Below are 70,092 nucleotides of genomic sequence, written 5' to 3'. Positions count from 1 at the left end.
CAAAGATCAGTTGCCAAAATTAATTGCCAAAATTTGGCTATCCCATCATACCATCCCTTCCATAAACTTGTCAAGCTTAGTCTTAAAGCCAGATATGTCTTTTGCCCCCACTACTCCCCTTGGAAGGCTGTTCCAGAACTTCACTCCTCTAATGGTTAGAAACCTTCATCTAATTTCAAGTCTAAACTTCCTAGTGTCCAGTTTATACCCATTTGTTCTTGTGTCCACATTGGTACTAAGCTTAAATAATTCCTCTCCCTCCCTAATATTAATCCCTCTGATATATTTATAAAGAGCAAGCATATCCCCGCTCAACCTTCTTTTGGTTAGGCTAAACAAGCCAAGCTCTTTGAGTCTCCTTTCATAAGACAGGTTTTCCATTCCTTGGATCATTCTAGTAGCCCGTCTCTGAACCTGTTCCAGTTTGAATTCATTCTTCTTAAACATGGGAGACCAGAACTGCACACAGTATTCCAGATGAGGGCTCACCAGTGCCTTATGTAATGGTACTAACACCTCCTTATCTTTGCTGGAAATACCTCGCCTGATGCATCCTAAAACTGCATTAGCTTTTTTAATGGCCATATCACATTGGCGGCTCATAGTCATCCTGTGATCAACCAATACTCCAAGGTCCATCTCCTCCTCTGTTGCTTCCAACTGATGTGTCCCCAATTTATAACTAAAATTCTTATTATTAATCCCTAAATGCATGACCTTGCACTTTTCACTATTACATTTCATCCTGTTCCTATTACTCCAGTTTACAAGGTCATCCAGATCTTCCTGTATGATATCCCGGTCCTTCTCTGTGTTAGCAATACCTCCCAGCTTTGTGTCATTCGCAAACTTTATTAGCACATTCCCACTTTTTTTGCCAAGGTCGGTAATAAAAAGGTTAAATAAGATTGGTCCCAAAACTGATCCCTGAAGAACTCCACTAGTAACCTCCTTCCAGCCTGAAAGTTCACCCTTCAGTACGACCCTTTGTAGTCTCCCCTTTAACCAGTTCCTTATCCACCTTTCAATTTGCATATTGATCCCCATCTTTTCCAGTTTAACTAATAATTCCCCATGTGGAACCATGTCAAATGCCTTACTGAAATCGAGGTAAATTAGTTCTACTGCATTTCCTTTGTCTAAATAATCTGTTACCTTCTCAAAGAAGGAGATCAGGTTGGTTTGGCATGATTTATCTTTTGTAAAACCATGTTGCAATTTGTCCCAATTACCATTGACCTCAATGTCCTTAACTACTTTCTCCTTCAAAATTTTTTCCAAGACCTTACATACTACAGATGTCAAACTAACAGGCCTATAGTTACTCGGATCACTTTTTTCCCCTTTCTTAAAAATAGGAACTATGTTGGCAATTCTGCAGTCATACGGTACAACCCCTGAGTTTACTGATTCATAAAAAATTCTTGCTAGTGGGCTTGCAATTTCATGTGCCAGTTCCTTTAATATTCTTGGATGAAGATTGTCCGGGCCCTCCAATTTTGTCTCATTAAGCTGTTCAAGTTTGGCTTCTATCTCAGATGTGGTAATAACTAACTCCATATCCTCATTCCCATTTGTCATCCTTCCATTATCCCTAAGCTCCTCATTAGCCTTATTAAAGACTGAGGCAAAGTATTTATTTAGATATTGGGCCATGCCTAGGTTATCCTTAAGCTCCATTCCATCCTCAGTGTTTAGCGGTCCCACTTCTTCTTTCTTGGTTTTCTTCTTATTTATATGGCTATAGAACCTTTTACTATTGGTTTTAATTCCCTTTGAAAGGTCCAACTCTATGTGGCTTTTAGCCTTTCTCACTTTATCTCTACATGTTCTGACCTGCAGCTTCGACTTAAAGTAATTCCAGGCCTCTTCCGCATTTAGATCCACAAGTTCTTCAGTCCAATCCACTTCCCTAACTAATTTCCTTAATTCTTTAAAGTTAGCCTTTTTGAAGTCAAAAACCCTAGTCCCAGATCTATTTTTGTTTATCCTTCCATCTAGTTTGAACTGAATTAGCTCATGATCACTCGAACCAAGGTTGTCCCCTACAACCATTTCTTCTATGAGGTCCTCACTACTCACCAAAACCAAATCTAAAATGGCATCCCCTCTTGTTGGTTCTTCAACTACTTGGTGAAGAAATCCATCAGCTATCACATCCAGAAAAATCTGAGCCCTATTATTGTTACTAGCACTTGTCCTCCAGTCTATATCTGGGAAGTTAAAGTCTCCCATGATCACACAATTCCCATTCGTGTTTACTTCATTAAAAACATTAAAGAGGTCTCTATCCATGTCCAAATCAGATCCCAGCGGTCTGTAGCACACCCCAAGCATTATCTCAGGGTAGGCTCTAGTAGCTTTCTTTCCCAGTCTGATTTTTGCCCAGACAGACTCTGTCTTATCCATTCCATCACTTCTTATTTCTTTACAGTTAACCTCATCATTGATATACAATGCTACTCCACCACCTTTGCCTTTACTTCTGTCTTTCCTAAACAGCACATAGCCTTCAATACCGGTACTCCAGTCATGACTACTATTCCACCATGTTTCTGTTATCCCTATAATATCCGGTTTCACTTCCTGCACCAGTAGCTCTAGTTCCTCCATTTTGTTCCCTAGGCTCCTCACATTAGTGTACAGACATCTTAATTTTTGCCATTTGGCTTCACTGACATTCTTTACCCGGTTAGGCACAGACATTCTACTACCAGCAGCACCTATTAAACTGGTATCTACACTACCCTTCCTCCTTAAGTCAATTCTTCTGTCCATGGCTGTATCCCCTCTTACTTTGTTTTCTTCCCACTCAAGGTTAAATTCTGGCGTGGAGATTACCTGGACATCTCCCAGCCATCTCCCCCAAATTCCTAGTTTAAAGCTCTCTTAATCAGTTGGGTGAGCCTCCATCCTAGAAGTCTATTTCCCTCCTTATTCAGGTGAAGTCCATCCCGAGAGAACAGTCTTATGTCCATAAATGCTTCCCAGTGGCCGTACATCCCAAAGCCCTCCTTATAGCACCACTGCCTGAGCCATCTGTTGATCGCCATAATCTTGTCACACCTTTGTTGCCCTTCTCTAGGAACTGGCAGAATCCCACTGAAGATCACCTGAGCCTCGATTTCCTTAGGCGTCTTCCCCAGTCTGGCATAGTCTCCCTTGATACGTTCCAGCAAGAATCTAGCGATATCATTCGTTCCCACATGAAGGACAATCAATGGATTCTTTCCCGCTCCTGTTAGGATCCTTTTCAGCCTCAGGTCCACATCCCGTATCTTAGCACCCGGCAGACAGCACACCCTTCTGTTCTCCGCATTAGCTCTAGTTACAGGCCTGTCTATTCTTCTCAGTAAAGAGTCCCCAGTCACATAGACCTGCCTTTTCCTGGTGACAGAGAGATTCTCCGGTCTATCCCCTGCACCCACTGGCTGCAAGTCCTCTCGATTCCTATTCACCCTTGCAGTCCTCCGCAACCCTTCCCGTATCCTCCTGGGGCTCATATTTGGTGTTGTCTCCATTGACTCCTCCCCTCTTCCTGTAGGACTAGCAGCTCTTCTCTTTTTCCTTGCCCTCACTCCTTCAGCGACCACCTGCTGTGCTCCTTCTTCATTTCCCAACTCTGCAAACCTGTTCCTGAGTTCTATTTCTCCTTCACTGGCCCGTCTTTTCCTCTGCCTGGTTCTCTTAGTCACATGCTTCCACCGTCCACTTTCCTCACTCAGCAGTCTCTCCTCTGAATTCTTTGGTCCTGCTTCCATCTGCAGGTCTGAGCTTATCCCTTCAGCCTCCTCATGTCTTTGCTCCATCCTCTGCTCGAACCCCCTTCTAAACTTGACCAGAGTTTCCACCTGCCTCTCCAGTCCTCGGATCTTTTCTTGCATCAGCTCTATCAGGTGGCGCTTCATGCAGCCAAAGCTCTTTTCAGGTACCCCCTCCAGGATCATGTACATGCCGCAGCTTCCACATCCAGTCACTCTCATTGTGTCTTTCACTGCTGCCTCTGTATTGGTCATGGCCTTCCCACCTAAAACCTGTTAGTCAAAGAAACACAAACCAAACCAAACCCCCAACAGGCATCAGAACACTGGCAGACCACCACCCACTCCCTTCACTAGCCTGTCAGTTCCTCTGCCTAGGTCTCTTAGTCTCACCCGCAACCTCCCCCTCTAAAAACTCCCTCTGAAACTCCTGTTTACACCTCTCCTTGCTGGCTGCTGTGCCACTGCAGCTGTTCTTCTTCGTTCACAAGTGTCCATTTGAAATTAGAAGATTCATAATGCCTAATGGGCTACTTCCCTGTGATACTAAGGTTCACAAACATTGTGGTGAATAGCACCGATTACTAAGTAATCACAGTGGGTTTCAGCACCGTAGGATCACCTGTAAGGATCTTTCCTTCCTTTAAAGAGGGCAGAACTCAACCCCCCTTCAGAAGATGCAGGGAATCTCACAGTAAATTCTTCCCACCTGGTCACCTTTGTAAAGCCCATCTATCGGAGTTTCCCTTAGCACAAGAAAATAAGGCCACGCAGTGGCACCCACACAAACAAGACTTTATTTCCTATAGGGAAAAGTGCTAAGACAGGACAGAGAAGGGGCAGATTAACAAAACTTTGACTCTGGAAATGCTCCAGTCTCACAAAGAGTTACACCCATGAGGTAATGTTGATGTTCTCTCTATACTCATGCAGGGGCAGGGATGGACGGCTGCTGCTCTCTTGACATTGGATGTCAGGGACGGACGTCGATGCTGGACAGAGGAACAGGTGAGTAGACCTACCTAAAACCCCTCTCTATCCCTTTTGCATTGTCTCTGCCTGGATGTTAGACCCTGTCTACGCAGATTCAATCCGAATGTGGGAGTGTGCTTCCCAACCCAAAATAATACAGCAAATGGCAAAAGGTCACAACATTCTTTTCCCAAGTCCAAGATGGCCCCCTGTAGATAACGCAAAACGTCGATGCCTTTCTTCCCTTCTTTTACTAAAATTTGGCAGGGGCAACCAGCATTTTACACACCCAGAGAGTGGATTTGACCAATCGGGGGATGTTCCGGGACAGGGTGACCCATCCAGAAGGGGGTTGTATATCCCCTCTGAGAACTCCTCCCTCTGTCCTCAGGGCCGGTGCAAGGATGTTTCGCGCTCTAGGCAAAACTTCTACCTTGTGCCCTCCCCCTTCCCTGAGCCCCTGCCCTGAGGTGCCGCTCCCCCCTAGCCGTGAGGCACCCCCCCACGGCAGCTCCCCACCCCGCACCCTGTGCCCTGAGGCACTCCCCCACCCCAGCTCACCCCTGCTCTGCCTCCACCCCGAGCACGCCGTGGCTGCTTCACCTCTCCCGCCTCCCAGGCCTAAGCTGATTAGCGCTGCAAGCATGGGAGGCGGGAGAACTGAAGCAGCCACGGCGTGCTCGGGGAGAAGACGGGGCAGGGGTGAGCTGGGGCGGGGAGTTCCCCTGGGTGCCGCCCCCCCCTTACTTGCTGCAGGCGGTCCTCCCCGCACTCCCCTGCCCCAGTGTCCTCTGCCTAAATGCCAGTAGTGACCGGGGCGGCCGAAGATACGGTTGCTGCGGACGCTGCTGAAGAAAATGCCGTCCCCCAAATCCTAGCGCCCTAGGCGACCGCCTAGGTCACCTAAATGGTTGCACTGGCCCTGTCTGTCTTCTACCAATAGAAGTGGGTGTCAGCCCTGTAGGACCACCCTGAAAGGAGATTTGACCAAACAAGGAAGTGCCATAGCGGAGTGACCTGCCCACAGCCGGATCCCATGGTCCCTCTAAAGAGTCCTCACACCACCCTGTAGCAATTGGTGACGGTTTCACTCCCACCTTAGGCTGTCTCAGAAGGGAAACATGTAGCAATGAGAACAGATATAGCCCGAAGGTCTAGGCTGTGATTTCCACAAAACTCATCCTTGGACCGAGTTGGCCTCTTCGTGCAGTATTGGGTTGCGACATCCAGGACGATGCTGCCAGCCACGCAAACATGGAGCTCCAGAGATCGGTGACTTCTGGCCTAGGCCTTCGGGCACTACCTATTCTGATCGGTACGTTTCCCTTCTGGGATGGCCTAAGGGGTGAGTGTGAAACCCTGAACGATTAGCAGAGGACAGTGGGGGGATTTCATGGAGGGGTGATGGGCCCCTCTTACGGGCAGGTCACCCCACCATGGCACTTACCCTTTCTGGTGAAATCCCCTCTCTGGTTGGTCCTAAGGGGATGAGACCTACCCCAACTGGGAGGAGTTCTCGAGGGGTTCACATGACCCACTTCCAGATGGGTCAAACACCCCCAGAACTTTCCCCCATTGCTCAAATCCATTCTTCAGACAGATCGATGGCGATAAAACACCCCCAGATTGGTGGAGGAGTGGGAGGAGCTCTTAGATGGGTCACATGCCACTCCTTGCTTCCGCTTATGTTTGCATCTTGACCCTGAAAGTCTCATTTCATGAGGTCAGTCTCATGGTAACAGACAAATGATGCCTTAGGGGTGAAGGGGCGAGATCCCATGGCTGGAACCAAATAACTGCCCTTAGCCTCAGGGTGATTTGGCCTAATGGCTAGAGTCAAAATGGCTGCCCTCCCACTCAGGGCTGTGTGGCTCTACACCCAGAGTCTGTGCGGCCGCCCTCTCCTTCGGGGCTGTGTGGCCCAACGACCAGAGTTCGTGTGGCCGCCCTCTCCATCAGGGCTGTGTGGCTCAGAGACCAGAGTCCGTGCGGCCGCCCTCTCCAGCAGGGCTGTGTGGCCCAGAGACCAGAGTCCATGCGGCCGCTCTCTCCGTCGGGGCTGTGCGGCCCAAAGACCAGAGTCCATGTGGCCACCCTCTCCGTTGGGGCTGTGTGGCCCAGAGACCAGAGTCCGTGCTGCCACCCTCTCCGTCGGGACTGTGTGGTCCAACGACCAGAGTCCGTGTGACCACCCTCTCCGGCGGGGCTGTATGACCCAGAGACCAGAGTCCATGCGGCCTCCCTCTCCGTCGGGGCTGTGTGACCCACAGACCAGAGTCCATGCGGCCTCCCTCTCCGTCGGGGCTGTGGGGCCCAATGACCAGAATCCGTGTGGCCTCCCTCTCCATCGGGGCTGTGGGTTCCAACGACCAGAGTCCATGCAGCCACCCTCTCCGTCGGAGCTGTGTGGCCCAGAGACCAGAGTCTGTGCGGCCGCTCTCTCCAGCGGGGCTCTGTGGCTCAATGACCAGAGTCTGTGTGGCAACCCTCTCCAATGCAACTGTGTGGCCCAACGACCAGAGTCTGTATCGCCACCCTCTCCGGTGGGGCTGTGTGGCCCAACGACCATATTCCATGTGGCAACCCTCTCCAATGCAACTGTGTGGCCCAACGACCAGAGTCTGTACCGCCACCCTCTCCGGTGGGGCTGTGTGGCCCAACGACTATATTCCGTGTGGCCGCCCTCTCTGGCGGGGCTGTGTGGCCCAACGACCAGAGTCCATGTGGCCGCCCTCTCTGGTAGGGCTGTGTGGCTCAGAGACCAGAGTCTGTACAGCCGCCCTCTCTGGCAGGGCTCTGTGCCCCAACGACCAGAGTCTGTGTGGCCGCCCTCTCTGGTGGGGCTGTGTGGCTCAGAGACCAGAGTCCGTGCGGTCACCCTCTACGGCGAGGCTGTGGGGCCCAGAGATCAGAGTCCGTACGGCCGCTCTCTCCGTCGGGGCTGTGTGGCCCAGAGACCAGAGTCCGTGCGGTCGCCTGCTTCATCAGGGCTGTGTGGCCCAGAGACCAGTGTCCGTGCCGCTATCCTGTCTCTCACACCTGTGTGGTCTGATGGCTACAGAGAATATGGCTGCTCTCTCCCTCAGTGCTGTGTGGCCCAACGGGCAGAGTCAATATCGCTGCCCTTCAGCGCAGGGCTGTTTGGCTGAGAGTTCAGAGAAAAGATGGCCGCCCCTCCTCATGGGGCCATGGAGTCTAGTGGCACATTGGGGAGGTGAGCTGCCACCCAGGGATGGACTGTGGCTAGGGCAGGGGGATCCGGGCCCTCCTTACTCCCCTGGGTCCTAACCCAGGGCCATGTCCATGGCCAATGTCTTTGGCATTGAGTCAGTGGGGATCCAACCAGAACATCTGACGTCAGTCAGCATGACAATGGCTAGTTCTCCCAGGTTACTTCCTACGAGATGTCTCTAGGCCATGGGCTGGAGGTCTCTGGGCTCCCGGCGTGGGAAACTCCCAGAGACTGCGAGCTCCCTTGCACATCTGGATGGAGATGGGGTTGGGTCTCAGCACCTCAGGGCTCTGCAGTCAGGGGCTTCAGCTGCTTCTGGACTGGAGCCTACAATGTGCATCCTCCATTTTCGGCATCTGCCTAGACTGAGCTGAGCTGCTCCCTTTCACACTGGTGCTCCAGTTGCAGCATGTCCGGCAGGGCTGGGGAGGGGCTTGGCTTCCTCCGCCTAGACTGTGGGGTTATGTGTGGCTGGTGCACCCCAGCACATCCTGCTCTGCCTCTTCTCTCTCCTCCTTCCCATGCAACAGCTGCTTTGGCGTCTCCCAAGAGATGTGATCAGTGATGGGCTCAGTTGGCTCCTGTTAGCCTCTAGATGTCTGTAAGAGGGAGAAAGGGCAGGAACACAAATCAGAAGAACAAAACCTTCAGGCAGGGTAGTTTTCCACAGCTTAAAACCACCGCACTTTGGTAACGCTCATTTGCAACTTCCCTGAGAGCTGGCATTGCTTCAAGAGAGCACCCAACCTTCCGCAACCTCCGCTACCCTGTGGATAAAGGGAGTCTGGGAGAATTTCTCCTCTCTCTGCCTGGCTCTGATGACTGAGGGAATCACATGCGAGAAGCTCTGTGAATGTAGGACTCTGTGCAGTGGGGTGAGATGTCAGACATGGAGCCCAAAGGTGGGGTTGTCCTGACTCTGCAGTAACTTCACTACAGTGAGAGAGATTTCAGAGCTCAGCTGCAGGGTTTTGCCCTGTAACCGTGTCATAAACAGATTGTTAAGGGTTAATGTCTCTTGTACCTGTAAAGGGTTACAAGCAGGGAACGGGACACCTGACCAGAAGACCAATCAGAAGACAAGATACTTTTAAATATGGGCGGAGGGAAGCTTTTGTGTGTGTTCTTTGCCCGTTGTGTGTTCTTCTCTCGGAGGGTCTGAGAGAGACCAGACATTACTACAGGCTCTCTAAGTTTCTTTTCAAATAGTAAGTAAAACAGGCGGTTTAGGCTTTTTGATTGTTTTTCTCTATTTACAATTGTGGATCTGGCTGGTTAACTTTTATATGTGTAGTTGCTGGGAATATTTTGATTTGTATTGGTACTGGGGGGAAAGTCTCTTTCTGGTGTCTGTAAGCTACAGGACCCTGTAATATTTATATCTTGAAGTTACAGAGATAATTCTTTACTTTTTCCTTTCTTTTATTAAAAGATTTCTTTTTTTAGAGAACCTGATTGATTTTTTTCCCCTTGTTTCCCTTGTGTTATTCCAGGGGATTGGGATAACTCACCAGGACGGGTCGGGGGGAGACGGGAGGGGGAGAGATAGAATCCCTCTTTGTTTTCCTTGAATCTGTTTGCCTCTTTGTGGAAGGGAAGGGAGATGCTTCTCTGTATGGTGATTTAAGAGGTTCGCTCAGTATCTCTCAGGATAGCCCGGGGAGGGAAATTCTGGGAGGGGGAAAGGTGGGGGAATGGTTTATTTCTCCTTGTTTTAAGAACGCAAGGGATCTGGGTTCTTGGGGTCCCCAGGGAAGGTTGGGGAGGCCAGAGTGCCCCAAAACACTATATTTTTGGGTGGTGGCAGTGCTATGAGATCTAAGCTGGTAATTAAGCTTAGAGGATTCAGGTGCTAGTATCTCATTTTCTGAACTCTAAGGTTCAGATCTGAGAAGGAATGCTATGACAAACCGTGTGTTGGGCTGGGGCAGAAGTGGGGCAGTGATGCGCTCATGAAAGGAGTAGGGCTAAGGGGGACCCCGTGGTACAGCCACTAAAGCCCCTGTGTGCTGCGTTCCAGCCGGGCTGGCTCTGCCTGGCTGGGGTGGGGTGAGGCAGCTCCGTGCACTGCCATTCCTCATCCCCCCCAGCCGCGACTCCGCGACAAGCACTACACTGGGAACCTCTGTCCCGGGAGCTGCTCTTGCCTGTAGGGTCCGCCTCCCGCTGCTCCCATTGGCCGGGAATCGTTAATCCCACCCTGGCCCTACTCCTAGCCTGTTCCAATCCTGCTCTTGACTCCTGATTCCGGCTCCAACCCTCGGCTCGACCTCCACCGCCCTGACCACTAGGCCCCACCAACCCTGCTCCAGCCACCGGGGCCAACCATCCGTGCTTTGGTGTCCGACACCAGTGATATGTAGGAGTCGTTCACCTCACTGCTTTCCATGCGTATGGCCCTGCTTTTGTCAGCTCTGGTTTTCATCTGCCATTGGGCTGCCCAGTCACATGGCTTTATTAGATCCCTTTCAACTTCTTCAAAGTCTTCTCTACGCCTCACTGAACTTCGTAATTTTCTGTCATCTGCCAATATCCACCTCGTTCTTCAGTCCCTGTTCCAAAGACGCTGTTGGACGTACCTAGCAGGACAAAGAGGCCTTCTGTGTCGGTCCCGGTTCCCTAGTCGAATGCGGAACCCGACACAAGATTTCCAAGCTTCTGCAGCCATTTGTAATGTCTATTGAGGATGCGCCCTGTGGTCCTGTCAGATGTCAAAGGCACTTCTTGAAAAGCTGAAAGAAAGAGAAAACGGGTTGAAAGCCCCATGGTGCTGATGCGACTGGTGCCTAGCAAACCTCCCCTTCAGATGGCCATTGCCACATGCTATTAGCTACCCAAGAGTCTGAGGGCACAGAAACAACAACTCTGCTACTCCCAAAATAGCCCTGGACAGAGAGGAGGCCCCATCCTGTGCGTAACTTCCCCCTCCCCCAGCATACACACGTCCACACACACATCCACACACTAAAACACAGGCAGGTGAGGGCCACTGTTCTTGGGATGGAACAGAAAAGGGACAGCAGCAGAGGTGTTAAATCATCCAACATTTACGCACAGATCCGCAAAGGGATTTAGACTCCTAACGTCTACTAAAATCCTTTGTGGCCCTGTGCCTTCGTTCCTTAAGAGGTCACAGGGAAAGATGTTGCCAATGTGCACTCAGGGGATTTCCTATGAGCTGATAACCAAGTTCTGAGTGGTTCCCTGCCCTGAAATCTCTCCATTACAGGGAGGGCAAGTGATGAATCTTTCCCTACAGAGGGTAATTGTCGTCAGCATCATCATCACCCTTAATAATAACAACAGTCCTTTTCAATTCTGTCAGGCCTTCCTTTAGAGATGATCTGACCTCTATGAAGACAGTCTCCCCACACCGCTCTAAGGGCTACGTCTATTCTAGGAGCTAGGGATGGAATTCCCCTGCTCCTGTACACATATTGTGGCACCTTGATGAAAGCTTGCATTACCATCCTTCTTCCTTAAACACTGTCCTTAGACAGAGAGGGACACATTCAAAGCTGTGTTCAGGCCCTGTGCTGCAGCCCTGTACTTCCCACAGAGGCCCTAACATACAGAGGTATTTCCTTACCTTCATACAGGCGGGAGATGCCATCTTCATTCACTGTTTCAGACAACAAGTCGCAGTAATGGTGGATAGTATTTCCTAGACAGACAATTAATCTCATTACTTTTCAAATCCTTCTCTGAAAACTGCTAAAGATGCAGCCATTCCCCCAAGACAGCCCTTGGGAAATTAAATACATTCCTAACATCTGTTCACAAAGCACATTAGATAAAGCACCAGAAGCCTAGAAGTCACTGAGAGACTGATTTCCAAAGGAGATTGAATTCACATCATGCTGGTTTCCCCTAGGCACAGCCAAAGAGGATTTGTGGGCAGGGGAAGTTTGTGCAGTTGATGCAGCTAAGTTGCTCTCTTCATCTTAGAAGACATGTTAATTCTCTCTCTCTCTCTCTCTCTCTCTCTCTCTCTCTCTCTCTCTCTCTCTCTCACACACACACACACACACACACACACACTCTCTTTCAAGCTATTCTGGGGCTGTCGGAGGGAAGAGAGCAGCAGTCTAGAAAAGGGTTTGAAGGAAGCAGTTCAAAAAAGCTCAAGTGAAGTTACTCTGCTTACCAATGAAGAGGGCTGCAGAATGTCTGATTGTTGTCTTTGAGCTTTCCAGGTACTCTAAGGCCTGGAACAGGAATTTGGTGATGTGGCTCTTGTTGTTCTGCATCTAGGAAGAAAGAAGGAAAAAACGCACAATATACAAATGACATGTTCTTCTCACAGGGACTAGTCCAGGGAAGCCAAAGCATAGAGCCAGGGCATGACAACAGCCAGTCTGAGCCCATGCGCCACAGCAGCGCCTCTCTGGAGTTACTACTGTGTTCTCCAGAACCTCAGCTTTCATTTTAACAGACAAACGTTTGCAGGTCTGACAGTTGTGGAGAAAAATTTCAAAAATGAGAAGGGATTGTAACTCCTGCAGTAATGAACCAGCAGAGAGCCTGGAATCGAGTCCTGCCACCCGACTGAAGCGAATGGATACTCAGGGTGTAGGGTTAGAAAGGTCTCCCTCAAGTCCCCATTCACCACTCTCAAGGCACAAGGTATTGACCTACCAAGCACTTCCAGGCACACTTCAGGAGCTGTGTGGAGCCATCCCAGGCCATGCTGCGGAACAGCGTCTTCAAATGAGCCCACCTGAGAAACACTGCGCAGCGGAAGAGCGTCAGTTTGCATCTCTGCAAGAGAAGGTGAGACCAAGAGGGTTCTCACTGAGAGAGGGACAGTCTGGGGGACATGGAACCTTCCCCGTCCCTTGTTCTCCTGCTTTTCCTGCTAGTAGAGATTCCTGTCATTTGTTGTACACAGGAGTGTGCTCAGGAGAGGGAATTGGCTGGAAAGAGCCAGAGCCGTCCTGTCTTTGGATGGTTTGGGGCAGTTACCCAGGGGCCTGCACTTCAGGAGACGCAGGACCTGGGCCATGCTGGGGCCAGGAGCAGTACTCCCGGCCCTGCTACGCTATGCCCCACCTCGCCAGCTCCCAGCGTCCTTCGGCAAATGAGGGTGTGGGACCTTGGGGGAAGGGGAGGAATAAAGATGGGGAAGGGGGCAGAGCAGGGGTAAGAAGAGGTGGGGTGGGGCTTTGGGAAAGGGATGGAGTGGGGGTGGGGCTTGGGGCAGAGTAGGTGGTGTTGTCCCAGGCCCTGCACCCCTCTATAGACGGCCCTGGAAAGATTTAGAAGAGATCTCCACAGCTCAGTCCTTAGGCGCAAAGAGACTGCATGAGAGCGTGAGTCAGCTTTGGGATTCCAAAGAGTCGGACCAAAGGCGCCCCCAGATTAGGCTTCCCTCCACATCCCAGTTGGCCCAACGAAAGAGGGCAATGTCCGGTGAATGCTGGGAAGCTGGGACCTGGAGAAGGTCTCTCAGGAGCTGCAGGGAAGAAGTCAGGGCAGCTGCACCCATTTTCCAGAAGGCTGTGGGCAGATATCAGCTCCCTGACCCGAAGGGCACTTTCAGATCTATGCTCTCTTTTCTTTTGCTGCCTTTGTTGTGAGCCTTTGGAGGCAGCAGCCCAAAGGCCTGAGGCCTCTCTTTGCTGGAGAGGGTCAGGGCTGTTTCCCAGAAGAAGCTTTTCTTCCCAATTGTGCTGTGAGAATGGGGGAGGCACTAGGCTCCAGCATGGAGTGAAGCAGGGAGGAGAAGACTCTACTTGGGCAAGAGGGCTCTGGTCATTAATGGAGTGGGGTCCCAGGGACTCTGGCTCTTTTCGATTAATGAAATAATGACCGTGGCACTTACCAGTGTCACACTCTCATTCTGGTCTTCAAGGTGCAGCAGCAGCGGGAGCAAGCAGTGGATCATTTCCTGCTGCACGATGGGTTTGTCCGGGTCCTTCACGCTGCTCACCACGTTGCCAAGCAGTAAAATGGCAGCGGCGCGCACACTGCCCCTCTCCTGGCAATGACACACAGGGAGGGGGGAAGCCCGGTTAAAGCCAGGCAGGATCAGAGCATAACGCATCAGAGTCCTAATCCGCACGCTGCTGCCGTTCCCCCGTGTTAACTGACTTGGCTGGCGGGAGCAGTGAGGCCACCAGGCCAGCGCCATAGACATCTTGTGCAGAACAGGGCCTGAGACACTGTGCAGGGCAGTGCAGCCCCATGGTGTCCTAGACACAATGTCTGTCTGGAGAGCACAGAATCCTAGAGCCCTGGAAGCTTAGGGGAGAGGGAGGGAAGGCTGCTGGAGACCAGTCTGGGGAAGGGGAGGAGCAGCTGCTGGAGCTTTTCAGGGAGGTGCTGCTACAGAACACAGCAGTTCTTTTGCTCTTCGGTGCCCCTGATAGCCGGGCCATTCCCAACTCATCTCGTTCCTGCTGGGAATCTCCACCTCTTTGGGGGCCGGTGTTTTCCAGACAGCTGGTCATTTGTCCAGTGCCAGGCCTCTCTCTCCCAGTCCAGGCAGCAGCAGGGGCTGGGAGCATGGCGCTGAGGCTGAGGTTTGCAGAGAGGAGCTCTGACAGGGAGGTGGCCGAGCAGGAGATTCCCCACCCATGGCGGGGGCACCCCTTGGAGGCTCCATGGCAGCGCTGAGGGGTGGGAGGAAAGGGGATGGAGAGGGAGAGACAAGGGCACCAGAGACAGGCAGATGAGGCGAATGGGGTTCTCCTGTGTTTCCCAGCCTTACGTCATCAATGAAGGGGCGAAGGCAGACTGCAATGTCCTGGGAGATGTAGCCAAGCCCCTCCCCATCCAGGAGGTAGATGATTTCTCCAGCTTGATGCATGGCCCCCATGACACGCCCTCCATCCCTGTCACAGAACATGTCCATGATCGCTGGCAGCTGGACTCGTAACGATTGCACCTGCAGCAATGAAGAAGGCAGCTCATTACTATGCTGGGCGACAGCCTGGGGCATATGCTGCCCCATCCCACTCCCACCTATGAGAAACCACAGCCCCCCAACGGGGCACAAAGTCATTCTCCTGTCACTCTGTGCCAACTGTTCACTGTAACCTTTGTCTTTGCTCACCCGCCTCCCCCACTGCATCACATCTGCAGTCACGGGTCAGCTCACGGGAGCAGGGACCACGTCGTGCCTTGATTTGCTCAGTAAAGCACCTCCAACATTTGAGTGCTGTGTGTTAAACAACAAGGCTTGTGTGGGGATCTCGCTCTCACTTCTGAGCTATTCGATAGATATCGGCTTCCTAGGCGCTCCGGGCAATCCATCCCTCTCACCTTTCCTGGCTGGAGCACAATACTGCCAAGGCCTCGCAGACTGAGCCGACGAACAACAGGATTTTTATCTTGGGTCCATTCCATGAGCTGTGCCTGGAGCTCTGATTTTGTCAGTATCGTCTCAATGGAAGGACTCTGGAGAAACTGGAAAGAGCCAAATCAGCATCGGGGTGAGGAGCAGAGGTCTTCCTGTGGGGTCTGTTCCCTGGACAATCATCTTTACCAAATGGCCACTTATTCTCATATAAAGTCTCTGGTGTGTAGGGAGCCAGGTGCTGCTCTTTCAGTTGGTTCATTCCCAGAACTTAGACTAATGCACAAGTCACAAATAACGCCCCCAGGGAAAGGGGAATCTCCAGGCCCCACTGAGTGCCATGGAGCGACCCCTGGGTCAGAAGAAAAGCAGAATCCCAGGAAAAGGTGAGGAGAGAAGCATGGCCTTGGGGCACTGGAGAAACATCTCCTCTTGTCACATGATCCCATCTAGGTACGCTAAGCCAGGAGCGATCTCACCCTGTCTCTCCCTCCCTCTCTGTGCCATGCCCCACGACCATCCATGTGCAGAGAGGAGCTAGCTGGCTGTAGGCTGCTGAGCTGCTGGCAATGTGCCCCAGAGCTTGTTGGCCTGAGCTCCTCTCCAAAAAGCCCACTTGTGCCTGTCAACTACTGAATCTCACCTCAGTGCAGAAAGTCATGGCGATATTTCTCAGCTCCTCCTCCTTCTCCCTTTGGACAATGGTGACAGCCTCTTTGAAAACTGCAGGGAGCTGCGGGTTCTCAAACTCGATCATGGCTCTGGAACATGGAACAGAAAGTCCCTTGTGGTTATCAAAGGGGAGAGAGAGAGTTCCTCTCTAGTTGCTGGGCTGAAATGGCAGCCTGGAACAGAGGAATATTTCATAGGGAAAATTTGGGCTCCTACCTTGCAATCACGCCAACACCGTGCGAGTAGTAATTGCGGGAGGCTATCATGTCCCAGCCCTGCTGAAACTGGATGCTGGCAAATTCCTTCCAGTATCCGGGCATGGAAAAAAGAGTCTTCACAGCCTCCACTGACGTGCTAATTGACAAAAAAATTCCAATGTCAGGCAACGAGATCAGCCCCAAGCATGGCAAATCTGCACAAGCCCTGGCACACGCAGCATGGTCAGCAGGAGCTAGCCTCCCCGAGGATAGATCCAGTGTGATCTCATGGTGCTTCCCTGCCCAATGGGCCCTGTGGTCACTGCAGGTTCATTGAGTTTGTAACCAGTTAGTGACACTGTAGCTTTTTAAGATGGTTGGTGTCATCACTCAATGAGGTTGACTACTTGATTCTTTACTGTGGCAGGTAACAGGACTCAAGCAGGCATGTGGGGCCAGATCCTTTCTTGGTGTAGGTGAGTAAAGCTGTGTCTTCTGGCGCTCTCTTTTTGCCATGTAGATGGAGGCCCCGAACTGTGCCCACAGAACCAGTTGAACTGGTTCCCCTTCCTCCTGTCTACCTGTGACACTGACATCCTGCGTGCCTGGCCCCATGTGCTGTTGGTGTGGCTCTGTCCGCGTTCTGGGACGGAGGCCCAGAGATTTGCTCAGCAGGCCCTGATAAAAGCACCGACACTTTGGCAGGTGGCACATGTGGACGGCTGCACAAACATGACTGCTGCCTGACTGTGTAGTGCAAGCAGCTGTCCTGTGGATGGAGTCAGATGAGCGAGTGTGACTCACAAGAACACACGGCTCTCAGCCCTTTTCCTTCAAGAGAGACCTGCACCGAACTGAGCCTGGGCTAACTACAGCACCCGAAGAAATGATGGCCATGAAGAGAGCACATGTGTTTAGCAGAAGAAATCTGTTCTTCCTTTAACTTTCAGTCTTTACCTTAGGAGATTGAGGCAGCTGGATCCCTCCTTGGGGCTGGATGTTGTGCTGGCCATGTAGGTCCCTGGCAAGTGCAGACCCATCACATACTGCACTTGCCTGACGCAGAGGATGAGCATCTGGGGATACATTTCCAGGATGGCTTCTCGGTATCCCCATAGGAAAAGGACCTCGTAAATGGTCCTCATTGCCTGGAGTGGGGAGAGAATTTCACTCAGCTATCCCAATCCGCCACCTGCCCCCATTGCCACTCGCTATTGTCCTTTTGTCATGTCTCATTTCCTCCCCAGCCTATTACAAAACAGGATTGGCTCCTGAGAGGGGAGGAGACATTTGGAGGGTCCTGAACCTTCACCCGTTCCTGGAACGGAAGCAGGATGGAGCCCTACGGAAAGGTCAGAAGAGTCTGGATGACGTTATTCCCCATTATTTCTCACAATGGTGGAGACCCTGTGCTTTGGATTTCCAGCCGTGACTGGACGGGCTGAAACCATCCTGAGGAGATCCATTCTCATAGCCCCAGTGTTTCTGGCCAAGTCAAAAGTGGCGGACATCTCATGATCCTGTACCGGGAAGATTTCTAGTCACACTTTACAGAGCCAGAAACCTGGATACTGCCAAGAGACACCCGAACTGCACCTGCTCACTAAAGGGCCACCTAGAGAAGAAGACAACAGAGCCAGGGTACTAGCAGATAAACCACTTCAGATCCGTAACTTTTACCTGGGGGAGACATTTTTAACACCTCTTTGGTTTGATTGGAAGTGGCCAGGACACACCAAGGCCTGGTCTGCACTACAGAGTTAGGTCAAGGCAAAGCCCTTCACCCAGCATCACCCTGACTATGGAATTTCCTTCCCATCGGCAGAAGTCCCCCTTGGTGCCAAATTCATAACTCCACCTCCACAAGTGACAGAGAGTCCAGGTCGATGCAGTTAGGTCAATAGAGTGTCAGTGTAGACACAACGTCACGTAGGTCAACTGGCTTTCAGGAGCCTTCCCACAATGCCCCACCCTGACCATACAATCGAGACGAGCGCTTCTGGTGAGGACGTGCACTGCCGACACAAGATGGAAATGCTGTGGCGGCTGTGTGCCGAGGTAAGGCAGGTCGGCTTCATTGTGTAGTGGAGCCGTGGAGTGAAGCTAAGAAGGGGTGAATCTCCCACACACACACAGATGCACCATCCTCCCCGCGCAGGTGGGTTCTCAGGATGACATCTCAAATCTCACTTACAGCCAGAGACACATTGCCGCTCTTTTCCTCCCGGCGTCTCTGCTGGAGCTTGTCCAGAAGCTGCTGCAGCACCTCCCTGGGGAGCTGTGGTTCTTCACCCAAGGCCTTCCACAGCTCAATGACACATCTGCAGATTGAGAAAGAGAAGTCAGACCTTCCCTGCTTGGCCACCTCTTGCCCTCCCCGGGGAGAGGCTTGCAAAGCGGGCAGGAAAGGCATCTCTCAGAAGAGACACCGACTGGTGCAGGGAGGGTGAGGCAGGGCAAGTCCCATCAGAGAAGGTTGTATTTATTCCTTTCCCCTAATGGGTTATTGTTCCTGAAGCTTGCACCACTGTTTCCAGGACAGTGACCATGTCCTGACCACAGAGTGACCACCATAGTGTGACCACCAGACTGTGCAACATTCTGCTCTGTTACGCTAGGGTCAGTCCCGAGGAACTTGCCTGACCTCATTGGAGTTACTCTGGCTATTTGAGGGTGTAACTGAGACCCAGCGTTTGGCCAAATGTCTCTCAGCAGCTCAATGCTAGTGCAGTGTGGTGGATGGGGTCAGACACTGAATCAGAACATGCCCTGATAGGGGAGCGATTAGGAGCTGGGAAAGGAAGATTGTACTGCCCAGAGTGACAGAGCTGGAGGGAAACTAGTACTGAAATCCCCCTCCTCTCTTCTCTCCATTCTTGCTGATCTAAGCACTGCTGGTCCCCCCAGGCATCTGCAGAGGAAGACTGCAGACGGATCCAAAAGGCTTCCAGTCATTTGACTTCCAAGTTTGATGAGGAAGGTCGGACATAGTGGTCAAGCCTTGGGGACACAGAGAACTAGGTTGGACAAACCAAGAGCAAATGGCCTGGATTTAAGGTCCTCAGGAAGCTTGACTGAAATTCTTTGCCAGCGCTGCCAAGTTTCTATAGCTTCTGAGCACAGACCCTGGAAAGCACTGGGGCTGCTTCAAGGAATTCAGACCTGAAAGGTTTACAAATCAAACACTCAAATCAATGTGAAAGCCAACACTGTATTCCTCTGGTAACTGAACTGGGTAAGAAATTCAGTTTCTTTCATGCTGCTCTTCAATTTGTTCTCCAGTGTGACACAGATTTGTCTATGGTCAGTGCAGAACTGCATTGCATAGGATGCCGAGGAAAGCTGGAGTTTTGACCTCTCGCTAGAGTCTAGTTGGGTTTCACAGCCCCTAGTCACATGGGGATTTTTCTTCTAAACACCTCAGCTGGATGACTCTGCAAAGTGACTGGCAATAACCAGCAGGACTCACGGTTCACAACATGTTGAGATGAAAAGAGGCGCTCAGCCCTCTCAGAGCTGTTATTGCCGGCTGACTGCACACTCAGGCAGGCTGCACTGCAATTTTTTTTGTTTTCTTTTGTTTTTTGGGGTATTTTTGGCAAAAATAAGGGCTGGAACTTTCTGTCTGAAGAGATTTACCTCTCCTGCGCAGCTCCTTAAGGATGAGTGCGTTTTTTCACCACTTCCTCAGCCATGGAATGACTAAAGAGCTGACTACACGTTAACAGTCTTGAACAGGGACAGATAGATGGGCCTCATGGGCCTCTTCCATCTCTACCTTCTCTCACGCAATAGGGAGCAGCCAGACCTCATGACCCAGGAATGTGGAGTGAGCCCCAAACTCATTTATTGGCCCTGTACTGGATGGGAGAGGAAGTGGGGTGACCCATAGAAATCAGGACAATGCTGGAATTCTGCAGAAAACTGGCACGTCTGCATCCTGGGGAGTGCAGGAGGAGGGTTGGCTCCTCAGTGGCTGGGCCTAGGCATCCACTCTTAGTGGGCATAGACAGCTCTCTGCACAGCAGAAATCTCCCTCTAACTGTGTGAGCCCGACGGACCCTTCCCGGACTGTGGCCTGTCAGTAGGAGCAGAAAGAGAAATAATGGCCTGAGGTGATAAGAGAGCAGCTCCCTACCTGTCCGATGACAGCGTGTGCGCCACACAGCTCAGAACCACTTCCTGGGGGTGGGAACGAGCCAGCAAGGCCGTGGCTCTCAGCGCTGTTTTTCTGGCTCTGGGATGACAGACATTGTCCAGCCAGATTAAGATACGTCCCACGACGTCTCCAACCTGGAAGAATGCCAGAAAGTTGAGGGATGGATTTATCAATGAGTGGCCTCCTCCCAGGTAACTCCTCCTAGAAGCCCTGCCAGCCGCCTCTCACCTCCGTTGCTCATCTTGGCTCCTCCATAATCTGAAGAAAGAGGCTTTGACAAGTCCAGGAACCCCAACCTTCTTGAGATCTGGTTTAGTTCCTTAAAGCTCAGAAACACACAAAAGCCTTCCCCAATACCTTACCGTGGGCACAGCCCAAACTCCCCTGATATCCCAGGGCCTTCCCTGCCTTAGCAAACTGCTCTCAGCTCTGCTCTCAAGAGCTTCCCTGCAGGAGCCTTTCCTCCATCTCTGCAACTTCCTGTTTCTAGCACACTCAGTTCCTCCAGGCCCACGCTTCTCAACCCAGTTTCCACTGTGGGCCCCATATGTGTTGTGTGGGGCACGTCCAATAGCTCCTGTTTGGCCCTGAGGATGTCCCAGGCAGAGAAGCGCTGCTCCAGACCCAGCTGGTTCTACTGATGTACCCCAGAGCCCATCCTAGAGATGGCAGGCAGGGCTAGTTGGACGGGGCTAGCCAGCTCCAGGCCCCAGCCCTAAGGAAATCCTCTACGCTGCAGGATTTTAAAACCTGCCGTAACAAATCTCAGAGCCGGGTCTCTAACCTTGGACTCAGGCTATGGCACTGGGAAGAGCAGTGCAGACATGCTGACTTGGGCTGGAGCCTGGGCTCTGAAGGCCCCTCCTCCCCAGTTTTCAGAGCTCAAGTTCCAGCCCAAGCCCAGAAGAGACTGCATTGCCGTTTGGCTCCACAGTGCCAGCCCTGGGAGCCCAAGTCCATAGGGCCAGGCTTTACGGCTCCTGCTGCAGAGTTTGCAGCACAGGGTAGACAGACCCGAAAGGGACAAGCTAACCCCTGGGGCTCTTCCATGAGGAAATGGTCATTGCTCTTTCCTCTCTTGAACAAGGAGCAGGAGCTACAAAGGGCTGGCGCTACCATTTAGGCAGCCTAGGCAATCGCCTAGGGCGCCAGAATAATTGGTGGGTGCTGTTTTGCGGGAGGAGGCAGCAGGCGACTCCGGTGGAGCTGCCGCAGTGGTGCCTGCGGAGGGTCCACTGGTCCACGGCTCCGGTGGAGATGCTGTATTCGTGCCTGTGGACGGTCGGCTGCTCGCGCGGCTCCGGTGGACCGCCTACAGGCACCACTGCGGCAGCTCCACCGGAGCCACGGACCAGCGGACCCTCCGCAGGCACCACTGCAGCAGCTCTACCGGAGCCGCGGGACAAGTGCGCGGCACGCCGAAATTGCCATCCGCCTAGGGCGCTCAAACCCCTAGCGCCGGTCCTGGAGCTACAACCTGGGTGGCTGGATTCTGTTACCCTGTTCTGCTAGCAGGAGTTAGAGCCCTGCACAAATCAATCTGCTGATTGATGGGCCATTTGTTAACTTTCCGCTAGGACCTGCTGGAAACAGGGAACTGGCCAGAGACAGGGACGACCTGCAGGAAACCCCAGGAACAGGCAGGTTTGAGGAGGAAGCTCAGACTGAGGATTCTGTTTGTTTATGAGTCTCTGAGTTTCCAGGAAAGCCAAAGCCCAGGAGAGGAAAAAGTCTGCCTTACGTGCCATGGGCAGGCAGTATCTGGGGAAGGGCAGGAATGTCACCTATTTCCAGGCCGAGCGATTGAAGGCAACATTTAAAGGACTGTAGGGAACATGAACCCTGATTCCTTTCTCGATAACCCCACCTGCGCAGGCTTGGGCAAGTCAAGGAGCTCTCTGGGCTTCAGTTTCCTCAGGTATCAAATGGGTTGAATGCCTTCCTCACAGGAAGGTGGTGGAGCTTCATTAATCAGGGGGAATAATGACTCTGAGAGCCTTCTACCTAGGAGATGTAGAAATGAAGTCTCCTAGAAACCTCCATAGGCCAGGTAAGTGCTGTGCTGCAAGGGCTGGGGCTATTGCTCCCTTCAGTGGGACTGGGCTGTCCTCAGGGACGTGTCAGAGCTCCAGAGGGCAGAGAACACGTCAAACACCTGACGCCGCGGATCCCTGCAGCCAAGCCATGAATGGAAAGGGGCAGAGCCAACCTTCACAGCACCATGTCCGTGTGTCTCAGGAACGGTTTCCTAGGAGAGGAAACTCTCCCCTCCCCCTCTCTGCGCAGCATCCCCCTGCCCCACGGCGGGAGTCTCTTACTCTCTCCATCTTGTCTGCGTGCAGAGATACGATGGTCCTCAGCTCTTCCTCGGCAGCTTGAAATCGCTCCAGGGTGGGTGTCGTCAGACCCTTCAGGGCTCTCATCAGCGGGTCTTGGAGCTGGGCTGAGGGAAGCTGCTCCCCGGGGGTCTGCAATGAACAGGGACAAAGCCCATTGGGACTGAGTATTTCCATTGCTCAGCTGCCCTGGAACAGTCTGTCCCTGCGGGAGGCTGGCAGCACCCAGTGAGCGTGGAGACTGCGGCTGAGCCCTTTTCTTAACAAACCTCAACAGGTGCCAAGGTTTCCTCAGTCATTCATACACTTCCCCCTCCCCCTGTGCCTGAGAAGAGATGGGAGCCTCTCAGCCAGTACTGGGACCCCAAGGGCCACCCCATTTCCTCCCTCTCTAGCCCCTCCTCCCAGGAAGCCCATCTTTTGCTAAGGAAGGCTCATTGGCCTGCAGAGCCCATTCAGGTTGCTTGCTGAGTGCAGCCGAGGGGTCACTGGAAAACCTGCTCCATGTCCCATCCCACCCCGAGCGCCTGAGCAGATTGGCTCAGCAACTCCAGCAGCCCACAGTGTCTACGAGGAAAGGACTGAGAACAGGGCCCAAATGGAAAGGCCTCTTCCTTCCCCACCCCGCAGCATGTGGTGCTGCCACAAAAGAGGCAGGAATTGCCGGCAGGACAGAAAGTAGCTTGGACTGAAGGAGCAAGGGGAAAATCCCAAACCATGGGCGTCTGGGGCCAGACCCTCATGGGTCAGAACTCACTGGGCACAATGTTACTGCAGGGGGCCTGGTTCCAGGGTTACCTAAACCCAGGGCCTGGGGTGCTGGAGGCCTTTGCCCTGTTGTCTCAGGCACCTCCAGAGTGTTTCTGCAGCTGGCCTGCGTGGCTGGATTAGCACCGTCTGTCCTGGATGCCAGCAGCTGAGGACGCAGTAGAGCACACCATAGATACTCCAGCCCCCTGGCGTGTAACAAGCTCCCAGAACTGCAGAGTGTTGTATGTGCTGCAGGGTGCTCTGTCACTAATCATGAGAGTTACGAAGGCATCTAGATGCCTGGCAGATGCTGGCAGAGTGGATCCAATCTGAGACCTTGGGAGCTTAGTACGGAGCCTCTACCACATGCGTTAAAACCCAACTGGCTGTTAGCTAAGGCTCTAGAGCAGACTCCTTTCATCTCTGTCTCTAGGTGGTCCCGATGCCACTAGACGGGCCAGAACACCGCACCCAGCAGGTGTGTGGGTTACCCCTCCAAGTGCAGGGAGGGGCCTGGTAGGATTTTCCACAGTGCCTGTGTCCCATGGAAAGAGCATCAGAATCAGGCACTTCTGTGAATCCCACTGAGCACCTCTGTACTTCTTGAGGTGCCTGAACCCCTTTGTCAAGCTGGGCCTCGTTCAAGCAACCCAGAGAAACTCGTAAAGCCTGGCTGGAGCCGATCGCACGTGAAGAGTGTTTCTTTTCAGCTCCCTGAGCAAGGGGCAGGTAGGTCTCCTGTCCGAGATCCCAGCTCCGGGAGATATTAATACACACAGCAGGGGATGCTTTCCAATAGCACAGTCACAAAGCGTCATTACCATGGTCGTATGGGAGCTGGTTGGTAATGAGGGGCTGGGAGTGCGCTCTTCTTCCTGCTCTTCTGGGCTCCCTTTTTCCCACTTCCCCTGCGACTCCGACGCCTCCTTCTTCGTCCCTGGAGCAGAAAGAAACATTTGTAACATTTCCCTTTTCCATGTAGTATCCCTGCTTTACAGAGGATGGAGGTCGGGCCCAGAGCCCTGAAGCGACTTGCCCAGGGCCAGAGTGAAGGTTGTTGGCAGAGCTAAGCAGAGAACTCCGATCTCATGGCTCTTGGCTGGGGGCTTTTACCACATGCGGCTTCCTCGGACCTAGGGGCCAGTGTTTTTTGCCGTGGTGTATTCTACTCGTCCCCTCCCCTTGCACACCTTCCCTGTCAGTGTTAGTGTCAATGTTAGTTAGTGTCAATGTTAGTACTCCCCATCCCGCCGTGCCAGACCCCCAGAGGGGGGTGACCTGACACACTCAGCTCTCCGCACCTCAGCGATGGACCTCCCCCACCCTCGCCAAGAGGTTCTGGCACTAAATGGATTCCAGACTCTGTGGTACACATCCCTGTCCCGTGAGGAGGCCCTGATGTATAAGGCTTGTAGGGTGACTGGTGTGAGTATTTCTCACATGCTCCTCGCTAACCATGTGGATTGAATCCTCACCTGTAGGATCCAGTTCAACTTTTCCTGTATCATCCTGCAGCTTCACCTCCTCTGACACCACCTGATTCTCAGCTGCTATCTTCTTCTGAGACAAGTGCGTCCACCTTCTTTGTGAGGAAATTGTTCTCTCCTCTTCCCTATCTGCCATCGAGGTGTCAGACTGGCTACAGACACAGAGTCTTTTCATGCCTGACAGGATGGACCATGAGCATTTCCTTTTGTGGGGCTTCTCTGGCAAGGCCTGTTCTTGCTGGCTGAAGTCAAAGCATGCCTCCATTGCTGCAGGTTGGACAAGCACTTTGTGCACATGCTTCTCTCTGTGCTCCCTAGAGGCGAGTCTTTGGAAAAAGAAACGAAGCCTGGAATAGAAAGAAGGAGGAAATGGGTTTTTGTCATTCTCTAAAGGAAGGGAATTAGTTTGCCCAGGATTCACAGATCCAGGAGACGAGTCTTTTGAAGCCATTTGCTACTCTAATAGCCAGGATAGGTTCATACAACCAAGAAGATAAGCAACACAAGACCGCCCATCCTGTGTCAAACTAAAGATCCATCTAGCCCAGTATCCTGTCTTCAGACAATTGCCAGTGCCCCAGAGGGAATGAACAATACACATAGATTAGACAATCATTACATGAGACAAAAGGTTTCTATTCACAACTGGAAGGCAAGGAGTGCATTGGGGCAACTCCAGAGGAAATACTATTTATGGAGATATCAATCTAAATTCTGCCCCAGTTTTGTTCTCTTCCCTTTAGGTGACAGCCATGGAAATTCACCCCCACTCGTCTGCTGAAGGATAAAACAGTGGAAATCTGCCTCCAGAGAAGGTGAAAGGCTGGCGCAGGAGGGAGCTGAAAGATGCCGACATTCAAATCAAAACGGAACGTTGAGAACTGACTGTTGCAACACTGGCCCCCACCAGTCCCTGGGATGCGGGTGGCCGACCTGAGCCTGAGAAGGAGCCAGAATTTACCACTGAACATTGCCAAAGAGCCACAGTAATATGTCAGCAGCCCCCCATCCGCTACTCCCCCAGCCCCCAGCACCTCCTGCTCACTGGCAGCCCCGCCAATCAGTGCCTCCCCCTCCCTCCCCACTCCTCCCAGCCGCTGCAATCAGCTGTTTTGCAGTGTGCAGGAGACTGTGGTGGGGAGAGGGGATGATGGAGGGCATGGCAGTCTCGGGGGAAGGGGCAGGGGCTTTGGGGGAAGGGGTGGGGTGGTGACAGGAGCTGGGGCAGAGCAGGGGGTTGAGCAGTGAGCACCCCACAGCATATTGGAAAGTCAGCATCTGTAGCTCCAGCCTCGGAGTCAGCGCCTATGCAAGGAGCCACGGAGTAACCTCTGAAGAGCCGCATGCGGCTCCGGAGCCACAGGTTGGCCACCCCTGTGCTGAGAGAAGGAGGCACCAACCTGTCATGTGCGATCTAAGGAGCAGGAACAGAATCTGGGAATTACCTTCTGTAAAAACTCATCTTCTTTCGAAATCCTGTGGAAATAGCTGATTCAAGAAGTTGTTGAGAGATGGCTAGTACACGTCTATCAGCAGCTCCTTGGGTCACCAGCCGTTGTCAACCAAGCCAGTTGGCAGACTGAAGGCAGGGCAAGAATGCTGAAGCAGAACATTCTTTGCTGTTGGGATACGTGACATCACAACAAACTTAAACATAAACACCCCTGGACAGACACCCAGAGAGACACGCACACAGAAGAGTTAGTAACATTAACAGCACTGAGACACTCACCCAAAATCTCTAGGCCTTTTGATTTTGGGAAGGGGGATTATAGACACCGATTGCACAGGTGCTGTGGGCGTGGAGCACCCACAAGGAGAAATGAGCAGGTGCTTAACACCCACTGGCAGCCAAGCTGTGCCCTCCCCGCAGTGCTTCTCGCATGCAAGTGGCCCCAGTGAGCAACTCCTCCTGCTCCCTCCCAGCACTTCCTGCCCACCAGAAAACAGCTCTTTCATGGAATTCAGGATGCTGCAGGAGGGTAGGGGTGGAGCGGGGACATGGCATACTTGGAGGAGGAGATGGGGAAGAGGCCGGGTGGGGGTTTGTGGGAAGGGGTGGGATAGAAGCCAGGCAGGGGTGGAACAGGGTTAGGAAGAGAGGGGGCAGGGGTTTAGAGGAAGGCGTTGGTTTTGGGGTACAGCGGGGTGTACCAGGGAAATGGTGGGGTGGTGCTTTGAGGAAGAGGTGGAGTGGGGGAGGGGCCTGGGACAGAGCAGGAGTTGAGCACCACTGGCCAGAAGGGAAGTTGGTGCCTATTGAGAGGATGGACAAAGGACTGATAGAATCATAGAAGATGAGGGTTGGAAGGGACCTCAGGAGGTCATCCATCCCAACCCCCTGCTCATGGCAGGACCAACACCAACTAATTCATCCCAGCCAGGGCTTTGTCGAGCTGGGCCTTAAAAACTTCTAAGGATGGAGATTCCACCACCTCCCTGGGGAACCCATTCCAGTGCTTCACCACCCTCCTAGTGAAATAATGTTTCCTAATATCCAACCTAGACCTCCCCCACTGCAACTTGAGACCATTGCTCCTTGTTCTGTCATCTGCCACCACTGAGAATAGCCGAGCTCCACCCTCTTTGGAACCCGCCTTCAGGTAGTTGAAGGCTGCTATCAAATCCCCCCTCACTCATCTCTTCTGTAAACTAAATAAGCCCAGTTCCCACAGCCTCTCCTCATTCATCATATGCTCCAGCCCCCTACTCATTTTCCTTGCCCTCTGCTGGACTCTCTCCAATTTTTCCACATGCTTTCTGTACTGGGGGACCCAAAATGGGACACAATACTCCAGATTTGGCCTCATCAGTGTTGTATAGAGGGGAAAAATCACCTCCCTCAATGTGCTGGCAATGCTCCTATAATGCAGCCCAAAATGCCATTAGTGTTCTTGGCACACTGAGAAGCTTGATATGAATTAGCATCCACTGTAATCCTCACGTCACTTTCTGCAGAACTGCCGCTTAGCCAGTTGGTGCCCAGCCTGTAGCAGTGCATGGGGTTCTTCCATCCTAAGTGCAGGACTCTGCCCTTGTCCTTCTTGAACCTCATCAGATTTTTTTTTGGCTCAATCCTGTCATTCTGTAACTGTGGACCTTATCCCTACCCTCCAGCGTATCTACCCTTCCCCTCAGCTTAGTGTCATCTGCGAACTTGCTGAGGGTGGAATCCATCCCATCATCCAAATCATTAATGAGGATGTTGAATAAAACCGGCCCCAGGATTGACCCATGGGTAAGTGGGGGAGGGCGTGGAAGAGAGGAGGCACACGGTGAGCAGTGGGGACCCCACAGATGGGGGTGCAGTGGAGGAGAGGGGGGACTCAGCCACACAGCGGTGGGTGATGGGGCCTGGGAGAAGGGGGGAAGCAGATACAGGAGGAGATGGAGCATAGGCTGGGGACCGCGACCCAGGCTTCCGGGGCCTGGTTGGCGGTGGCTGTGCCAGGGGAGGCTTAGCCTCCCCACCTATTATACCCACCGCCTGTGCTTCCACTGAGGGATCTCCAGAGAATGTTCCCCGGAGCTCACCTTCCCTGACAGGCCTGAGCAACCAGAGCTTGTCACTAGACTACTCACAGCCTCCCCACGGGGAGCATATGGACCGAAACAGGTTAGAGACAAGTTTTCGCAGAAATCTTTGGGGACTCGGGGAGCATCTTCAGCTGAGGAGGGTGACACAACCCACAGGAGCTGAATTTCTGACTCCAGGCTGAGTAGTGGGCTGCGCAGCACAGCTGTGAGGCTGTCTGCTGCGATCAATGCACCAGGGTCGATTTAGTGGGGGCCTAGTGAAGACCCACTAAATTGACAGCAGAGCGATCTCCGGGCGACTCTGGGACTACACCGGGAACGAGAGGAGTAAGGTAAATCTCCCGTCAGCCCAGCCCAGCGTAGACACAGTAGTAAGTCGACCTAAGCTACGTCGAATCCAGCTGTGTTAGTCACGTAGCTGGAGCAGCGTCACTTAGGACAACTTACTGCGCTGGATAGAGACAGCCTGAGGTCTGAGTTTCCACTGCCGTCTGGATGCTCAAACCCCGGCTTGGCAACACAAGTCACCAAGGCCAGGCCACACAGAGACAGGCTCAGTGTGCAGAGTGGACACCCCCTCAGACAAGCCCAGGAGTGTCACATGAGGAAATCAGTCCTTTCGTTGGACTCTTCGTTGAAGAGTCCAGTGATGTTGGAGCTCTCCGACCGTCAGTGACAAACGCAGCTCTCCAGCAACTGAGCTCTAGGGCTCTCTACTGAAAGAAAAGCTTCATGAGCGACAAAGGGCAATGAGAGGTGCTGGTGTTTGGCCAACGGCAGGGAGCCCCACCCTCCAATAATGACCATTTCCCTCGTTGTCTGTCTGTGCTGGGGCAGGAGCAATAACACGACCTCCTGCTTTTGCTATTGCAGAGAGTCGGTTATGACGGTCACCTCAAACACAGGGTGCGAAACAGGTCTCAGACCTGACTGGGTGTAAACAAGACCTACGCAGCTAGACTGAGCCAGCTGGGAATTCAGATGGGCCCCTTTCCTGGAGGGATGGCCTGACCTGTGAGGGGACTGGAACCGGAGCTACCAATGTTTAACTTGCACTCGTTCAGCATCTTTCCTCCGAGTGCCATCACTGTAGGTTAAATACTCCAGGCCCAGGCTCCGTGCCAGCTCTGGGCCCAACAAGCTTTCCTTGTGATTGGATTCTGTACAGCAGGGGTGCAGGGAACCAGCAGGTGCATCTGATTTCTTGGTGAGGTTTTGCATGCAAGGTGTGTGTGTGAGTCTTTGTGTGTTGAAAGCAATGAGTGTGGCACTCTCACTGAACCGACAGTGTTTGTGTTCATTCCTGCTAGCTGCACAGGGGTTTGATGTTGCTGCTTTCAATCCTTCGGCTCTGCCGGGATAAGGAAGAATTCAAGCTGTCACTTCACTGAAGTAGGGAGATGATTTTCTGACAGGGAGAGACAGCTCCTCTTAAAGGTATTTGGTAGGCAGCCTCTTTCCCAGGTCTGTCCCGAGAACACTCAGTCGAAAAGGGACCCTCCCCAGCCTTCCTCAGCCCGGTGAAAATGAGGATTGATTGAGCGTGGGGGAGAGCGAGCAACGGAGGGAGATGGAGTGAGCAGGCCAGGACCTCGGCGAAGGGGAGGGATGAGGGTGTTCAGTTTTGTTGGGTCAGAAAATTGGCAACCCCAGATCCAGGGGAAACAACTCAAACACCCAACGAGGCTGGCCAGGGGCAGGACGTCAGCTTTGAGGGGAGGGGTGGATGTGGCAGTGACATCATAAAGGCCTTATGCAGGAACTCGGCCTATTGGGCAAAGGTGGTGGGGAGGAGGTGACCTCACAGAGAGATAGACCCCGATATCAGCCGGGCAGGACAGAGGTGCAGGGCCAGGCCAGTCTCTGAGACCCCCCCGGCTTTGCTGTCCCAAGTCTCCTTCGCGAGGTCTCTCCTCGAGGGCTGAGAGAGAATTGGGATTCATGGATGTGAGCATGAGGAGGAACCTCTGTGGAGTTTTCTCCTTTCCTACCACTGACTGTGCTGAAAACAAACTTCCCTTTGACAAGGTTAGAGGCTGAGAGAGGTTTGGAACCTGTTCAGTCTGATCCACCTGGTGCAGGCAGCATTCTAGGCCCAGAAAACACTGGCTTCAGATGACAGAATTTGATTTCCTACCTAGGATTTGATGGTTGGAATCCCTGGGGACATTGTGGTTTGTCCGTTTTGGTTTCCCTTTTCCTCTTTCCTCCCTCCTTTCTGCTCTTCTCTTGCTTCTTTCCCCCCTTTCCCCTGTTTCCCTCCCTCTACCAAGGAGGGGTGTGTGGAGTGTGGGCAGGGGGGTGGGGGTTTCTCTCCTTGCGGGAGGTCCTCACCAAGAGATGGGGCTGGATCTGAGAGTGGTCCCCTCTGATGGTGACCTGGACCGTCCTTTGGAACATGTGGTGAGACCCCTCAGAATCTCAGTGCTGATTGGCCGAGCAGAGGGCTATCGACAATGAGGAGACTCAGATCCTTTTGGTCTCTTTTCAGATCAGGCAAATAAGTCACAACCAATCCAATGTACCGGATTAATCTTGCTGCTTCTCTCCATTAATTGTCTCTTAGCAGGTTATGATTTCCTCTAATGTTCTAGGTCTTCTAAAATATTTGCTGCATAATTACTATGAACCACTGTTGGTCTGTAGCTCACTTGAGAGCATTTTACTCTGATCACTCAATGTGTGAAATTCAAGATGTGAGAGAGAGGTTGAAAGTCAGGAGCAGTGTTTCCTGTAATTTGTAATGTCCCTGTGTGTGGAATGAATTGTGTTGTGTGCACCACTATGGAGGTGAGGTGTGACACATCACCTGTATATTGGTGCTCCTTACAAAATTCATTCTGCACATGGATGGTGTGTGGCAGGGGTCAGGCTGAAGGGTTCGGAGTGTGGGAGGGGGGTCAGGTGGGGCAAAGGTTGAGGTGCAAGGTTGTGGCTGGTGGTGCAGTTTCTGGGGTGGGGTTGGGGATGAGGAGCTCAGGGCTGGAGCAAAGGGTTGGAGTGCAGTGGTGTGAGGGCTCTGGCTAGGGATGCGGGCTCTGGGGTGGGGCTGGGAATGAGGGGTTGGGGTGCAGGTTGTCCCAGGGAGAGAGGATTCCTCCCAGCTCTCTCTCACCGCAGCAGATCAGGGTCAGGTGAGAGAGTACCTGTCTTCTGGCCACAGCAGCGCTGGTGGGGCTGGGATGGGCTGGGTTGGGGTTGGGGCACAGGGAGGGAACAGGATTTATTTTTCCTAAGTCAAAAGCGGGAAGGGAAGGAGTTATGCTTCAGTTTTTACCTTATAAACTTAGGTCCTGTCTAACTTACAAGACGCTCTGGGAATAAGACAGCATGTCATGTGGTGACATCACAAGAGCAGAGGGTGTGAGAACTACAGCAAGTGAGAGGGCAGGGGATTTAGAGTCAGATTGTTTCCAGTGCTGCATTCGTCAGCTGACATTTAACAGCAACGCTTAGCTAACACAATGGAGAAAGGAATTCTCTGCTAAGGATTCGACCCGCCCCTTTGGCCAACTCCACCCCTTCCCTGACCAGAGTATGCTCAGAGCAACCCGCACACACCCACAGCTGGGCTCCCAGCACAAAGCCACAGAGGGGGTTGCTTTGCTTGTTTTACTTTTTACTTTGCAAAAGATTTTTTCAAAAGCATTTTCTGCCCCTGTTCCCCATGATGAGGAAGCAGATGGTTGTGGGGAAGGGAATCTGCGAGTGGTGGAGTGAGGAACTTGGGGAGAGGCAGAGGGAGGGGAGTGTGTGAGGGGGTGAAGGGGAAGTTGGGGTGAAGGGAGGCTAAAGGGGGTCAAGTGAGGCAACTGGGTGAGGGGTTTGGGGGGAAGGATGAGGGCAGTTGGATGTAGGGGAGGAGACTGAATGGGCAGTTGGGGAGGAGCTTCGAGGGCAGAGGAAAGTTGAGGGGGACAGTGAGGGGAAGGGGACCGGGGCAGTTGTGGAAGGCTGTTTTACCATATAGTATTTCCTGCTGTTTTATGCTGACTTTTGAGACACATTTTAAAGGCCTGTGACCATTGGGGGGAGGGATAGCTCAGTGGTTTGAGCATTGGCCTGTTAAACCCAAAGTAGTGAGTTCAGTCCTTGAGGGGGCCACTTAGGGATTGGGGCAAAAACTTGGTCCTGCTAGTGAAGGTAGGGGACTGGGCTCAACAACCTTTCAAAATCCCAGTTCTAGGAGATTGGTATGTCTTCTATTATTATTATAATATGAGGCCATTGTCAAACTGGAGGTCAGTGGCCAGCAAATAAACAAGTGGAATAGCTCCATGATGCGTTTTTGATCCTCCTGCTGATGAAGCTAGCCTTTATTTTAATACCAGGTAGATGTTGTCCATAGTGAAGATATTAAAAACATACAATGTAACTTTTCTAGGAGTGATCTTAATATCTTGTTTAGAGATTTTAATACATTTTAATTGTGATAGAAACTCATTGTGGACATTACATTTAAGGTGTGTCTACACTGCCCATATTGTAGAGTGGCCACACCATGGGCAATGTGGACACGCTTTGGACACACTAGAAACACTGTCAAAAATTCGGAGTGATGTGTTTAGTAAGGTGTGTTTTGTGCTTTTACTTTGGACTTCTAGGGAGAACTATTCTGTGATGGGGGGGACCAGTGCAAGTTTTTGACTTTTGCACAAGAGAGAAAACTGCTTATCCAACAAACAAATCCGCATTCATTCCAAACCATTTAATGAGGCACGATGGAGCTGACTACTATCTGATGGACAGCTTTATTTCAGCGTTAACTGTAAGTTCTCTTTGTCAGCCCTGCCACAAGTGTAAGGATTCCCACAATAACAGACATTCAGTACAAGCAGCAATGGTAGTAGAAGTCCCGTTATGTAGACATCTCATCCACCATTCTACAAGCCCCTTCTGAGAAACTTCTCTAGACTATAGTCCCATTTCTGGGTGATGAGGGGATAATTACATCTTAAGGGTGGATTTGGAATGCATTTACAACTTAAAATGACAATATGTTTGTATGTTGGCTGTCCCTTATCTCCTAATTCAGAAAAAAGACTACAGGATAAAATGTGGTTTATAAAATGGCTCTTCCTTCAAATGTTAAAACTTTGAGTGTCAGAGGAAGCTGGAACATCAGCTAAAGTTTGTCTTCTGAAGATGCAAAGTTTTAAGTAAAGGAGATGCAACACAGTCCTCGGGCCTCAGCCCTCACATTTACTTCTGTTTTTATTTTTTAAAACGATGACAATCCTATGTAAAACCCCCTTGTGAATTAGGGTTGCGCAAGTGCATGTCTTCACAAAAAGACAAACATTAAAAAGCACAAAACACGTAAGTTAAAGGAACATTCATTCTCAACACAGTATCAATCTCCAAGCATTAGATTACTACCATGATGCTACTCAACCACTTCAAAAAGAATCCTGAAAAATTGGAGCGAGTTAAAGCTACAAGAATGATGTGTGGTCTGACAGCATTTCCCGCAAAGAGAAACTTCCCCTCAGTCCATTTAGTTCACCTCAGAGAAGGTTAAGAGGTGAGTGGATGATGGTGCTACAGTGATCTACATAGGGAGCAGATATCTGCTACTCGAGGACTCTTTTTCATCTAGCAGACAAAGGTGTTATAAGATCCACTGGCTAGAAGTTGGTGTCAGCGAAGTTGAAACTTGCAGTAAGATGCCACCAGTTCTGTGAGGGAGGGTAATGACCACAGTTCTTGGTAATCTGTTCCAGTGGTTAAATTACCACACTTGTCTTTAAATCAAGGCTTTGATGCTTTTCTAACATATACAATTTAGTTCAAACACAAATTGTTGGATTGGCTGCAGGAATTTCTGGGTAAACTCTACGGCCTGTGTCATGCAGGAGGTCAAACTAAATTATCATAGTTGTCCCTTCTAGCCACACCAACATGCTAACTGAAACAGCAATGCGCAGTGTTAATTAGCACCTGTTAATTGGCTGTGGTGTGTAACGTTATTAACGTACACATGCCGTGGTAGGACTGTACATTCCAGTACAAGAGGCTCAGCAGCTGGGACTGAATTTGGAACTACAAGGCTCTAGTTATTGTCTGAGCTAAAAGGCTGTAGCTGTAGCAGGCAAATAAACATCTGTGTGGCCCAGTCAATAGGGGGGACAGAGAACTAGGCTTTGCCATCCTGGGTTGTGTGTGGTGGTGTGTAGCTGATGCCATCTCTTTAAAGTAACAAGGCTCAATACACAGCCAGTGGCACAATACCATATGGGCCAGCGGGGCCGTGCCCAGATGCTCCGACTAGCTGGGGGCCCCACAGGAGTAGCTGGAACTCTAGCTATGGCCCCTGCTCCTTCTCTCTCCCCTTCCTGCTCCTCTTCCCCTCCCACCCCGAGTCTCCACTTCCAGCCCAACCAAAGAAGCCTGTGGAGCTGGTGAGCAAATCCCCCCCCCCCCATAGGTACCAAGTTTCCCCAGTGCCGGTGGGTGCTCGTGCTCCTTTGCCCCGACTCCACCTTTTCCCTGTCCCTGTCCCACCCCCATTCAAACTCTGTTCCCAAAGTCCCTGCCCCAACTCTGCCCCCCTCCCTGCCCCTATTGGACTCCTTCCCCAAATCCCCGCCCCAGCCCCGCCTCTTCCCAAGCACCCCACATTCCCCCTCCACCCCCTCCCTCCCAGCACTTGCTGCTCAAAACAGCTGTTTCGCAGCACAGGCGCTGGGAGCTAAGGGGAAAAAGTGGCTTGGAGCTGCTCTGAGCCCCTTCCCCTCTGCCCCCCTCCCCCTCCTCGGCCTGGAGCTGCTCTGAGCCCCTCTCCCATCTATTCCCCCTTCCCCATGTGGTGCTGAGCTCCCCGAACCCCTCTCATCCTGTACAGACCTGGCCCTTCTCCCCTCCCCCTTGCGGGGCTGGCCCAAACCACTAAACGAAATCCTCCACCTCCCCCCTCACAGGGCTAACTCGATCCTCACTGCTCAACCCCCTCCCCCACCCAAGCCCTGCCACTCACCCTCCCTCCAAGCTCCTTTTTGGCAAAACTGGGCATTTGTTCTGTTTGTGCTTGCCAACTGGTGATCAGTTGGCAAGAGCAAATAGGACAAATGCCCGGTTTTGCCAAAAAAGTTGGGATGTCTGGGGCCAAAATGGGATATCTGGTCATCCTAGGCCGGGGTCCCCAAACCTTTTCAGTCGCGCTCACACAGACACACGCCGGAGCCAGGGCAGGAGTGGGGCCGGGGCCCACAGTCAGGGGCTGTGAGTGAGGATGTGGCTAGGAGCAGAGTCACAGCAGGGGCAGGACTGAGGTGGGGCAAGAGCAGAGCCAGGAGTAGGGCTGGGCCCTGCCGTGCCCCACCAAACGCTCCTCCATGTCCCCCTAGTGGGGTGGCCCCACAGTTTGGGGACCCCTGCTTTACGCTGTGGTAAGAGCTATCAGGGAGTCCAGGCAGCGGTGGGGAGCCGTGAACCATGCACCTGAGGGCAGCCCCCAGCCCATGTCCCTGCCCCCCAGTGCATGCTGCACAGGGCAGGTGGAGGGTCCAGGGCTCCCCATGGTGGCCCAGGCTCCCTGGGCAGTTCTTACTATGGCTCAGCTTCTGGCCGACCAGAGGGTGGAGCCTTGGGGGAAGGGAAAGAGCAGAGGGTGGGGCCCCATGGTGGGGGAGGGTTGTGGGGGGCCCAAATATTCTTTGTGCCCAGGGCCCCAGTATATCGTAATCTGCCTCTGTACACTGTTACACCTAGTTAAGTCCAGGGAGCCGCAAAGGATCCATTTGAATTACCCCAGTAGTGCCCCACACTGGGATCTAGAGGTGTAGGAACCACCACCCAGGGATTCTCTACTGATGCTGGGGGAATCCCAGTTCTGGAAATGCCATTGTTCTGGTCCTTTTGCACCAAGGATCTGGCTCATAATGTAAACATTGTGAAGTTCAGGTGTGTTTTTGAGAAATATCTTTGTGTGATCAGTGTTACGTTTTTCTTTCTCTAGGGCATAGTATATAGAGATGCTAAAAACGGCAATTTTAAGATTATAACTATTAACTGTAGCATTGGAAAGTCAGAGCTAAGGTTGTGTGTTGCAGAGCGATCAGTCATTTGATGTGTACATTTGAGAATGAGGCGATAGCACTAGCTGAATCGAAGGTGAGTGTGTTAGAGTATTATTATCTTGGCAAGATTAAATATCATGATAGTAGGCCAGTGCTTGGAAACTGATATGTACTGGCTGTGTATGTTGCCTTCATTTTAATGCTTGAGGATTGCTTCATTAAATGTTTTGGAGAAACTAACTCTTAAATATTTTTGTTTAGTTTGTGAGCCAGTAATTTGTGCAGAGTGTGGATTGTTAATTCTGAAAGCAATTCGAGTATTTAAAAAAATATATGTTTTAAGAATTGACCCATTTATTTTTACTCTACATTAATACTTGGGGATTTTTAAGTGAAAAGGACAGAAGTGCATTTCAAAAAGTTGTTAAAACTCACATCACACCTATGTTGTATGTAGAACTTACATTTGTTTTACAGAAATTGTAGCAAAGAGAGGCTCAGTGGTTTCTCATGGTTTCTCAGCAAGTTAATGGTAGAACCAAAAGCAGAAACCAGATCTCCTGACTACCAGTCTTCACAACCTGCTAAGCCTTGCTGTCTCTAGTGTTAGAGTAAGTGCCTAGGAATCAGGAATTACAGGTTCTGTTCCTAGCTTTGCCATTGGCCCCTTTTCTTTCAGAGCCTGGCAATATAGCAAGGAAGAAAATGTCCCTTACTTGTGGGATGCTTTACCATAACTTCCTGCAGAATCAAACTTCACATAGAAACTTTCTTTTAAACTTTTATAGTTGTGAAGACAAGTTTTCAAATGTAATTGGTGATGGTTGTTACTTTTTCTGATTTTTCAGATGGTCTGAAGCCTAAACTTTGTGACCAATGCATATCCCAAGCAGCTAGGCTGGTCCCCAGGGAGTGATTCTGGGACCGAGTGGAAAAAATCCTTTCCCCCCATGCCACACTGTGGCAGTAGAGCTGCTCAGCTGCCTCGTTGCTACTTTTGCTGACATCATGTGGGAGGGAATGCCATTGGATTCATCGCTATTAAGACTGGATAGATACAGATATGAATACCTAATAGCTTTCTTTGACAAGGTAACAAGACTTGTGGACAGAGGGGAAGCGGTAGGTGTGGTATATCTTTACTTTAGTAAGGCTTTTGATACTTTCTTGTATCACAGTCAAGCTGGAAGGCATAACGAGTGGGGTCCCACAGGGTTCGGTCCTATTCAATATCTTCAGCAATGATTTAGATAATGGCATAGCGAGGACACTTACAAAGTTTGCAGACGATACCAAGCTGGGAGGGGTTGCAAGTACTTTGGAGGATAGGATTAAAATTCAAAATGATCTGGACAAACTGGAGAAATGGTCTGAAGTTAACAGGATGAAATTCAATAAGGACAAAAGCAAAATATTCCCCTTAGGACAGAACAACCAGTTGCACACATACAAAACGGGAAATGATTGCCTAGGAAGGAGCACTGCGGAAAGGGATCTCAGGGGGTCACAGTGGACCACAAGCTAAATATGAGTTAACAGTGTAACACTTGCAAAAATAGCAAACATTTTGGGCAGGATTAGCAGGAGTGCTGTAAGCAAGACACAAGAAGTAACCCTTCTGCTCTACTCCATGCTGATATGGCCTCAGCTAGAGTGTTGTGTCTTGGTCTGGGCGCCACATTTCCGGAGGGATGTGGACAAATGGGATACGGTCCAGAGGAGAGCAACAAAAATGATTAAAGGTCTAGAACAGGGGTTCTCAAGCATTTTCTTTTGGAGGCCACCCACAACATGCTATAAAAACTCCAGGGCCCACCCACAACAGCTATAAAAACTCTGGGGGAGGAGGGAAATGTGGGCATAGGTATAGTTTGACTTCTATTTGGGTGGGCAGGGGCCAGTGAGGCTCACACCAGCTCTGCACGTCGGGGTCTGGGGAGGGAATGCCACCTCCACATCCTGACTCACCTCAGCCACCTGTCTGGATGGGGGACGGGGGGGGGGAAACCAAAAATTATAACTCAAAGGTGGGGGGCTCAGCTCAAAGAGTTTGAAAACAGCTCAGGGTTCAGGGAGAGGATAGCTGAGGGCTGTGTGCATGGAGGGAGTAGCTCAGGGTGCAGGGAAGGAGTAGCTAGGGGCTGTGTGCATGGAGGGGGTAGCTCAAGGTGCAGGGAGAGGGTAGCAAGGGACTGTGTGGGGGGAGGGGGTAGCTCAAGGTGTGAAGTGGGGGTAGCTAGGGGCTGTGTGGGGGCAGGGGGTAGCTCAGGGTACAGGGACGGGGTAGCTAGGGACTGTGTGCAGGGAGGGGGTAGCTCAAGGTGCAGGGAGGGGGTAGCTAGGGACTGTGTGGGGGAGGGGGTAGCTCAAGGTGCAGGGAGGGGTAGCTAGGGGCTGTGTGGGGACGGGGTAGCTCAGGTTGCAGGGAGCGGGTAGCTCAGGGTGCAGGGAGGTGGTAGCTAGGGGCTGTGTGGGGACGGGGTAGCTCAAGGTGCAGGGAGTGGGTAGTTGGGGCTGTGTGGGGAAAGTGGTAGCTCATGGTGCAGGGAGAGGTTAACTCAGGATGCAGGGAGGGGTAGCAAGGGGCTGTGTGCAGGCAGGGGTAGCTCAGGGTGCAGGGAGGGGGTAGCTAAGGGCTGTGTGCAGGTAGGGGGTAGCTCAGGGTGCAGGGAGGGGGTAGTTGGGGCTGTCTGGGTGGAGGGGTAGCTCAGGGTGCAGGGAGGGGGTAGCTCAGGATGCAGGGAGGGGATAGATAGGGGCTGTGTGGGGGCAGAGGGTAGCTCAGGGTGCAGGGAGGGGATAGCTAGGGGCTGTGTGCGGGTAGGGGGTAGCTCAGGGTGCAGGGAGGGGGTAGCTAGGGGCTGTGTGCGGGTAGGGGGTAGCTCTGGGTGCAGGGGGTGGGGTAGTTAGGGGCTGTGTGCAGGCAGGGGGTAGCTCAGGGTTCAGGGAGGGGGTAGCTAGGGGCTGTGTGGGGGCAGGGGGTAGCTCAGGGTGCAAGGAGGGGGTTGCTAGGGGCTGTGTGCAGGCAGGGGGTAGCTCAGGGTGCAGGGAGAGGGTAGCTAGGGGCTGTGTGCAGGCAGGGGGTAGCTCAGGGTGCAGGGAGGGGGTAGCTCAGGTGCAGGGATGGGTATCTAGGGGCTGTGTGCGGGTAGGGGGTAGCTCAGGGTGCAGGGGGTGGGGTAGTTAGGGGCTGTGTGCAGGCAGGGGTAGCTCAGGGTTCAGGGAGGGGGTAGCTAGGGGCTGTGTGGGGGCAGGGGATAGCTCAGGGTGCAGGGAGGGGTAGCTAGGGGCTGTGTGCGGGTAGGGGGTAGCTCTGGGTGCACGGGGTGGGGTGTTTGGGGCTGTGTGCAGGCAGGGGGTAGCTCAGGGTGCAGGGATGGGTATCTAGGGGCTGTGTGCGGGTAGGGGGTAGCTCAGGGTTCAGGGAGGGGGTAGCTAGGGGCTGTGTGGGGGCAGGGGGTAGCTCAGGGTGCAGGGAGGGGTTCGCTAGGGGCTGTGTGCAGGCAGAGGTTAGCTTAGAGTGCAGGGAGGGGTAGCTAGGGGCTGTGTGCGGGTAGGGAGTAGCTCAGGGTGCGGGGTGGGGTAGCTAGGGGCTGTGTGGGGGCAGGGGGTAGCTCAGGGTGCAGGGAGGAGGTAGTTGGGGCTGTGTGCAGGCAGGGGGTAGCTCAGAGTGCAGGGAGGGGTAGCTAGGGGCTGTGTGCGGGTAGCGGGTAGCTCTGGGTGCAGAGGGTGGGGTAGCTAGGGGCTCTGTGCAGGCAGGAGGTAGCTCAGGGTGCAGGGAGCAGGTAGCTAGGGGCTGTGTGCAAGCAGGGGGTAGCTCAGGGAGCAGGGAGGGGTAGCTAGGGGCTGTGTGGGGGCAGGGGGTAGCTCAGGGTGCAGGGAGGGGGTAGTTGGGGCTGTGTGCAAGCAGGGGGTAGCTCAGGGTGCAGGGAGGGGGTAGTTGGGGCTGTGTGCAAGCAGGGGGTAGCTCAGGGTGCAGGGAGGAGGTAGCTAGGGGCTGTGTGCAGGCAGGCAGGGGGTAGCTCAGGGTGCAGGGAGGGGGTAGCTAGGGGCTGTGTGGGGGCAGAGGGTAGCTCAGGGTGCAGGGAGGGGGTAGCTAGGGGCTGTGTGCAAGCAGGGGGTAGCTCAGGGTGCAGGGAGGGGGTAGCTAGGGGCTGTGTGCGGGTAGGGGGTAGCTCAGGGTGCAGGGAGGGGGCATAGCTGGGGCTGTGTGCTGGTAGGGAGTAGCTCAGGGTGCAGGGGGTGGGGAGAGGAGGAGGTGGAGGGGTGGGTTTGGAGCTGCCCCAGGACTGCCCTGCTCTTGCACTGTAGTTTGGAGGAGGCGTAACACCCCTGTGTACCCCCATGGGCTCAGGGCTTCTGCCCCGTGGGGAGCACCGGGGCTCGGGGCTCCAGAATTGAGCCCTGCTGCTCCCAGCTTCAGCCCTGCGAGAAGCCCCAGGGATCGGGGGTTCAGCCCTGCAGGAGGTCTGGGGTTCAGGCTCTGGATTTTAGCCACGGGGCCCTGTGCCCCCCACCCCGAAAGGGTTCACGGACCCCCAGTGGGCCACGAACCACCTGTTGAGAACTGCTGGTCTAGGAAACATGACCTATGAGGGAAGATTGAAAGAATTGGGTTTGTTTAGTCTGAAGAAGAGAAGACTGAGCGGGGACACGATAACCATTTTCAAGTACCTAAAAGGTTGTTACAAGGAGGAGGAGAAAAATTGTTCTTCTTAACCTCTGATGATAGGACAAGAAGCAACGGGCTTAAATTGCAGCAAGAGAGGTTTAGGTTGGACATTAGGAAAAACTTCCTGCCAGCAAAGTTAAGCGCAGGAACAAATTGTCTGGGGAGGTTGTGGAATCTCTGTCATTGTAGGTTCCTAGCAGGCTAGACAATCACCTCTCGGGGATGGGGTAGATGAGTCAATTACTTTTTGTCAAGGTCCAAATTCTTCATCAAGGTATAGTCAGGGGCCAGACTGCGAAGAAAATCATTAAAAAAAATAATGATAATATGTAAATAAAATGATTTTAGGGTCCATTCAAAAGCATCTGGCAATCCAGATTTGGCCCATGGTCCACCTATTGACTACCATGGTCTAGATAATACAGTAGAACCTCAGAGTTACGGACAGCTCGGGAATGGAGGTTGTTCGTGACTCCGAGATGTTCATTACTCTGAACGAGGCATTCTGGGATGCTCCTCAAGGTGGACTGCTCGGAACAGGGGCTCACAGCTCTGCAGTTGCTGCCCGGCAAGTTTCTGATTCTAGCCCAAGGGTTGGCAACCTTTTGGAAGTGCTGTGCCGAGTCTTCATGTATTCACTCTAATTTAAGGTTTCGCGTGCCAGTAATACATTTTAACGTTTTTAGAAGGTCTCTTTCTATAAGTCTATAACATATAACTAAACTATTGTTGTATGTAAAGTAAATAAGGTTTTTAAAACGTTTAAGACACTTCATTTAAAATTAAATTAAAATTCAGAGCCCTCCCGGATTGGTGGCCAGGACCTGGGCAGTGTGAGTGCCACTGAAAATAAGCTCGCGTGCTGCCTTCGGCACTCGTGCCATAGGTTGCCTACCCCTGTTCTAGCCCAATTGCAAGGGTGAGGAGTGAGGCCCCCCGGGGCACTGTGGCATCAGTGGGCACGCGGTGCAGGCTGGGGCTCATTAGAAGTGAGCTGCTCCTCCAGAGCGCAGCATGCAGGCAGCAGGTCGGGCTCCAGCAGCTCACACTCTTGGCCAGGTTCCAGCAGCAGCTCAGGAAGCTTCTTTCCTGGACTGCGACTAAGGTTGCAAGCTTGTCCCACGCCCGGCCAGAGGGGGGGAACAGCCCGTGACCAGTGCAGACCCCAGCACTTCTGCTTGGGAGCTCAGTTATGCCTGTGAACCTCAGCATCTTCACCTGTAAGTGGCTGGCCTGCGTGGCGAGTAGGGGGTAGGGGTGGGGACAGGCAGCGCAGATGTGCCTAACTTTAAGATGCAATACCAGCACAGTACAGTACAGTATTTTTGGGTGGTGGTGATGGTTCTTTTTTTGTCTCCGCTGCTGCCTGATTGCATGCCTCTGGGTCCACGTGATGTCTGGTTGCCGGGCAGTCCGTAACTCTGGTGTTTGTATTGTTGAGGTTCTACTGTACTTAGTCCTGCCTTGAGTGCAGGGGACTGGACTAGATGAGATCTTGATGGCCCTTCCAGTCCTATGATTCCGTGGAAAGGACTAATGTGGTTTTTCTAACTTGACCTCCTGCATTGCACCAACAATATGATTTTACCCAGAAATTCCCACAGTGGAGGGAATACTCCTCCCTACTATTTAAGAGAACACAAAGGAGCCACTGATCAGGTTCCAGCTCTCAGCTGTATAATGGTGTGTAGCTGAGCTCCCCGGCAGTGCTCCTTAAACGCCACCTCACACCTTTGCAGTCCAAGACTAGGTCTTCTGAGAGAGAATGTTCCTCAGCCACCAAGAAGGGGCCAGGCTTTACCTGAGCGCTGGGTTCCTACTGAAACCTGCCTCTGGCAGTCATCTTTTACTTCTACTGGATGATTTAGGCAGGTAAGCATCACTCCTGCTCCCTTCCCAGAACCCCACCCCTGAATGCTACATGCACGTAAAGCAAACGTTGACAGATGATCTGTTTTGGTCGTGAGCCAGAAGCATAGCTAATCCTCTGACTCTGTGCTGCTCTCTTCAGAAAACCACGGCAGAGAGTTTATTTGTAAATGGGAAGAAATAATCTGCATCTCTAAAGTTCTTTGAGATCGTAATAAAAGTCAGTGTCATTTTTGAAGTGCAAAGTATTATTCACTTGGCACGCTCACACTTAGCTGTACTCTTTGCACACACCGAGGGCTCCTCACTTCCTTCCATCCCCCCCACCATGTGCCACTCTCCCATCCCCCTCTATTTCATAGATTCCCTGCATCTGCCCACCCCTCCATGTCACAAGTTTCTTCATCTCCCCCAGGCGGGGCTCTGTATGCCTCCTCTCCCCAGACCAGGGTCCCCCCTTCTCCCCACCGTATTTCTTTTCTTTCTGTCCGAGAGAGAAGTCATTTGGGGTGTCCCCATTTTAAAATTCTTTTGGGAAGATGATCAAAGCTGAGATTCCCCCAGCACTGGAGTGACTGAGTATAGGATCTCTCTCTGTTCAGCCAGTTATTACTAGACAACGTTGCCTCCCCTAATTATCAAAAGCTTTATTACTGAGCTGATGTTGTTATTGGCAGTAACTTTCTAATGACTATCTACTCCATTGAACTGTATGGTGATTGCCCAACCACTGTCTAACTCTTGCTTTGGTACAACTCGCATAGTAAAGGGATGATAAACAATTTATTTCGGAATACTGCCTTGAGCCTGATCAGCTAGTCCCCTTGTGAGAGGGATGCAAGGATCCAGCTTTATAAACCAGACTTGTGTCTTTCATTTCTGTAACACTAGAAACAATTTTGTTTTTTAAACAGGAGAATAAACCATCTCTCATTCAGACCAGTCCAGAAGGAACCCTGCAGTCCCACCTCCTTGTATTTGAGGCCGAGAAATCCAGAAAAGAAAACCGTGTTGTGTTTTTAGAAACTGGAAAGGAACTCTTCCCGAAGCCTACATACAAATGAACTTTTAAATTTGCTCCTTTTTTATTTGAGCGGACGGAATATAAACTGGTTCCAGTTACCAGGGAAATCATGTCTTGTTTATACTAATCTGGAATATATCTGAGGATGGGCACTATATAAAATCAAATTTTACATACTACAAAACTGTAAAATGCAAAAGGTTTGTTTATAGAATTTTATATATTGTTTCATTAATTTTGTTGGATAAAGAAAATATTAAAAATCATCTTCAGTATTTTTTTCTATCCTGGTTTCCTTTAAAGGGCACGAAGGTTCTTCTTACAGCAGCACTTCACTTAATCCTTAAGTACACTCTTCCCTGAGAAACCAGCAGTTAGGAGGTACAGTGGCCAAGGTTTTGGCACATGGAATTGAGTTTAAATCAGCATTTCTCACATGCGGCCACCAGGGGCTTTTCGTGCAGTTGTAACAGCCTCCTGGGCAGTGATGGAGAAGCCAAAGCATCAGCCTCTCCCCCTCCCTCCCTGTTGCTCCTGCATGAGCGGCCGTGCACCACCTCTGGAGACAGATGGGGCACAATGCTGCAGGATCAAGGTGAGTTCCTGACCCATCTGTGGGGTGGGCAGGGCACGTTGGGGCTTGGGCTTCAGCCCTGGGTGAAAACCAGGCTCCAGCCATGTGTCCTTGGCCCTGGGCGCTAACCCATGGCCGTGTAGCAACAAGCAACTGGCTCCGGGCTGTGGCTGTGCAGTGGCAGTTGCTAGCCTCGGGCACCGACCCCCAGCCCCAGCCCCATGGTGGTGGGTGTTGATCTACAGCTCGGGCCGCACAGCTCCAAGCCCCAGCTCTGGCCATATGGCAGCAGGGATCACCCACTGCCTCTCCCAGCCCCCATTTATCACCCTGAGCCCCCACTGCCTTCCCTGGTCCCACATCTATCCGCCCCCCATTGCCCCGCCCCCCACTGACTCCCCCAGCCATTTATCACCCCGAGCCCCCACTGCCTTCCCTGGTCCCACATCAACCCCCTCATTTCCCTGACCCCCACTCCCTTCCCGGGTTCCACATCTATCCTCCCCCCATTGCTCAAGCCCCCCCTGCCTCCCCCAGCCCCCATTTATCACCCCGAGCCCCCACTCCCTTCCCTGGTTCCACATCTACCCCCCCCACTGCCCCAGCCCCCTACTGCCTCCCCCCGCCCCCATTTATCACCCTGAGCCCCCACTGCCTTCCCTGGTCCCACATCTATCCTCCCCTCCATTGCCCCAGCTCCATTTATCACCCCGAGCCCCCACTGCCTTCCCCAGTTCCACATCTGTTCCTCCCCCATTGCCCCAACCCCCACTGCCTCCCCGATCCCCCACTGTCTTCCCTGGTTCCACATCTATTCCCCCCCCCCATTGCCCTGACCCCTGCTACCTCCCCCCGCCCCCATTTATCACTCTGAGCCCCCACTGCCTTCCCTGGTCCCACATCTGTCCTCCCCCCCATTGCCCCAACCCCCCTGCCTCCCTCGCCAAACTCTGCATCTAGGGCTTTATTTGTCCCGGGGCTTGCTGAGAAAAGCAATATAAATGAACAAGCAAGTGTCACTTTTCCCAGCACACTTACTGGCTACCTGGGAGGCTGTGAAAAGTGATATTTGTATGTTTGTTAATGTCACTTTTCACAGACTCCCAGCTAGCTACTGAAGTGTGCTGTGAAAAGCCCTATTAAACATACAAATATCATTTTTCACAACATTATTATTGTCTGAAAAAACCCGACATAAATAAATGACAATGATTTGGACCCGTGTATGTGCATATTTATTTGTTTTTCCTAAACTTTAAGTATTTTAGGAAAAAGCGTCAGTGCAGCCACCAGCAAGAACTGGTGGTCACATGCTGAGCCCACACAAGAATTTGTTGTGAGAACCCCTGGTTTAAATATACTCCCCGGTAAAATCCAAGCCAGCCATGTCTGCCTGAACCTTTGCAGGCAGGACTTCAGGTAGCACCCAAAAGAGCTTTACTTTTCTTTGGTTCTATGTATGCATTTGCTCAGATTTTACTTCTCTATTGAAAAAGTAACTAATTCCCAGCTGCCTGTCAACTGAGAGCTGGCTGTGTTTCCACGGGTCTCCGTATGGGGGTGGTGCCAAGGGAACAATGAATCTTCTCAGCCATTTCTCTTGCTATGAGCTGCCCCCCTTTTGAGCCCCCACCAGCTTCCTGATGTGCAGGAACAGCAGCAGATTGCCATCTTGGAGCAACAGCTGAGGAAGGCGGCTCTTCTGTCAGCACTAGAGTGGACTATTGGATTGTACTCTTCTTAAATAAGCAGGATACTGTGATCTTCAAAAGAAACAAGAAGTATTTGTAGCACATTAGAGACTAACCCATTTATTTGGGCTTAAACTTTCGTGGGCTAAAACCCACCCTAAAGTGGCCATTCTTCAACAAAAAACCTTCAGAAACAGACTCCAATGAGAAACTGCAGAATTGGAATTTATTTGCAAACTGGGACACCATCAAGTTAGGCCTGAATAAAACTGGGAGTGGATCGGTCATTACACAAACTAAAAACTATTTTCCCATGCTAATTCCCACCCCTCCTGTTACTCACACCTTCTTCTCAACTGTTTGAAATGGGCCATCCTGATTATCACTACAAAATCGATTTTTCCTCCTGCTGATAATAGCCCACTTTGATTTGTCTCGTTAGAGGTGGTAAGGCAACCCCTATCTTTTCATGTTCTCTGTGTATATGTATCTTCCTACTGTATTTTCCACTCCATGCATCTGATGAAGTGGGTTTTAGCCCACGAAAGCTTATGCTCAAATACATTTGTTAGTCTCTAAGGTGCCACAAATACTCCTTGTTCTTTTTGCTGATACAGACTAACACAGCTACCACTCTGAAACCTGTGATCTTCAAGTATGTCTCAGCTTTGTTACGTCAAGTCTTTAAAAGGTGTGATGTGCTGCACCGTGTGGGCTGAGAAAGATCTCATGTGCTCCCCATAGTCAATTCTTAGATTTGCACTGTGAGAGATTGGTGTTAAGGCTTTTGGGGTGACAGTTCCATGACTCAAATTCAGTGGCTTTGTTTGGCCACCAAAGTCTGAGTCTGGTGATCTTCAGGGATGGGACAAACCTTACCTAAGACATTTAAGTGAGTTAGAATGAATGATGTGCGAGTTCCTCCAAGTGACAGTGATAGCTGTCTGCCTCTGAACATAGCTCGATTCTTATTGTGCTTATCACACTGGAATATGGGTAGCTGATAACTATGAACATCATGCAGTAATTCCTGGATTTTTAAATTATTCTTTTAGCTGGACACATGTATAATGTGTGAACAAATACTGTTCGGGAGAAAGGTATAAAAACGCCAAAGTATTTGCTGTGCTTAGAGTGGTGATGTTCTGTGGGATACCTTCTGGAAGAACAGTATTGTGGGTAAATAATTCTGGTCACATTCTGTGCTGCACCCCGCACCCAAAAAAAAGATTTTCTGATGCTTATGCTATTTGCAGCTTAACTGGGTGAAGATAAAGAAACAACAGTGGCCATGTCTGAGTGTCCCTCCTCTGCCAAAAATCTTGAAATAGTTAACTGTAAAATTAAAAACCAACTATGGCTGAAGTAATGGTAAGATTACTTTTAGAAGGATGCCTACAGGGGCATCCAGCACAACTTCCTATACATTAGGTTCTTATGACAGCCAGTAACGCTCTTTCCACCTCCACACTAGAGCTATTTAGAACACTGGAGTTTGTATTCCATTTGTATACATGCTGTAATCTGGAAGGCCCAGATCCACAAAGGTATTTTGGTTCTTGACGTCCACTGGATCTCAGTGGAATTTAGGAGCCTAAATTTTACCTTTGTGGATCTGGGCCTAAGTAATTGCAGTTTGACAAACATGAAAGATTACTCCTTATTTTGACACAAATTATTAATTAACAAATGAGGACAATCAGAATCCTTGTCTGAGGCCTCCTGAAGCCTCAAAATACTTTAATGTTCTTATGAAATAATTCATATCCACTATCGTTTTTGCCTGTGGTACGTATATTGCCCTTTTAAGTTGGCACCCTGTTCTGATCGTTGTCTGTACAGTAATCTTTTGAGTAATTCAGTTCAGACAGATGTTATTGGTCACCTGGAGTTTCTTCCTCAGAAGCTGTTTTGGCCTTCAAGGCTCTTCTCTTCCTTAATCTTTCTGCATTTGTGATCATCATAGGATGCAATGGGAAAAATCCAGAAAGACCTGAAAGAAAGAGTATTTGTGTTTATAACTGGAGTTGCAGTATTACTGTACTAGACTCAGATTCAAAGGCTAGAAGGGAGCATTGTGCTTATCTCATCTGGCCTCCTAGGTAACACATGCTATAGAACTACCCCAAAATAATTGTCAGAGAAAAAATACCCAATCTTGAGATAAATTGTCAGTGATGGAGAATCCACCACAACCCTGGGTAAACTATTCCAATAGTTAATGAGACTTTTAGGAAGTGAGAGTAATTGTCTCTCTCACCAACCCACTAGTGGCTTGAAGTGCCTTTTACTGCTGTCTCGGCCAGCTCAGTGTCTCCATAAATGAGACCCATCCCATTTCCTGTGGCCAAAAGAAGGGTGACTGAATATATAGATATTTTCAAGAATTCATGCAAAGAAATGAAGAAAGGGTCTTTGGTACTCCAAGTATGCAGAGGATCACCAAGAAAAATCTGTTGTCATTTAAGCGAAATAAGCAAATAGTTCAGATTGAAAAACACCTTGAGTTACCTAGAAGTTTTTCAACTGGTTTTGTGACATGTGCTCCACAACCAATCCAGTGTTTGATCCTCTCGATGTTCAAGCCAACAAGCTTTTCATTATGGCTATTTGGGAGTGGGTCATAGCAGCCCACTTGCTCCAAATACTTGCTGTCCCGTGCTCGCTTATTATATGCGGCCACTATACGGAAGAAGGGTCTGTTGGCACAGCCGCCAAGCGCCAGTTGGACAGCGACGTGTCCTCCATGATAATTTTTCATAAGGAGATGAGCTGAAGGAAAGATCAACAGGTATCACAGTAGATTTGATTATAACAGATGTGTACAGATGTCTAGCCAAAAAATGCCAAAAGGCCTTAGAGAAAAAGTTTGGTTTCACTTAAAATCAATTAAACTGCTGTAACCTTTCCTTACACACAAACAAGAGATTATTCTTTTTAATGGAATTGAAGTCTGTACCCTGCCATGAGATTGCTTTAAGACATCGTTTTACTGACAATAAAGACAGATTTGCTTTACCAACCCCTAAGAGTTCAGCGGAGAAGGCTGCACATTCTCCACCAACTATAATTGATTTAGAGGGATGCAGAAACTAGAGGTCTGTCAGTACAACATGCTGTGCATGCAACCCTTAACAAACCTTGTCTGCACTTACCAAGGTGCACCATGATGACCCTTGCCAGCACCTGAAAGAGGAAAAAGACCATGAACGAATCCCCTGCCATGCCCAAACACAGAACAAGGGGCCAGCCCACTGCAGCTGTAAATGCTATAGGGTAGACATAGCCTTAGTTGACAGAGATGAGGTATAACTGAAAGTTATAGTTTGAAAATCCGGAGGGAAACATGGGAGTTTAGTTGCAAGCCCTGCCCTGACCCTTGTAGATTCTGTCTCTCGTGACCCATTGGCCATGGCGATCCTGGGAATGCCCCCGCTCCCACTTTTGTGGTTTGGGGTTTAGGTAACTTTCAACCTCTTAGGAGCACAGGCAAAATTAAAAGCATTTTTTTTTTCCTGGTAGCCTTGTTAGGCAGCAGCTTCAATGCCTCACCCTGCCTGTTTTCTGTTTCAATAGCTTTGTTGCTAGGGCAATGCCAACAAGTGCCACATGAGTACATAAAATAACTTGTCATTTTAAGGTAAAAATTTGTTTCCATATTATATTGGTGTTCTGAGGATTTGGCATATATATGTTAGGCCTGTCAAGCGCAGTTAATTCACACAATGAACTCAAATCAATTGTGCTTACTTGCACTTATAACAATAGAACACCAATTGAAAGTTAAAGATTTTTGGATACATTTTCAATACTGATTTCAATTACAACACAGAATACAAAGTGCACAGTGCTCACTTTATATTATTGTTTGATTACAAATATATGCACAGTAAACATGATCAACAAATTCAGTTCACCTCACACAAGTACTGAAGTTCAAACTCTTTATTGTGAAAGTATAAAAAATGCAGGGTTTTTCCTTTCGTTGCATAACTGCACTCAAAAACAAAACAGTGTAAAACTGTAGAGCCTACAAGTCCACTCAGTCCTACTACTTATTCTGCCAATCGCTAAGACAAACAATTTTGTTTACATTGACGGGAGATACATCTGCCTGCTTCTTATTTACAATATCACCTGAAAGCGAGAACAGGCGTTTGCATGGCACTTCTGTAGCTGGCGTTGCAAGATATGCCATATATGCTAAACATCTGTATGCCCCTTCATACTTTGACCACCATTCCAGAGGACATGTTTCCATGCTGATGATGCTCGTTAAAAAAAAATACGTCAATTAAATTTGTGACTGTACTCCTTGCAGGGAGAATTGTATGTTTCCTACTCTGTTTTACCCGCATTCTGCATATGTTTCACGTTATAGTAGTCTCAGATGATGACCCAGCACATACTCGTTTTATGAACACGCTTACAGCAGATTTGACAAAATTCAAAGAAGGACCAATGAGAGATTTCTAAAAAATTGCTACAGCACTCGACCCAAGGTTTAAGAATCTGAAGTGCTGTCCAAAATCTGAGAGGGATGAGGTGTGGAGCATGCTTTTAGAAGTCTTAAAAGAGCAACACTCTGATGCAGAAACAACAGAACCCGAACCACCAAAAAAGAAAATCAACCTCCTGCTGGTGATGATGAACCTTCTGACTCAGCTGATGAAAATGAACATGTGTCATTGGATCCTTATCAAGCCAAACCCGTCATTAGCATGGAAGCATGTCCTCTGGAATGGTGCTTAATGCATGAAGGGACATATTAATCTTTAATGCATCTGGCATATAAATATCTTGCAACGCTGGCTACAACAGTGCCATGCGAATGCCTGGTCTCACTTTCAGGTGACATTGTAAACATGGCAGCAGCAGCTGCATTATCTCCTGTAAATTGTAACCAACCTCTTTGTCTTTGCAATTGGCTGAACAAGAAGTAGGACGGAGTTGACTTGTAGGCGCTAAAGTTTTACATTTTTATTTTTGAATGTAGGGTTGAGTTTTTTTTAAATAATTCTACATTTGTCAGTTCAATTTTCATTTGCACTCCAGTACTTGTATGAGTTGAACTGAAAAAAAATTTTTTTACAGTGCAAATATTTGTAATAAAAATAAACAAAGTGAGCACTGTGCACTCTGTACTGTGTTGCAATTGGAATTAAGATATTTGGAAATGTAAATATCCAAAATATTTTAAATAAATGGTTTTCTAGTGTTGTTTGACAGCATGATTGTGATGGTTTTTTTTAATCACTTGACAGCCCCTAATATATATATTTACACACACGCAAAATGACTTGATCGGGTTGTAGCAATTGTTATTCTTGGGTATTAACTTGCTCAGGGAATCCTCAAATCTTGCTGCTAACGGCAAACGGGTTAAAAAACAGCAGCGCCAACAACCGACCCCTACGGGAAGTGTCTGTGTGTGCGGGGGGGGGGGCAAGGGAGGGGGCTAGAACTCAATCCATCCCGCTCCCGCCTGCGGACATTCCTGCCGGTGGCCAAACTAGGGAATCGGGAGCAGGAGCTGTTTCTGTCGTTACAGGGGGGGTCCCCACGGGAGGGGGCAGCGGTAAATCCGAGGGGATCTCAGCCCCCCCTCTACCTCCCCGCTCCTTGGGGGTCACATGCTCTTTCCCCCCCCCCCCAGGCCATGTCCGGGCTGCACAGACATTTTCCACCCGCCCCTTTCCCAGGTCTCCCCCCAGCCCGGTCTCACCCCCTGGCAGCCCCCGCCCGGCCCCACGCAGGGACTCCAGAGGGGCTGGGACCCGCTGTGAGGCCCCAGGGCAGAGCCTGGCCGGGCCTGGGGGGCGCTGGGCTCCTGCGGGGACAGCAGCTCCGAGCTCCCCACGGGCGCTGCCCCCCGGGAGCAGATCCCGGCGCTGCGACATGCCGGGTCCCCCCCACGGACACTGGGGCAGAGACACCGCCCGGCCCCGGGGCTCGCTCCGGGACCTGGATGCTGCGGGCGAGCAGAGCCCCGGGCGGCCCCAGGGCGGCTCCAGCGGGAGCAGGGCCCGGGCCGGGCACAGGAGGGTTAATTGAGGTGTCTCTCCCGCCGCGATCTGCGCATGCCCAGAGCTCCAACCACACAAACCTTTCTCCGGCCCCGGGAGGGCTCCCGCAGGAGCCCGGCTGGTTCTCCCCCTGCCCAACGTCACTTCCGCTCCAGAGGGAGTCAGGAACTACATCTCCCAGCCTGCCCCGGGGGCTGCTTCCTCCGTCTCCAGTCCTGGTGAGGGTGGGTTTCAGCCGCTGTTACTGCGCATGCTTCAGACCAGACGCTGCGGCCTCGGTGTGACCCGGTGCCGGGTGAGTAGCTGCTACTTCTCGGGTCTGTGCGGGGGAGGGCCGGGATTAACCCCTCCCCTGCCAGCCCGGGGGGAGGGGCTTTCTCCAGCTGGGCCCCGCCCCCTGGGCAGCCCCGGGCTCTGCCCGCCCCAGCCCTGGCCCGGAGCCCCCGGTGAGTGAGAGACCCCGGGGACGGGGCGCTGGGGCCGGGCGGGAAAGTGACTCTGCCCCGGGGAACCTGGGAGAAGCCTCGGAGCTGCCTCAGCCGCAGTGGAGCTGCAGCAGGATCCGCCCCGCCCCCCTGGGATGGGCGGGCACAGCCTGGGGCCCGGCGGGGGTCCCTGTGGGGGGAGGGGGTGTCGGGCAGGGAGGGGAGAAGCCGGAGTTGCGGGGGCGGAAGGTCAGTGGGACGCGTGGGGGGAGTTAATTGGATCCTGTCTCTGTTTGTGCCACTTGCCTCTCGCCCCGATACAAATTCTCTCTAGTTCTGCCCCTTTTCTCGCTTGGTGTCTCACATGGGGCTATAAAATCCAGGGAGATTCGCCCCCCCCCCCCAGTGATCAGCTCTCTCGGCTCCCCCGATTTCCCCCCCTTCTCTCGCTACTTCTCAAATGTCCATTTAAAATCTCTCCGATGTGGGGGATTTTCCCACCCATTTTACCTGAAGCGATTTGTCCTTCTTTAGGTGAGAAATGATTCCCTAGGTCATTCCCCAGAACCTGGCTGCCCTGGAGTGGGGATGGGAGGAGATGCCTGTTCTCTGCCAGGGCAGGAAGGGCGGAGCACATGTCCCCCATGGGGACTTCCCAGACCCTGGGTTCCTAATCCCACTTGCTGCCCCCTAACTACCAACACAGTTGCCCCCAGCCACCAGTTTCCAGTTACCTGCCCATGCCCCACTGCTGCCCCCTTCCCTCACCCAGGGACCTTCCAGCTCCCCCTCCCCTCCCTTGCCCTTTCAAAGGAGCCCCTCAAAGGGGCTCCCTGCTGCCCATGTGAATGGTGGCAGAGGGGGGACTCATCACTTTCTGTATATGTATTAGATAGTAATATAAAATCCAGTCCAACAGTCCCCCTTTTCCCTCTAGTTATTTAACAGCAATATAAAACCCCCTCAGATCTCACATTTTTCTCTCCTGTTATCAGTTGCGTAGCTTGTGACATGTATTCTCTGCAAATCTCAGATTGTTATGAAATATTCTAAACATTTGCCCCACTTTCTCTCTACTTGTCTATTTCTAAGTGAATATGCCCTGAGTTTTTCCTTGTCTCTAACTATAAAATACTAAAAAAAAAAACAACTTCAGATTTTTGAATATAGATACAAATTTTTTTCCAAATGTTCCCCTTTTTCTCTGTGTTCATTTATCAAATATTGATGTGAAATACACTCAGATTTTACCTCATGTCAACAACTGATATAAAATCCCTCTGATTTTTCCACTTTTCTCTCACTGATTTATAAAACTGGATCCAAAATCCCTCAGATTTCCCCCCTTTCTCTTTCATTTCTGAACATTGATCTCAAATCTCGGGTTTTTCATCTTTCTATGTCATCATCAAGCGGCAATTAAAAATCCTCTCGGGTTTGGGGCTGTTCCCCATGTCTCTAAATCCCAGCAACTTCTCCTTCCTTGGAGGGAACCTGTTGCCCTGAGCCGTTCTCCATCTTGGTTGTTGCAGGGCGTTAAATTGCCCAGTGTTCATCTTTCCCCTCTCCTTTGAGAATCATTCCTTCCTCCTTTATCTCTGTTCAAATCTTTGCTGAAGAAAGAGACCAGACACACATTTAATACCCATCAAATCCAGAGGCCTCCCCCTGTTTGGGGATCAGTGGTTCCCAGCTGGTAACAGAAATTGGCTGGACCCTTTTCTATTTTCCAGCTGGCACAGGATAAGGAGGTCACTCTGAGAGCAGTGTGAGTCCAGAAGTATCTCAAACCCCATGACAAATGATCTCTGTGAGGGATTGCTTCCCGCAGTGCTAAGATGTAGCCACCTCTGGGGTGGATCCATGGTGGCCGTTATTTGCTAGTGACAGGGCATGGAAATTTCTTCCCTATTTTGGCCCTCCACGCCTTCCATTCTCCTGTTTAAAGAAGCGCCCCCCAGGGCTGCCTCTGCGTGTGGGACTGGCCAACAGGGGCTGGTGATAACTTTCCTCTTATCAGACACTGTGAGGTAATGTGTGTGTGTGTGTCTGTGTGGGGAGGTTGCAGCTGGAGCTGAAGGGGCATTGTGGTAGGGGGAGGCCTCTGGGTGGCTGGGCAGGGGGTACCCTAGTCAGGTTGTTGGGGGTTCTGGAGGATTGGGGTTTTGGGGGATGGTTCTGATGTGCCCAGCCCTGAGGCTGTTGGTCCTGGAGGTGGGTATTGCTTGGGGCCTGGTAGCTGCAGAACTGCGGGGGTGGGTGTCTCTTGGGGAGGTGGGGCAGGAGGTGCTTGGTGCTGTGCCGAGGGCTGTGTCTGGGCTTCCCCCACTGGCTCCTATTGGGATCCCCAGAACTAGGTCAAGGTATGCCAGGCCAGCAGAGTGAGTGGTCCCACTGTAAAGTATCAGGGGGTTCCATAGGGGGCAGGGGAAGGGGCTCCAGGTGAATGGCATGGCAGATCCTACTGGAGGTCAGGTGAGGGTCCAAGCAGGAAGTGGGGAAATCCCCCTGATGGGTAGTGAGGGACTGTGTTTCCAGTGGGGTCTCCCATTGGGTTGGAGGTCCCTGGCTCCTGCGAGTTCTTGGTGGGGGGAACCTTTTGGTATTCTCAACCTGGCAGTCAAGGTCTGGTGGGGATTCTCTGGCTGGTGGAGTTTAAGGGGTATCTGGGATCCCTGGCCAGGGACTCTGGCGGCTGTCCCCCCGGGAATATCTGGTGGGCCCCTGGCTGGCAGTGTGTCTGGGGAGTCTGCTTGTGGGCTCTGGGGATTGCTCCTGACTATGCTCCTTCTTCTGATTAGCTTGTGCCAGAATCCTGGCTCAAAGCACTGCCCGACCTTCCCTGGCCGGGCCCAGTCACCATGATAACTTTCTATCCACTTATCAAACACTGTCAAGTGAAATCATAGATTTTGCTTTTCTCCTCTCTTGAAAACTGCAGGAGCTTCCGGTTCCACTGGGAAAATTCATGGCGCCCACCCTCAGTCCTTGTCCTAGTTCTGGTGGGTGAGGGAGTGGGAGGGGGGTTAGCACTGCCACACAATGGTCTTTTCCACAGCTTTCTAGACTCATTCTTTCTCATATATGGTTTAATTGAGACCATGATAATCCAGAATCACTGCATGGAAAGACAAGGAGTGACTCTGAATGGACAGTGGGGCAAATGAGATTAGCAAATCTGCCTGTGAAGAGGGGCTCTCATTAGCTGCTCTCCCCAGAGAGCTGAAGGAGGGAAGCTGCTCAAATGCTCGGTTCCTCTCTGCTCAGGATATTGGAATTCAGCTTCCTGGGTCAGATGCTGCAGCCTCCATTGTGATCTGAGAGACCAGGCTTAGCAGCTGCTGCTCCCCCAGCGAGGATTCTGTCCTAGGAAGTGATGTTAATTTGAGCTTCTTCTCTGCCCGGGCCAGGAGATGACTTTCTCCAGCTGGTACTAGCCCCCTAGGGCAGCCCTGGGCCCTGTTAATACTAGCTTCTGAGCCAGAGACTCCAGGTCTTGGAAGAAACCAAGTGAAAATGCTGGGGTCTGGCATTAAAATTACTTTACACAAATAGACCCCCCCCCCGGTCATTTCTCCTCCCATTAGCAATTGCAGGAGCAAATCCAGTCATGGGGGAGCAAACAACCCAGGAATGAGACTTTGCTATCAGATGGGCAGGGAGAGGGGATGGGGAAAAGGAGATAGAAAGAGTTTGAAAGGGGCAATGGGAGAGAAGAGTTTTGAAAGAGATTTCAGGATCTCTAACCTGCCCAGACAGATGTATTTCTGCACCCTGGGTAGAGTCACTTTCCTGTGGACAAGATGAGGCTCAGACAGAGGAAAACCCGGTTTCTGACTCCATAGCCCTCCTGCTGGGGTGTGGCTGCCCTGGGGTCAGGGTCAGTGTCAGAGGGAATTGTCGAAAGTGACTCCTTTGGTTCTGTTCTTTTCTAGCCTTGTGTTGAGAGACCTAGTTATGAGATGCGGGGAGGGAGAAGAGAGATTAAAAATGTGTCTGTGGGCTTAGCCTGACAGGAGGGCAAACCTGCTGGGAGTTGTTTAATAAGTGGCCTAGATCCTGGGAACAGACCCATGAGGTTAGGTGGTGGAAATGCCCTAATTTTTGAACAGAAAATAACCCACCTACATGGGGCTAGGAAAACTGACCAGATTTATAGCGCTGGAGCCTAACCAGCTTCTGCTATGAGATATGAAGGGGGCACCCACTAGTCAGGTTTAGGGGAGATTCCCCTCCCTTCATCTCCAGCTCCTCCCAATGAGGAGGGTGTTGGGCTTCCTACCAGGGAGCTCTTCCTGGACTCTGCTAGTGGCTCCACGTCCTGTATCAGTCTGTGGCTAGTGGGTGTGTGATGGATCTGCTGGGAGAGACAAGGGGCTCTCTCTTCATCCCCTCACGCTGGTGTTTCCTGGATGCTGTGAGTGGGGTGGGGTGAGATTCTGTTGACTGCGAGCCAACCAGAGCTTCTGTTTGGCTCCTCCCACATGAACAGTGGGGCTGGGAGTGGTGCAGCAGGTACTGAGTGTTGGTCTCTTACTCTTACAGGGGCCGGTGCCCTTCGAGGAAGTGGCTGTGTATTTCACTCCACTCAGAGAGCTCTATACAGAGCCGTCATGCAGGAGAACTAGGAGAATGTGATCTCGCTGGGTAAGGGTTCCTGTCCCCTCGGTTCCTGGAAAGGGAAAAGAGAAGGTTCACACCAGCCCCACAATGCCACCTCTTCTCTGTCCTTTTTCAGCATCACTCCAATATGCCAGTGACACACATACTGCCAGAGACGCTCCCCTGCTGAAGAACACTTTGGGATCAGAGCACAGGAGCAGTATTCACAGTGTTAAATATCTCCTGTTTGCTCAGGTAAAACTGGGGGTTAGGTCTGGCATAACCAACTTCCCACCCCAGACCTTCTTTACCCAAACCAGAATGCGCTTTGGGTGTAACAAGCAGGAGTCAGCTTCCTGTCCAGGGTTAGCACACAGACACTCTGTGAATCCTTTGAATGCTGGCTGGGGGTATCCAGACAGGGGAGTGCCAGCATGAGTGCTGCTACTCAGTGACTCACAAATTCCACTGCGCAACAAGAGAACCCTAGAAAATTCTCTGGTCCCAGACTTTCCCTCAGAAATGTGCATCTTGCACTGTCCAGCACACTACTGAACAATGCAAGCTCATACGAAGTCTGTCATTTCATCAGTGGAAAATGACGTCTAGCGCTATCCATACTTTTTCCCTTTAATAACTTTCCTGATTCCCACATAGTAACTTTAAAGCTGTTTGAACTGTTTACTGCACTGATATCCCTCAGCTTTCCCAGATAAGTGGCCCATTTTTACAGTTTGCCCTGTTTTGAGGTGGACCCATTTGTCCGTTCTATCAACTCCATTTTCCCATAAGTAATTCTAGTGTAGCCTTCCTATCAGGAGCCAGAGAGCATCACATTTATAGCATTCCTCCATTGCAAAGTTATTGTTAGTGTCACCAGTGATTCAGATTGTATCATTTCCTGTTGATCTCGTGTTGCTCTGGGTCGTGCTGAAGAACAGTTATATTGGGAACTTTTCAAATTATATGTAAAAGAAGAGGAGCAGGGTTGAAAAAGTGTCATTTCAGCCTCTGACACTGGAAGGATTAAAATTGTGGTGAAGCAGCACCTTGTGTTCAGGTTCTGAGCCTGTCCTTATCTGCAAATAATTCAAACATTGCTTATAAGCAGTTCAATTTGTGATACACGTACCCATTTCCGTTTTTATTTTTTTAAATGCAGCATACCAGTGGGCTAAGGTGATCCACCATGGCTTAAGGGTGTATCCATTTTGATTCTAGTGTGTGACCCCTTTCCCCCATTTTAAGGTTCTCTTTTTAAATATTTTGTAATAGTGTGGCAGCTACGGCAGTGTTATTAGCTGCCAAACATTCATTTGGTTTTTAACAAAAGGCTATGGTTCATTAGGGAAACACAGGGCTGGGGCTGTGAGGGCCTTCTGTTGAAGCAGAGTTAAAGCAGAGTCCTGCTCTTTTCCCCATTCCCATTTTGTCTTTTTTTTTTTAAATCAATTTCCACAATGGGTGAGTTATTTTAGCATATTTATAGATGTAGTCTAAGAAAATTGAATCCTCCTAGCAATATTCTTAAAGCATGGGTGTCGGTAGGGGCCAGCATTTCTACTAGTGCCCTTACCTTCCTCTCATCTACCTGTCTCCCGTCTTGTCCTTTGATTTGACTTCTTTGTGCTGCAATTTTTGGGTAGTTCTTTTCTTCTTTTATCAGGTAATTTACATTAAGACACTTTTTGGCTTGCTTTTGGATTTAAAGCCATTAGCCACTTAGAAACTCTGTCTTAAAAGGGACGCAGTCAACTTCCACCAGAATTTTGATTTCACTTTTCACTCCTGCTTCTAAAACACACAACGATCTGAAAAAGAAAAACACAACCTATTGTGGCTTCCTCTGGAGCCCTAATAGGATTTTAATTAAGTAGTATGGTATGTGTTTGCATTTCTTTTACCCTTCTTTAATATACACTGCACATATTGTGGGGACAATGCACATTCCTTCCATAGTTTAATTTGTATAACATTAGCCATTTTTTTTTACCTAAAGGTGTAACTTTCTTTTATACTCAGTTTTTATATACTCTTATATACTCTTATCAAAGCGATGGGGGAAAAGCAAAACTGAAGTGAAAAATGATGAGTTTAGTAAATGGTCATTTGTCTTAAATTCTCCTACAAATCTGAGCTACATCCTATCAAACTGAACAATATCCAATTGGGTGACGAAACAACCTTCAGGAGAGAGAGAATACATGACAACGAAAGTGTCAAGTCAAATTCCAGAGCAGGTTACATCTGATTATTCAGAATCGGGACAAGAGATTCTCCCATCGCATTCTCCTCTGATTCATTCAAACCTGCTTCACTCAGCACTGTCTCAATAGTCAGTTATGTTATTGACAACATTTTTACTATCCTAGCATCCAAATAATTGGGCCGAGGGAGACAGACACCTTGACAGAAGTGGCTTTACCAACAGATGGAACCTGCAATTTTTACTCCAAATGATCACACTGTGTTTGGGATCTATTTGAATTCCCCTTTCAGGTCTTTGACACTTATCTCCAGTCACAATGACTCTGATTTGGGATTAAAGAAGTGAAAGCATCATCTCCAACCACAGACAGCTGAGAACTGTTCCTCACAGGACACTGAGAAGTGGATGGGCAGAATGTGATGAAGATAAACTCTGCATGGCTCAGAAAAAGGGTATCAGTTCTGTAGTGATGGGGAAGGAGGGAATCTCTGAGTCACCCCACCCCCTTCCAGTGTCACAGAGGCTGAAATGACCCCTTTTCCCCCTGCCCCTGCTCCTCTTCATTTAAATATAATTTGAAAAGTTCACAACATAACTGTTCTTCAGCACAACCTAGAGCAACATGAGATCAACTGGAAATGATACAATCTGTATCATTGTTGACTTTAACAATAACTTTGCAATAGAAGGAATGGTATAAATGTGATGCTCCCTCGTTCTGGATAGGAAGGGCACACTTGAAATAGTCATGGGACAATGGAGTTGATAGAAAGGACACATAGATCAACTTCAAAACAGAGTGAATGGCAAAAGGCAAAAATCGGTCACTCATCTGGACAAGTTGAGGGACAACGGTGCAGCAAACAGTTCAAACAGCTTTAAATGGTGCTGCAAGCACTGGTGGATCACAAGGGACGTTTCACCAACCTCCATGTGGGACGGGCCAGGAAGGGTTCATGACGCTTGCGTCTTCAGAACCACTGCTCTGTTTAAATGGCTGCAGCAAGGGAATTACTTCCCAGACCAGAAAATAACAGTTGGGGATGTTGAAATGCCCATAGTTATCCTGGGTGACTCAGCCTATCCCTTGATGCCATGGCTCATGAAGCCATACACAGGCAGCCTGGACAGTGGTCAGGAGCTGTTCGACTACAGGCTGAGCAAGTGCAGGATGGTGGTAGAATGTGCATTTGGCCATTTAAAGGCACGCTGGTGCACATTACTAACTCGCTCAGACCTCAGCCAAACCAATGTCCTCTTTGTTATTGCTGCTTGCTGTGTGCTCCACAATCTCTCTGAGAGTAAGGGGGAGACCTTTATGGTGGGGTGGGAGGCTGAGGCAAATCACCTAGCCACTGATTACGCGGAGCCAGACACCAGGGCGATTAGAAGAGCACACCAGGAAGCGGTGCGCATCAGAGAAGCTTTGAAAACGAGTTTCATCACGGGCCAGGGTACGGTGTGACTGCTGTTTGTTTCCCCTTCATGAACCACTCCCCTTGATTGACTCATTCCCTGTAAGCAACCCACCCTCCCCCTTCGATTACAGTTTGCTTAAGGAAATAAAATCACTATCGTTTAAAAATCATGTATTCTTTATTAAAAAGTCATTATAAAAAGAGGGAGAGAACTGACAAGGTATCCCGGGTGTGGTGTGGGAGGAGGATAGGAGGTAAGGAAAAGGCCACTAAAAACATTTCAAAGTAATGACAGCCTTTTGGTTGGACTGTCCACGGGGGTGGAGTGGGTGGGTGCACGAAGCCTTCCCCCACGCGTTCTTAAATGTCTGGATGAGGAAGATATGGAACATGGTGAGTGGTGGAGGTGGTTACACAGGGGCTGCAGTGGCACTCTGTGACCCTGCTGCTCTTCCTGAAGCTCCACCAGCAGTCGGAGGATATCAATTTGATCACGCAGCAGCCCTAGCGTTGCATCCCACCACCGCTGATCTTCCTGTCTACACCTCTGATCTTCCTGCCGCCACCTCTCATCTCGAGCGTCTCTCCTATCCTCATGTTCACTGGCATCTTTCTTGTACTTTACTACCACGTCCTTCCACTCATTCAAATGAGCTCTTTCATTGCGGGTTACTTCCATGATTTCCAAGAACATTTCGTCTTGCGTCTTTTTCCTCCACCTTATTTGAGCTAGCCTTAGGGATGGAGTAGGGAGGTTTGAAAAATTTTCAGCTGCATGAGGGAGGGAAAAAAGGGAGAGAAGTATTTTAAAAGATACATTTTACAGAACAATGGTTATACTCATTCACAGTGAACAACACTATTCACCTTACATAGCACATGTGATTTGACTACAAGGTTGCATTTTGCATCGTAATATTGAGTGCCTGCAGCTCTGGTGTTACAGATCTCACAGACGCAGGTCCAGGCATCAGAATTCAGCTTGCATGCGGCCATGGTAAGCCATTGTCTTTTGGCGTCTCCAGCCTTTATATACACAGTGCCCTCCTTTCCCAAATACCAAACAAATCCCATTCACTGATGCTTCTTTCCTGTTAACATGCAGCAGCAGAAGCCAACTCCCCCCATCCAATTCTCTAGGATGATTGCTTTACACTCACCAGAGGTCGCTTCTATGGTTTCATTGTCTGGGCAAGTGGCTTGGGAGGGCTGGGAGGGTAATTCCGTCTGGGTCAGAAAAAGCTCCTGGCTGTTGGGGCTAACAGAGTGCTGTGTGCTCTCTGCAAGGTCGTCGTCCTCTTCCTCCTCCTCCTCCTCATCTTCCCCCTCCGCAGAATCTTCAGCCACAGTTGAGATTACAACCACCTCGGAATCCACGGACAAGGGTGGGGTAGTGGTGGCGCAGCCCCCTAAAATTGCATGCAGCTCAGCGTAGAAGCGGCATGTTTTTGGCCCTGACCTGGACCTTCCGTTTGCTTCTTTGGTTTTCTAGTAGGCTTGTCTGAGCTCCTTCATTTTCACTCTGCACTGCACTGAGTCCCTGGCATGGCCTTTTTCCATCATAGCCTTGGAAATTTTTTCAAATATTTTTTCATTTCGTCTTTTGGAACGGAGTTCTGTTAGCACAGAATCCTCTCCCCATACAGCGATCAGATCCAGTACCTCCCATGCGGTCCATGCTGGAGCTCTTTTTCTATTCTCAGGAGACTGCATTGCTACCTGTGCTGATGAGCCCTGCGTGGGCACCTATGCTGATCAGAGCTCCACGCTGGCCAAATAGGAAATGAAATTCAAAAGTTTGAGGGGCTTTTCCTGTATAACTGGCCAGTGCATCTGAGTTCAGATTGCTGTCCAGAGTGGTTACAGTGGTGCACTGTGGGATACCGCCCAGAGCCAATACCATCGATTTGCAGCCACACTAACCCTAATCCGATATGGTAATACTGATTTTAGCGCTACTCCTCTCATCGGGGAGGAGTACAAAAACCGATTTAAAAAGCCCTTTATATCGATATAAAGGACCCCATAGTGTGGACGGGTGTGGCGCTAAATCGGTTTACCGCTGCTAAAATCGGTTTAAACGCGTAGCGTAGACCAGCCCTGAGAGTGACCAGTGCCAGATGCATCAGAGGGAATGAACAGAACAGGCTTGTTGATTTGCAAGGTGAGGGTCTTTCACCCTTACCTTTAACTTTAGTGTTGTCAATTCCTACTTATCTTATCTACCACACCTCTCCAAAGGCCTCTGGGCAAATCAGGTGTGAACCACTCCTTTGATATAGGCTTGTCCCAATCCAGCTGAATTGAGGCAGACTTTGGGCCAATGGCTGTTTGGAAAAGGCCCGCTTAATCTAGCAGGTTTCTGTGAACCGCATGCAGTGTGGATGTGTGAACCCCAAACATATTAAACATGAAAGAAACACAAGGCCAGCACTGAGGAGGTTTCCAGAGCCAAGCCGGAGGGGTAAACAGCTGTGCTCAAAAGGAAAAGGAGACTCAGCACCTATCAAAATAACTGGTTGCAGAAACAAAACAAAAATTGAATAAAAAAATGAAAAAAACAACCCAGAAAAGCTCCCATCACACATCCATCACCATTGTAGATTTTGACATCTCCTGCCTGGTGTGACATCTCTGCTTTGCAAGCAAGAAACCTGGGGAACTCTGTGGCTGTTACCTTCTAACTGGGTAAAAGGTTACACAGCTTGTCTCAAGTAATTTTATTCTTCACAGACGATTTATTTTAAAATGTATCAAAATAAATTCCATTTGAAACAGTAATAAAATAATTACAGTCTCTGCTGGGTCTCTATTCTCATACATGCTATTTCTCTCACATATTCATCCACTCTAATTCCTTTGGAGTGAGGTTTTAATTTCAGGATTAGCCACCATTTCCGATACAATAGGAGGGAGCAGAGAGAGAACTAGAAGAAAACTTGAATCATATCGTAACAGTGAAAGTTATCACAGAATCAGCCTCTTACATTACACTAGTTAACTTCATGTTTAATTTCATTGTCGCTGCTAACAATTTAGTCAAAGATTACAAAATATAAACTGACAGGGCAGTTTTCTCTTAATTCCCATTTCCACCCAGTGCTTTGTGTGAAGTCACATTCTACATTCTAGGAGCCTTCCATTTCTGTGAGTTCATTTCTCCCTGGGTCTTCTCCCAGAAGTGTAGATGGAAGGGGTCCCACACTACAGGAGAAGGTTGTATCGTAAGAAAAACCACCTGTGCTCTATTTTCACACTTCCTAATCTTTCAAAGTAGCAGGAGGCAGAGAAATGATACAAATGCACAAGACTCAACAGGAAAACTAAGAGACCAAGCCACAAAGTCAGGACTGAGCATTCATGTATCCCGCAGTCTGAACTTGGAATCTGATACATTCCCTCATTGGCTACCGTCATTTGCCCAGCAGGGAAGTGCTTCTTGTCCAACAAGGCAGCCAGATTGGGACCCATAGGCATGGAATGGCTCTGAAGGAATCAGCTGTTTCTCTCCGTGCTTCATCTGACTTTGAATCCAAATGGTAAAAGACAGTTGTTCCCAATTTACTCATGGCATCTTTTAGAAGTGTGATTAATGCCACTTAGGGAGCAACGTTCTAAAAATAGTTTACATGGGCCACAGATCACCATAGCTTTATTATAGTTCAATATATTTTAAGTGAAGAAAATGGTAATAAAAATATCTGCTCTTCAGCACAACCTGAAGCAACATCAAAGCAACTGGGAATGAAACAATTCCTTCCCGAAGGGGAAACATCATGACTAAGAACTGCTTTGAAATGGGGGAAGAGTATAACCGTGATGCTCAGGGTTTGTTTAGACTAGGAAAAGCGCCTGGGGGTGAGGGGACATTGCCCTCAGTCCTGGGCTCTGGGATGGATTAGGCTGGGTGGTGGGTTCAGTCTAGTCTTCCAGCCTGTTGCTCTCACTGGGGTTTGTAGTTTTCATCTGGCTCCACCAAAAAGATCAAAGAAGCCCAGTAGAAAAGGGGAGTGAGAGAGGCGGGAAAGGGTTTGCAAGGGGTTAAAATGACCCATCAATGAAAGAGTAAAACCAGAGTTTGACTGGGTTTCCCCCCAGCCACCACTCCTGCATACACTGGACAAGGGGCAGCCTCATTCCCCACTGAGGCTATAGTGAGGGGCAGCCAGGGAGGAAGGAAGCCACATGTGATGGCAGTCTCCTCCCCTCCCCCTCCAGCACCCACCACCCCGTCTCCAGCCCCCATCCACCCCTCTTCACTCCCTCCCAGAGCTTGCACTCCTCCACTCTTCTTGCACCTCAGCCCAGGCCCCAGCCCGGAGCCTGCACCCAGCACCCAAACTCTGTCCCACTCAGCCTGGGCAAAGCTCTCCTTGGTCTGGCTTCCAGATCCTCTCCAAGGGTTGCAGCTGTCTGAGGGCGCTGCTTTCTACACCTTCCTAATTCACACCTCATTCATTCAACAGGGCAACTGATTACAAAGTGGGGGGAAGATCTTATTCTACTCCTAGCAAAAAGACATTTTTCTTTTACCTTAATTACACTACCTTTGGGCCCTGCTATAACATATTACCAAGGTTCAATACAAAGTCATATAAAAGTTATACAAAAATGCATAATGCAGAGATTTATCTACAACTGCATTGATTGACTGCTGTATGCAGTAATATAGTAACCCCTGGATCTTCGAAAGAAGCTTTATACTTGGGGGGGGGGAGTGAGGGGGCAAGTGGCGAGTCGGGGGCGAGCAGGTGGGCAAGCGGCGGGTGGACAGAGGCGAGCAGTGAGCCAGCAACTGTTCTAGGGGCAGGCATGGGGGTCTCTGGCAGGGGAAGGAGGAGGTGAAAGGAGGCGAGTGGTGGGTGGGGGACTCACTAGGAGGGACGCAGCAAGCCAGCGGGGGGCTAGGGGGTGAAGAGGTGTGTGATGGTGGGGCCGAGTGGGGAGGGGGCAAGTCCTATTTTACTGCTGTGATCTGGTCACCCCATGTGTGCTGTTTCTTCTCCTCTTCCCAACCTTGTTTAGACGGGGCAGAGCTGGGGAAGGAGATTTGTTTCCATGGGGTCGGGCGGTGCTGGGGGGGGAGAGGAGGGGGTAATTTTATATTAATAAGGAAATATTTTATAAATTTTAATAAAATAAACAATAGTGAAGAAAATCAGTTGTACCACTATCAAAACAAATTATTTTCCTAACATGAAAGTGCAAATCAGCTAATTAATAAATAAGTTGTTATTATTTATAGAGTCAAGGAAAGTAAATAATACATGGAAGAAATGAAAGCAGTTTAAGTGTTTTTTTGTTTTAGTTTTCTCTGCTGGGGCCCCATCGAAACTGTTCGAATTGGGCCCCACGCTTCCCAAAGCCGGCCTGCCCACAGCTTCTAATAACCCAGGGGATAGGACTCCTTACCCAGCGAGGTCACATTCTCATAGTTCTCCTGCATGACATCCCTGTAGAGGGCTCTCTGAGTGGGGTCCAGCAGTGTCCATTCCTCCTTTGTGAAATGCACAGCCACCTCCTCAAAGGTCACTAGCTCCTGAAAGAGCAAGAGTGCAACACTCCACACTGCTGCCCCACTCACAACCCCACTATTCACAGAACAGCAGCACAGGTAAATGGAAGCTCCAGGAGGCACATGTTAACAGAGTCCCACCCCACCTTGCTTAGAGCAGCCAGGAGGCATCAGAGGGTACAAAGAGAGAACCTTTGTGTCTCCCATCTGACAGACGGAGGCAGGGTCTTCACATTTATCACATACCTACTAGCCACGGCTAGATATAGGAGATGGGGCTGTCTCTGGACCCTGATGTAGAAATCCCAACACTCTCCAAATAAAATATATGGAAGAAAGGGGAAGTCAATAGTAAAGAATATAAGAGAGAAGGTCAGAATTGTAGAAATGACCAATCAATGACAATAAGAAGGAAGTTTTAAAAGTATATTAAGTACAAAATTAATTCAAAAAATGGTAGTTGTAAATTACTAGATGGAAATGGCAGAATTATCAAAAATAATGCAGAAGAGGTTAAAGTGTTCAATAAATATTTCTCTCCTGGATTTGGAGAAAAACAGATGTTGTACTCGTATCATAAGATGTTGACAATGACACTCTTTCCATTCCAACAGTAGCTCACAAGGACCTTAAACAGCAGCTATTAAAGTTAGACATGTTTAAATCAGCAGGTCCAGATAACTTGTATCCAAGAGCTTTAAAAGGCCTGGTGGAGGAGCGTGGTGGACTGTTAATGTTGATTTTAATTAGAACTTGGAACACTGGGGAAATTTCAGAAGACTGGAATAAAGCTAATGCTGTGCCAATATTTAAAAAGTGTAAAAGAGATGACCCAGCTAATTACAAGAGTGTCAGTCTGACATCGATACTGGACAAGACAATGGAGCAGCCAATACTGGATTTTATTAATATATAATTAGTACCCATGAACAAAGGTTTATAGAAAATAGATTCTACTGAACTAACTGGATAGCTTTATTGGATGAGATCAAAAGTTTGGTTGCAGCTAATAATATTGATGTAATATACTTAGACTTCTGTAAGGCACATGAGACTTGGTTCAGCACAATATTTTGACTAAAAAACTAGAATGATACAAAATAAACACAGCATACTTTAAATAGATTAAAAACTGTCATTGTAAATGGGGAACCATGGTCCAGTGGATATATTTCTTGTTGGTTCAATCAAGGATTGGATCTTGGCCCTGTGCTATTTAACATTCTTATCAATGACCTAGAAGAAAATATAAAATCATCACTGATAAAGTTTGCAGTTGCCACAAATGGTAGTAGTAACAAATGAAGTGTCAGTAGATTCAGGCTCCAGCACTGGAAGTCTGGGAAGTTTTCCCAGCCCTGGCTGGAGGGTTATTTCCTATTCCACAAAGAGGGGAAGTTCCAGTCACTACTCCTGTGCCTTAAAATTAGCCCCTGACACTACTCCCCACATTCAGCATAGTGGTATGATTATCAAATGATTAGGACATAATTATGATGCATTTGTGCAAGATGCGTCATGTTCAGTGTCATTGGAAAAGTTATGATTTGCGGAATATGATTGTCCTATTTATGTGCATGTATCATGTTCGTATCTGAAGTTATAGATATTGACTATGTATCTGTCTTTCAAATGTGCTTACTCTGGATAACACCCACAATGAGCCTTTCAGGCACAACAAAGAAGCCAGATAGTGTTTTTGGTTCATCAAAAAAGACAATGGACTATGGAAGAGCGTAGCCGTCCTGTGAACGTTTCAGTCACCCAGTGAGTCATGGCTACTATGACTCAGCAGGCCATGCTAGGGCATGTGACCAGACCACATGACACTAAACTCCATTTTGGTACCTGTATTTTTCCACAAACTGGACTGGGAACTGAGTTTGGAACAAAGGGGTCCCGCCAAATGGAAAAACTACATAAAGTGGGGTGTGACATCATCTCTTGGCCTCATTCCCCACAAAAGAGAACTCCTGGAAACACCTGAGGAACAAAGATGAAGTGGGAGAAGTGCTGGTCCCAGGGTAAAGGGATTTGTAGCTTGTGTATGGAAACTTGGTGGACTGCTTGCATCATCAGTCAGGGTGAGAAATTGCTAATTCAAATTCTAGCCAGATAGTGTGATAGCAAATAACAAAAAACTCTGACTAAGCCTAAGTAATCTGCTTTGATCTGTTTGCTAACACTTATCGCTGGGAAATTGGCTGTTGTCCTCTATCCCTTCTGGAGTGGTTTAGGTAAAGCACTCAGGTAGCTTGGTTGGATGCATTGCGCCACCTGCTGTCGTGTTGGGTGATAACAGGGCCTGGAGAGGCCGGCTGAATCTCCAGCAAAGCAGTGTGAGAAGGGCCAACCCAGCATGAGGGTTAGAGGGCACAGCGGTTCCCAGAAGCCCCCCAGACTGCACCCCGGGATGACAACCCATCACACCCTAGAGTACACAAGTCTCAGCAGATTTGTCACATCCTTTCCCCTGCCATTCCACACCCTAGATAGTTCCTGCCTCTCACTACCTCTAGCAGAACCCACTCTCCTATACATTTACTTCTCATCTCCTTCCAAGCAGAACCCACCAGCAGCTCCCTGAGAATCCCTTACCTGAGCCAGCTCCATTGCAGCCCTTTCCTTCCCGCTGGGAGGAGGGGATGATCTGCGGCGAAACGTGGACAATCTGTAGCCTGCCTGGGTGAGAAGGGCAATGTGAGAGAATTCGGACAGGGTTTCAGTCCTTTCCATATGTCGATTCCCCCCAGCAATTTTCCCTGCTAACGGACATTCAGATTCTGCCACACTGTGAATCACAAAGTGACCTTATTCCAATACAGGCATAGCCCCCTCCCACCAGGTTGTGATCTTCTGAGACATGATGAAACCCTCCTAGTAGCAGAGTCTCTCTGTTACACTTATAAAGTTTGTGGAGGATACCAAGCTGGGAGGGGTTGCAAGTGCTTTGGAGGATAGAATTAAAATTCAAAATCATCTGGACAAACTGGAGAAATGGTCTGAAGTATATAGGATGAAAATCAATAAGAACAAATCCAAAGTACTCCACTTAGGAAGGAACAATCAGTTGCACACATACAAGACAGGAAATGACTGCCTAGGAAGGAGCACTGCAGAAATGGATCTGAGAGTCACAGTGGATCACAAGCTAAATATGAGTCAACAGTGTTACACTGTTGCAAAAAACCGAAGTATAATTCTGAGATGTATTAGCAGGAGTATTGTAAGCAAGACACAAGAAGTAATTCTTCCGCTCTATGCCGCATTAATTAGGCCTCAAGTGGAGTAATGTGTTCACTTCTGGGCCCCACATTTCAGGAAAAATGTGGAAAAATTGGAGAAAGTCCAGAGAAGAGCAACAAAAATGATTAAAGGTCTAGAGAACATGACCTATGAGGGAAGACTGAAAAAACTGTGTTTGTTTAGTCTGGAGAAGATATGATCAGCTTTCAAGTACATAATAGTTCATTTCAAGGAGAAACATTGTTCTTCTTAACCTCTGAGGACAGGACAAGAAGCAATGGGCTTAAATTGCAGCAAGGAAGGTTTAGGTTGGACATTAGGAAAAGCTTCCTACCTGTCAGGGTGGTTAAGCACTGGAATAAATTGCCTAGGGAGGTTGTGGAATCTCCATCATTGGGGA

The 70,092-nt window shown here is 50.1% G+C and overlaps 2 protein-coding genes and 2 long non-coding RNA genes across 4 annotated transcripts; 1 reads left to right on the top strand and 3 right to left on the bottom strand.

Moving 5' to 3' along the window:
* Positions 1-15,933: 15,933 nt before the first annotated feature.
* Positions 15,934-22,247, bottom strand: LOC115641472. The gene is made up of 3 exons (XR_003998080.1): positions 22,161-22,247; positions 20,273-20,427; positions 15,934-17,282 (listed from the first exon to the last, which is right to left on the bottom strand). It is a non-coding gene; the product is annotated as an uncharacterized LOC115641472 (long non-coding RNA).
* Positions 22,248-33,109: 10,862 nt separating this feature from the next.
* On the top strand, positions 33,110-43,913 carry LOC115641381. Its single transcript, XR_003998070.1, has 3 exons — positions 33,110-33,171; positions 37,270-37,543; positions 43,877-43,913. It is a non-coding gene; the product is annotated as an uncharacterized LOC115641381 (long non-coding RNA).
* Positions 43,914-45,982: 2,069 nt separating this feature from the next.
* On the bottom strand, positions 45,983-52,185 carry LOC115641377 (28S ribosomal protein S16, mitochondrial-like). The gene is made up of 5 exons (XM_030544472.1): positions 51,977-52,185; positions 49,407-49,437; positions 48,763-49,023; positions 48,137-48,244; positions 45,983-46,323 (listed from the first exon to the last, which is right to left on the bottom strand). Exons 2-5 carry the CDS (start codon positions 49,417-49,419, stop codon positions 46,301-46,303), a joined length of 405 nt encoding a protein of 134 aa, XP_030400332.1. The 5' UTR covers positions 49,420-49,437; positions 51,977-52,185; the 3' UTR covers positions 45,983-46,300.
* A 14,074-nt stretch (positions 52,186-66,259) lies between these two features.
* On the bottom strand, positions 66,260-69,291 carry LOC115641378 (zinc finger protein 19-like). Its single transcript, XM_030544473.1, has 2 exons — positions 69,045-69,291; positions 66,260-66,470 (listed from the first exon to the last, which is right to left on the bottom strand). Exons 1-2 carry the CDS (start codon positions 69,180-69,182, stop codon positions 66,315-66,317), a joined length of 294 nt encoding a protein of 97 aa, XP_030400333.1. The 5' UTR covers positions 69,183-69,291; the 3' UTR covers positions 66,260-66,314.
* Positions 69,292-70,092: the final 801 nt, after the last annotated feature.

Source organism: Gopherus evgoodei, unplaced genomic scaffold (assembly GCF_007399415.2).
Source record: "Gopherus evgoodei ecotype Sinaloan lineage unplaced genomic scaffold, rGopEvg1_v1.p scaffold_34_arrow_ctg1, whole genome shotgun sequence".
Lineage (NCBI taxonomy): Eukaryota > Metazoa > Chordata > Testudines > Testudinidae > Gopherus > Gopherus evgoodei.
This window is presented reverse-complemented; position numbering and strand designations above follow the sequence as displayed.

Excerpts from the sequence above, each read along its gene's own strand:
- LOC115641377 (XM_030544472.1), bottom strand. Across the intron at positions 48,245-48,762 it reads ACCAGTTGAAAAACTTCTAG|GTCTTTCTGGATTTTTCCCA; the intron begins GTAACTCAAGGT and ends TCTTTCTTTCAG. Across the intron at positions 46,324-48,136 it reads TTCTGAGGAAGAAACTCCAG|ATCACAGTATCCTGCTTATT; the intron begins GTGACCAATAAC and ends TTTCTTTTGAAG.
- LOC115641378 (XM_030544473.1), bottom strand. The coding sequence starts at position 69,182 with ATGGAAAGGACTGAAACCCTGTCCGAATTCTCTCACATTGCCCTTCTC. Across the intron at positions 66,471-69,044 it reads CTGCAATGGAGCTGGCTCAG|GAGCTAGTGACCTTTGAGGA; the intron begins GTAAGGGATTCT and ends TTGCTCTTTCAG.